Source organism: Pongo abelii, chromosome 12 (genome assembly GCF_028885655.2).
Source record: "Pongo abelii isolate AG06213 chromosome 12, NHGRI_mPonAbe1-v2.0_pri, whole genome shotgun sequence".
Lineage (NCBI taxonomy): Eukaryota > Metazoa > Chordata > Mammalia > Primates > Hominidae > Pongo > Pongo abelii.
The window spans coordinates 21,430,858-21,502,946 of NC_071997.2; positions in this window are offsets into that span (position 1 = coordinate 21,430,858).

Sequence of the window (72,089 nt, forward strand, 5' to 3'; positions counted from 1 at the left end):
TCACAGAGTTGAACCTACCAATTGATAGAGAAGTTTGGAAACACTCTTTTTGTAGAATCTGCAAGTGGATATTTGGAGCCGTTTGAGGCCTATGCTGGAAAAGGAAATATCTTCCCATAAAAACTGAACAGAAGCATTCTCAGAAACTTCTTTGTGTTGAGTGCATTCAACTCACAGACTTGAACTTACCTATAGAAAGAGCAGTTTTGAAACACTCCTTTTGTAGAATCTGCAAGGGTTTATTTGGAGCACTTTGGGGCCTATGTTGGAAAAGGAAATATCTTCATATAGAAACTAGACGGAAGCATTCTCAGAAACTTCTTTGTGATGAGTGCATTCAACTCACAGACTTGAAGCTTCCTTTTGAAAGAGCAGTTTGTAAACACTCGTCTTGTAGAATCTGCAAGTGGATATTTGGAGCGCTTTGAGGCCTATGCTGGGAAATGAAATCTCTTCACCTAAAAACTAGACAGAAGCATTCTGAGAAACATCTGTGTGATGAGTACATTCAACTCACAGACTTGAACGTTCCCTTTGATAGAACAGTTTTGAAACATTAAGTTTGTAGAATCTGCAAGTGTTTATTCGGAGCGCTTTGAGGCCTACGCTGGAAAAGGAAATATCTTCACATAAAAACTAGAGAGAAGGATTCTCAGAAACTTCTTTGTGATGACTTCATTCAACTCACAGAGTTGAACCTACCAATTGATAGAGAAGTTTGGAAACACTCTTTTTGTAGAATCTGCAAGTGGATATTTGGAGCCGTTTGAGGCCTATGCTGGAAAAGGAAATATCTTCACATAAAAACTGAACAGAAGCATTCTCAGAAACTTCTTTGTGTTGAGTGCATTCAACTCACAGACTTGAACTTCCCTATAGAAAGAGCAGTTTTGAAACACTCTTTTGGTAAAATCTGCAAGTGGTTATTTGGAGCACTTCGAGGCCTGTGCTGGGTTTTGGAATATCTTCACCTAAAAACTACAGAGAAGCATTCTCAGAAAGTTCTTCATGATGCATTCATTCAACTCACAGAGTTGAACCTTCCTTTTGATAGAACAGTTTTGAAACACTCTTTTTGTAGAATCTGCAAGAGGATATTTGGGGCGTTTGGAGGCCTATGCTGGAAAAGGAAACATCTTCACATAAAAACTAGACAGAAGCATTCTCAGAAACTTCTGTGTGATGAGTGCATTCAACTCACAGACTTGAACGTTCCTCTTGAAAGAGCAGTTTCGAAACACTCCTTTTGTAGAATCTGCAAGTGTTTATTTGGAGCGCTTTGAGGCCTATGTTGGAAAAGGAAATATCTTCACATAAAAACTAGACAGAAGCATTCTCAGAAACTTCTTTGTGATGAGTGCATTCTACTCACAGTGTTGAAGCTTGCTTTTGATAGAGCAGTTTTGAAACACTCTTTTTGTAGAATCTGCAAGTGGATATTTGGAGTGCTTTGAGGCCTCTGCTGGAAAAGGAAATGTCTTCACATAAAAACTAGACACAAGCATTCCAGGAAACTTCGGTATGATAAGTGCATTCAACTCACAGACTTGAACGTTCCTTTTGATAGAACTCTTTTGAAACACTCCTTTTGTAGAATTTGCAAGTGTTTATTTGGAGCGCTTTGAGGCCTAAGCTGGAAAAATAAATATCTTCACGTAAGAACTAGACAGAAGCATTCTCAGAAACTTCTTTCGGATGAGTGCATTCAACACACAGACTTGAACTTTGCTTTTGAAAGAGCAGCTTTGAAACACTCTTTTCGTAGATTCTGCAAGTGGATATTTGGAGCGCTTTGAGGCCTATGCTGGGAAATGAAATCTCTTCACCTAAAAACTAGACAGAAGCATTCTGAGAAACATCTGTGTGATGAGTACATTCAACTCACAGACTTGAACGTTCCCTTTGATAGAACAGTTTTGAAACACTCCTTTTGTAGAATCTGCATGTGTTTACTTGGAGTGCTTTGAGGCCTACGCTGGAAAAGGAAATATCTTCACATAAAAACTAGAGAGAAGGATTCTCAGAAACTTCTTTGTGATGACTTCATTCAACTCACAGAGTTGAACCTACCAATTGATAGAGAAGTTTGGAAACACTCTTTTTGTAGAATCTGCAAGTGGATATTTGGAGCCGTTTGAGGCCTATGCTGGAAAAGGAAATATCTTCACATAAAAACTGAACAGAAGCCTTCTTAGAAACTTCTTTGTGTTGAGTGCATTCAACTCACAGACTTGAACTTACCTATAGAAAGAGCAGTTTTGAAACACTCTTTTGGTAAAATCTGCAAGTGGTTATTTGGAGCACTTCGAGGCCTGTGCTGGGTTTTGGAATATCTTCACCTAAAAACTACAGAGAAGCATTCTCAGAAAGTTCTTCATGATGCATTCATTCAACTCACAGAGTTGAACCTTCCTTTTGATAGAACAGTTTTGAAACACTCTTTTTGTAGAATCTGCAAGAGGATATTTGGAGCGTTTGGAGGCCTATGCTGGAAAAGGAAACATCTTCACATAAAAAGTAGACAGAAGCATTCTCAGAAACTTCTGTGTGATGAGTGCATTCAACTCACAGACTTGAACGTTCCTCTTGAAAGAGCAGTTTCGAAACACTCCTTTTGTAGAATCTGCAAGTGTTTATTTGGAGCGCTTTGAGGCCTATGTTGGAAAAGGAAATATCTTCACATAAAAACTAGACAGAAGCATTCTCAGAAACTTCTTTGTGATGAGTGCATTCAACTCACAGACTTGAAGCTTCCTTTTGAAAGAGCAGTTTGGAAACTCTCTTCTTAGAGAATCTACAAGTGGATATTTGGAGCGCTTTGAGGCCTATGCTGGGAAATGAAATCTCTTCACCTAAAAACTAGACAGAAGCATTCTGAGAAACATCTCTGTGATGAGTACATTCAACTCACAGACTTGAACGTTCCCTTTGATAGAACAGTTTTGAAACATTAAGTTTGTAGAATCTGCAAGTGTTTATTCGGAGCGCTTTGAGGCCTACGCTGGAAAAGGAAATATCTTCACATAAAAACTAGAGAGAAGGATTCTCAGAAACTTCTTTGTGATGACTTCATTCAACTCACAGAGTTGAACCTACCAATTGATAGAGAAGTTTGGAAACACTCTTTTTGTAGAATCTGCAAGTGGATATTTGGAGCCGTTTGAGGCCTATGCTGGAAAAGGAAACATCTTCACATAAAAAGTAGACAGAAGCATTCTCAGAAACTTCTGTGTGATGAGTGCATTCAACTCACAGACTTGAACGTTCCTCTTGAAAGAGCAGTTTCGAAACACTCCTTTTGTAGAATCTGCAAGTGTTTATTTGGAGCGCTTTGAGGTCTATGTTGGAAAAGGAAATATCTTCACATAAAAACAAGACAGAAGCATTCTCAGAAAGTTCTTTGTGATGAGTGCATTCTACTCACAGTGTTGAAGCTTGCTTTTGATAGAGCAGTTTTGAAACACTCTTTTTGTAGAATCTGCAAGTGGATATTTGGAGTGTTTTGAGGCCTCTGCTGGAAAAGGAAATGTCTTCACAAAAAAACTAGACACAAGCATTCCAGGAAACTTCCGTATGATAAGTGCATTCAACTCACAGACTTGAACGTGCCTTTTGATAGAACTCTTTTGAAACACTCCTTTTGTAGAATTTGCAAGTGTTTATTTGGAGCGCTTTGAGGCCTAAGCTGGAAAAGGAAATATCTTCACGTAAGAACTAGACAGAAGCATTCTCAGAAACTTCTTTCGGATGAGTGCATTCAACACACAGACTTGAACCTTGCTTTTGAAAGAGCAGCTTTGAAACACTCTTTTCGTAGATTCTGCAAGTGGATATTTGGAGCGCTTTGAGGCCTTTGCTGGGAAATGAAATCTCTTCAACTAAAAACTAGACAGAAGCATTCTGAGAAACATCTGTGTGATGAGTACATTCAACTCACAGACTTGAACGTTCCCTTTGATAGAACAGTTTTGAAACACTCCTTTTGTAGAATCTGCATGTGTTTATTTGGAGTGCTTTGAGGCCTACGTTGGAAAAGGAAATATCTTCACATAAAAACTAGAGAGAAGGATTCTCAGAAACTTCTTTGTGATGACTTCATTCAACTCACAGAGTTGAACCTACCAATTGATAGAGAAGTTTGGAAACACTCTTTTTGTAGAATCTGCAAGTGGATATTTGGAGCCGTTTGAGGCCTATGCTGGAAAAGGAAATATCTTCACATAAAAACTGAACAGAAGCATTCTCAGAAACTTCTTTGTGTTGAGTGCATTCAACTCACAGACTTGAACTTACCTATAGAAAGAGCAGTTTTGAAACACTCCTTTTGTAGAATCTGCAAGGGTTTATTTGGAGCACTTTGGGGCCTATGTTGGAAAAGGAAATATCTTCATATAGAAACTAGACGGAAGCATTCTCAGAAACTTCTTTGTGATGAGTGCATTCAACTCACAGACTTGAAGCTTCCTTTTGAAAGAGCAGTTTGGAAACACTCTTCTTGTAGAATCTGCATGTGGATATTTGGAGCGCTTTGAGGCCTATGCTGGGAAATGAAATCTCTTCACCTAAAAACTAGACAGAAGCATTCTGAGAAACATCTGTGTGATGAGTACATTCAACTCACAGACTTGAACGTTCCCTTTGATAGAACAGTTTTGAAACATTAAGTTTGTAGAATCTGCAAGTGTTTATTCGGAGCGCTTTGAGGCCTACGCTGGAAAAGGAAATATCTTCACATAAAAACTAGAGAGAAGGATTCTCAGAAACTTCTTTGTGATGACTTCATTCAACTCACAGAGTTGAACCTACCAATTGATAGAGAAGTTTGGAAACACTCTTTTTGTAGAATCTGCAAGTGGATATTTGGAGCCGTTTGAGGCCTATGCTGGAAAAGGAAATATCTTCACATAAAAACTGAACAGAAGCATTCTCAGAAACTTCTTTGTGTTGAGTGCATTCAACTCACAGACTTGAACTTCCCTATAGAAAGAGCAGTTTTGAAACACTCTTTTGGTAAAATCTGCAAGTGGTTATTTGGAGCACTTCGAGGCCTGTGCTGGGTTTTGGAATATCTTCACCTAAAAACTACAGAGAAGCATTCTCAGAAAGTTCTTCATGATGCATTCATTCAACTCACAGAGTTGAACCTTCCTTTTGATAGAACAGTTTTGAAACACTCTTTTTGTAGAATCTGCAAGAGGATATTTGGAGCGTTTGGAGGCCTATGCTGGAAAAGGAAACATCTTCACATAAAAACTAGACAGAAGCATTCTCAGAAACTTCTGTGTGATGAGTGCATTCAACTCACAGACTTGAACGTTCCTCTTGAAAGAGCAGTTTCGAAACACTCCTTTTGTAGAATCTGCAAGTGTTTATTTGGAGCGCTTTGAGGCCTATGTTGGAAAAGGAAATATCTTCACCTAAAAACTAGACAGAAGCATTCTCAGAAACTTCTTTGTGATGAGTGCATTCTACTCACAGTGTTGAAGCTTGCTGTTGATAGAGCAGTTTTGAAACACTCTTTTTGTAGAATCTGCAAGTGGATATTTGGAGTGTTTTGAGGCCTCTGCTGGAAAAGGAAATGTCTTCACATAAAAACTAGACACAAGCATTCCAGGAAACTTCGGTATGATAAGTGCATTCAACTCACAGACTTGCACGTGCCTTTTGATAGAACTCTTTTGAAACACTCCTTTTGTAGAATTTGCAAGTGTTTATTCGGAGCGCTTTGAGGCCTAAGCTGGAAAAGGAAATATCTTCACGTAAGAACTAGACAGAAGCATTCTCAGAAACTTCTTTCGGATGAGTGCATTCAACACACAGACTTGAACCTTGCTTTTGAAAGAGCAGCTTTGAAACACTCTTTTCGTAGATTCTGCAAGTGGATATTTGGAGCGCTTTGAGGCCTATGCTGGGAAATGAAATCTCTTCAACTAAAAACTAGACAGAAGCATTCTGAGAAACATCTGTGTGATGAGTACATTCAACTCACAGACTTGAACGTTCCCTTTGATAGAACAGTTTTGAAACACTCCTTTTGTAGAATCTGCATGTGTTTATTTGGAGCGCTTTGAGGCCTATGTTGGAAAAGGAAATATCTTCACATAAAAACTAGAGAGAAGGATTCTCAGAAACTTCTTTGTGATGAGTTCATTCAACTCACAGAGTTGAACCTACCAATTGATAGAGAAGTTTGGAAACACTCTTTTTGTAGAATCTGCAAGTGGATATTTGGAGCCGTTTGAGGCCTATGCTGGAAAAGGAAATATCTTCACATAAAAACTGAACAGAAGCATTCTCAGAAACTTCTTTGTGTTGAGTGCATTCAACTCACAGACTTGAACTTACCTATAGAAAGAGCAGTTTTGAAACACTCCTTTTGTAGAATCTGCAAGGGTTTATTTGGAGCACTTTGGGGCCTATGTTGGAAAAGGAAATATCTTCCTATAGAAACTAGACAGAAGCATTCTCAGAAACTTCTTTGTGATGAGTGCATTCAACTCACAGACTTGAAGCTTCCTTTTGAAAGAGCAGTTTGGAAACTCTCTTCTTATAGAATCTGCAAGTGGATATTTGGAGCGCTTTGAGGCCTATGCTGGGAAATGAAATCTCTTCACCTAAAAACTAGACAGAAGCATTCTGAGAAACATCTGTGTGATGAGTACATTCAACTCACAGACTTGAACGTTCCCTTTGATAGAACTGTTTTGAAACACTCCTTTTGTAGAATCTGCATGTGTTTATTTGGAGCGCTTTGAGGCCTACGCTGGAAAAGGAAATATCTTCACGTAAAAACTAGAGAGAAGGATTCTCAGAAACTTCTTTGTGATGACTTCATTCAACTCACAGAGTTGAACCTACCAATTGATAGAGAAGTTTGGAAACACTCTTTTTGTAGAATCTGCAAGTGGATATTTGGAGCCGTTTGAGGCCTATGCTGGAAAAGGAAATATCTTCACATAAAAACTGAACAGAAGCATTCTCAGAAACTTCTTTGTGTTGAGTGCATTCAACTCACAGACTTGAACTTACCTATAGAAAGAGCAGTTTTGAAACACTCCTTTTGTAGAATCTGCAAGGGTTTATTTGGAGCACCTTGGGGCCTATGTTGGAAAAGGAAATATCTTCATATAGAAACTAGACGGAAGCATTCTCAGAAACTTCTTTGTGATGAGTGCATTCAACTCACAGACTTGAAGCTTCCTTTTGAAAGAGCAGTTTGGAAACACTCTTCTTGTAGAATCTGCAAGTGGATATTTGGAGCGCTTTGAGGCCTGTGCTGGGAAATGAAATCTCTTCACCTAAAAACTAGACGGAAGCATTCTGAGAAACTTCTTTGTGATGAGTGCATTCAACTCACAGACTTCAACGTTCCTTTTGATAGAACAGTTTTGAAACATTAAGTTTGTAGAATCTGCAAGTGTTTATTCGGAGCACCTTGAGGCCTATGTTGGAAAAGGAAATATCTTCACATAAAAACTAGAGAGAAGGATTCTCAGAAACTTCTTTGTGATGACTTCATTCAACTCACAGAGTTGAACCTACCAATTGATAGAGAAGTTTGGAAACACTCTTTTTGTAAAATCTGCAAGTGGATATTTGGAGCCGTTTGAGGCCTATGCTGGAAAAGGAAATATCTTCACATAAAAACTGAACAGAAGCATTCTCAGAAACTTCTTTGTGTTGAGTGCATTCAACTCACAGACTTGAACTTCCCTATAGAAAGAGCAGTTTTGAAACACTCTTTTGGTAAAATCTGCAAGTGGTTATTTGGAGCACTTCGAGGCCTGTGCTGGGTTTTGGAATATCTTCACCTAAAAACTACAGAGAAGCATTCTCAGAAAGTTCTTCATGATGCATTCATTCAACTCACAGAGTTGAACCTTCCTTTTGATAGAACAGTTTTGAAACACTCTTTTTGTAGAATCTGCAAGAGGATATTTGGAGCGTTTGGAGGCCTATTCTGGAAAAGGAAACATCTTCACATAAAAAGTAGACAGAAGCATTCTCAGAAACTTCTGTGTGATGAGTGCATTCAACTCACAGACTTGAACGTTCCTCTTGAAAGAGCAGTTTCGAAACACTCCTTTTGTAGAATCTGCAAGTGTTTATTTGGAGCGCTTTGAGGCCTATGTTGGAAAAGGAAATATCTTCACATAAAAACTAGACAGAAGCATTCTCAGAAACTTCTTTGTGATGAGTGCATTCTACTCACAGTGTTGAAGCTTGCTTTTGATAGAGCAGTTTTGAAACACTCTTTTTGTAGAATCTGCAAGTGGATATTTGGAGTGTTTTGAGGCCTCTGCTGGAAAAGGAAATGTCTTCACATAAAAACTAGACACAAGCATTCCAGGAAACTTCGGTATGATAAGTGCATTCAACTCACAGACTTGAACGTTCCTTTTGATAGAACTCTTTTGAAACACTCCTTTTGTAGAATTTGCAAGTGTTTATTTGGAGCGCTTTGAGGCCTAAGCTGGAAAAGGAAATATCTTCACGTAAGAACTAGACAGAAGCATTCTCAGAAACTTCTTTCGGATGAGTGCATTCAACACACAGACTTGAACCTTGCTTTTGAAAGAGCAGCTTTGAAACACTCTTTTCGTAGATTCTGCAAGTGGATATTTGGAGCGCTTTGAGGCCTATGCTGGGAAATGAAATCTCTTCAACTAAAAACTAGACAGAAGCATTCTGAGAAACATCTGTGTGATGAGTACATTCAACTCACAGACTTGAACGTTCCCTTTGATAGAACAGTTTTGAAACATTAAGTTTGTAGAATCTGCAAGTGTTTATTCGGAGCGCTTTGAGGCCTACGCTGGAAAAGGAAATATCTTCACATAAAAACTAGAGAGAAGGATTCTCAGAAACTTCTTTGTGATGACTTCATTCAACTCACAGAGTTGAACCTACCAATTGATAGAGAAGTTTGGAAACACTCTTTTTGTAGAATCTGCAAGTGGATATTTGGAGCCGTTTGAGGCCTATGCTGGAAAAGGAAATATCTTCACATAAAAACTGAACAGAAGCATTCTTAGAAACTTCTTTGTGTTGAGTGCATTCAACTCACAGACTTGAACTTACCTATAGAAAGAGCAGTTTTGAAACACTCTTTTGGTAAAATCTGCAAGTGGTTATTTGGAGCACTTCGAGGCCTGTGCTGGGTTTTGGAATATCTTCACCTAAAAACTACAGAGAAGCATTCTCAGAAAGTTCTTCATGATGCATTCATTCAACTCACAGAGTTGAACCTTCCTTTTGATAGAACAGTTTTGAAACACTCTTTTTGTAGAATCTGCAAGAGGATATTTGGAGCGTTTGGAGGCCTATGCTGGAAAAGGAAACATCTTCACATAAAAAGTAGACAGAAGCATTCTCAGAAACTTCTGTGTGATGAGTGCATTCAACTCACAGACTTGAACGTTCCTCTTGAAAGAGCAGTTTCGAAACACTCCTTTTGTAGAATCTGCAAGTGTTTATTTGGAGCGCTTTGAGGCCTATGTTGGAAAAGGAAATATCTTCACATAAAAACTAGACAGAAGCATTCTCAGAAACTTCTTTGTGATGAGTGCATTCTACTCACAGTGTTGAAGCTTGCTTTTGATAGAGCAGTTTTGAAACACTCTTTTTGTAGAATCTGCAAGTGGATATTTGGAGTGTTTTGAGGCCTCTGCTGGAAAAGGAAATGTCTTCACATAAAAATTAGACACAAGCATTCCAGGAAACTTCGGTATGATAAGTGCATTCAACTCACAGACTTGAACGTGCCTTTTGATAGAACTCTTTTGAAACACTCCTTTTGTAGAATTTGCAAGTGTTTATTTGGAGCGCTTTGAGGCCTAAGCTGGAAAAGGAAATATCTTCACGTAAGAACTAGACAGAAGCATTCTCAGAAACTTCTTTCGGATGAGTGCATTCAACACACAGACTTGAACCTTGCTTTTGAAAGAGCAGCTTTGAAACACTCTTTTCGTAGATTCTGCAAGTGGATATTTGGAGCGCTTTGAGGCCTATGCTGGGAAATGAAATCTCTTCAACTAAAAACTAGACAGAAGCATTCTGAGAAACATCTGTGTGATGAGTACATTCAACTCACAGACTTGAACGTTCCCTTTGATAGAACAGTTTTGAAACACTCCTTTTGTAGAATCTGCATGTGTTTATTTGGAGCGCTTTGAGGCCTATGTTGGAAAAGGAAATATCTTCACATAAAAACTAGAGAGAAGGATTCTCAGAAACTTCTTTGTGATGAGTTCATTCAACTCACAGAGTTGAACCTACCAATTGATAGAGAAGTTTGGAAACACTCTTTTTGTAGAATCTGCAAGTGGATATTTGGAGCCGTTTGAGGCCTATGCTGGAAAAGGAAATATCTTCACATAAAAACTGAACAGAAGCATTCTCAGAAACTTCTTTGTGTTGAGTGCATTCAACTCACAGACTTGAACTTACCTATAGAAAGAGCAGTTTTGAAACACTCCTTTTGTAGAATCTGCAAGGGTTTATTTGGAGCACTTTGGGGCCTATGTTGGAAAAGGAAATATCTTCATATAGAAACTAGACGGAAGCATTCTCAGAAACTTCTTTGTGATGAGTGCATTCAACTCACAGACTTGAAGCTTCCTTTTGAAAGAGCAGTTTGGAAACACTCTTCTTGTAGAATCTGCAAGTGGATATTTGGAGCGCTTTGAGGCCTATGCTGGGAAATGAAATCTCTTCACCTAAAAACTAGACAGAAGCATTCTGAGAAACATCTGTGTGATGAGTACATTCAACTCACAGACTTGAACGTTCCCTTTGATAGAACAGTTTTGAAACACTCCTTTTGTAGAATCTGGAAGTGTTTATTCGGAGCGCTTTGATGCCTACGCTGGAAAAGGAAATATCTTCACATAAAAACTAGAGAGAAGGATTCTCAGAAACTTCTTTGTGATGACTTCATTCAACTCACAGAGTTGAACCTACCAATTGATAGAGAAGTTTGGAAACACTCTTTTTGTAGAATCTGCAAGTGGATATTTGGAGCCGTTTGAGGCCTATGCTGGAAAAGGAAATATCTTCACATAAAAACTGAACAGAAGCATTCTCAGAAACTTCTTTGTGTTGAGTGCATTCAACTCACAGACTTGAACTTCCCTATAGAAAGAGCAGTTTTGAAACACTCTTTTGGTAAAATCTGCAAGTGGTTATTTGGAGCACTTCGAGGCCTGTGCTGGGTTTTGGAATATCTTCACCTAAAAACTACAGAGAAGCATTCTCAGAAAGTTCTTCATGATGCATTCATTCAACTCACAGAGTTGAACCTTCCTTTTGATAGAACAGTTTTGAAACACTCTTTTTGTAGAATCTGCAAGAGGATATTTGGAGCGTTTGGAGGCCTATGCTGGAAAAGGAAACATCTTCACATAAAAACTAGACAGAAGCATTCTCAGAAACTTCTGTGTGATGAGTGCATTCAACTCACAGACTTGAACGTTCCTCTTGAAAGAGCAGTTTCGAAACACTCCTTTTGTAGAATCTGCAAGTGTTTATTTGGAGCGCTTTGAGGCCTATGTTGGAAAAGGAAATATCTTCACATAAAAACTAGACAGAAGCATTCTCAGAAACTTCTTTGTGATGAGTGCATTCTACTCACAGTGTTGAAGCTTGCTTTTGATAGAGCAGTTTTGAAACACTCTTTTTGTAGAATCTGCAAGTGGATATTTGGAGTGTTTTGAGGCCTCTGCTGGAAAAGGAAATGTCTTCACATAAAAACTAGACACAAGCATTCCAGGAAACTTCGGTATGATAAGTGCATTCAACTCACAGACTTGAACGTGCCTTTTGATAGAACTCTTTTGAAACACTCCTTTTGTAGAATTTGCAAGTGTTTATTTGGAGCGCTTTGAGGCCTAAGCTGGAAAAGGAAATATCTTCACGTAAGAACTAGACAGAAGCATTCTCAGAAACTTCTTTCGGATGAGTGCATTCAACACACAGACTTGAACCCTGCTTTTGAAAGAGCAGCTTTGAAACACTCTTTTCGTAGATTCTGCAAGTGGATATTTGGAGCGCTTTGAGGCCTATGCTGGGAAATGAAATCTCTTCACCTAAAAACTAGACAGAAGCATTCTGAGAAACATCTGTGTGATGAGTACATTCAACTCACAGACTTGAACGTTCCCTTTGATAGAACAGTTTTGAAACACTCCTTTTGTAGAATCTGCATGTGTTTATTTGGAGCGCTTTGAGGCCTACGCTGGAAAAGGAAATATCTTCACATAAAAACTAGAGAGAAGGATTCTCAGAAACTTCTTTGTGATGAGTTCATTCAACTCACAGAGTTGAACCTACCAATTGATAGAGAAGTTTGGAAACACTCTTTTTGTAGAATCTGCAAGTGGATATTTGGAGCCGTTTGAGGCCTATGCTGGAAAAGGAAATATCTTCCCATAAAAACTGAACAGAAGCATTCTCAGAAACTTCTTTGTGTTGAGTGCATTCAACTCACAGACTTGAACTTACCTATAGAAAGAGCAGTTTTGAAACACTCCTTTTGTAGAATCTGCAAGGGTTTATTTGGAGCACTTTGGGGCCTATGTTGGAAAAGGAAATATCTTCATATAGAAACTAGACGGAAGCATTCTCAGAAACTTCTTTGTGATGAGTGCATTCAACTCACAGACTTGAAGCTTCCTTTTGAAAGAGCAGTTTGTAAACACTCGTCTTGTAGAATCTGCAAGTGGATATTTGGAGCGCTTTGAGGCCTATGCTGGGAAATGAAATCTCTTCACCTAAAAACTAGACAGAAGCATTCTGAGAAACATCTGTGTGATGAGTACATTCAACTCACAGACTTGAACGTTCCCTTTGATAGAACAGTTTTGAAACATTAAGTTTGTAGAATCTGCAAGTGTTTATTCGGAGCGCTTTGAGGCCTACGCTGGAAAAGGAAATATCTTCACATAAAAACTAGAGAGAAGGATTCTCAGAAACTTCTTTGTGATGACTTCATTCAACTCACAGAGTTGAACCTACCAATTGATAGAGAAGTTTGGAAACACTCTTTTTGTAGAATCTGCAAGTGGATATTTGGAGCCGTTTGAGGCCTATGCTGGAAAAGGAAATATCTTCACATAAAAACTGAACAGAAGCATTCTCAGAAACTTCTTTGTGTTGAGTGCATTCAACTCACAGACTTGAACTTCCCTATAGAAAGAGCAGTTTTGAAACACTCTTTTGGTAAAATCTGCAAGTGGTTATTTGGAGCACTTCGAGGCCTGTGCTGGGTTTTGGAATATCTTCACCTAAAAACTACAGAGAAGCATTCTCAGAAAGTTCTTCATGATGCATTCATTCAACTCACAGAGTTGAACCTTCCTTTTGATAGAACAGTTTTGAAACACTCTTTTTGTAGAATCTGCAAGAGGATATTTGGGGCGTTTGGAGGCCTATGCTGGAAAAGGAAACATCTTCACATAAAAACTAGACAGAAGCATTCTCAGAAACTTCTGTGTGATGAGTGCATTCAACTCACAGACTTGAACGTTCCTCTTGAAAGAGCAGTTTCGAAACACTCCTTTTGTAGAATCTGCAAGTGTTTATTTGGAGCGCTTTGAGGCCTATGTTGGAAAAGGAAATATCTTCACATAAAAACTAGACAGAAGCATTCTCAGAAACTTCTTTGTGATGAGTGCATTCTACTCACAGTGTTGAAGCTTGCTTTTGATAGAGCAGTTTTGAAACACTCTTTTTGTAGAATCTGCAAGTGGATATTTGGAGTGCTTTGAGGCCTCTGCTGGAAAAGGAAATGTCTTCACATAAAAACTAGACACAAGCATTCCAGGAAACTTCGGTATGATAAGTGCATTCAACTCACAGACTTGAACGTTCCTTTTGATAGAACTCTTTTGAAACACTCCTTTTGTAGAATTTGCAAGTGTTTATTTGGAGCGCTTTGAGGCCTAAGCTGGAAAAATAAATATCTTCACGTAAGAACTAGACAGAAGCATTCTCAGAAACTTCTTTCGGATGAGTGCATTCAACACACAGACTTGAACTTTGCTTTTGAAAGAGCAGCTTTGAAACACTCTTTTCGTAGATTCTGCAAGTGGATATTTGGAGCGCTTTGAGGCCTATGCTGGGAAATGAAATCTCTTCACCTAAAAACTAGACAGAAGCATTCTGAGAAACATCTGTGTGATGAGTACATTCAACTCACAGACTTGAACGTTCCCTTTGATAGAACAGTTTTGAAACACTCCTTTTGTAGAATCTGCATGTGTTTACTTGGAGTGCTTTGAGGCCTACGCTGGAAAAGGAAATATCTTCACATAAAAACTAGAGAGAAGGATTCTCAGAAACTTCTTTGTGATGACTTCATTCAACTCACAGAGTTGAACCTACCAATTGATAGAGAAGTTTGGAAACACTCTTTTTGTAGAATCTGCAAGTGGATATTTGGAGCCGTTTGAGGCCTATGCTGGAAAAGGAAATATCTTCACATAAAAACTGAACAGAAGCCTTCTTAGAAACTTCTTTGTGTTGAGTGCATTCAACTCACAGACTTGAACTTACCTATAGAAAGAGCAGTTTTGAAACACTCTTTTGGTAAAATCTGCAAGTGGTTATTTGGAGCACTTCGAGGCCTGTGCTGGGTTTTGGAATATCTTCACCTAAAAACTACAGAGAAGCATTCTCAGAAAGTTCTTCATGATGCATTCATTCAACTCACAGAGTTGAACCTTCCTTTTGATAGAACAGTTTTGAAACACTCTTTTTGTAGAATCTGCAAGAGGATATTTGGAGCGTTTGGAGGCCTATGCTGGAAAAGGAAACATCTTCACATAAAAAGTAGACAGAAGCATTCTCAGAAACTTCTGTGTGATGAGTGCATTCAACTCACAGACTTGAACGTTCCTCTTGAAAGAGCAGTTTCGAAACACTCCTTTTGTAGAATCTGCAAGTGTTTATTTGGAGCGCTTTGAGGCCTATGTTGGAAAAGGAAATATCTTCACATAAAAACTAGACAGAAGCATTCTCAGAAACTTCTTTGTGATGAGTGCATTCTACTCACAGTGTTGAAGCTTGCTTTTGATAGAGCAGTTTTGAAACACTCTTTTTGTAGAATCTGCAAGTGGATATTTGGAGTGTTTTGAGGCCTCTGCTGGAAAAGGAAATGTCTTCACATAAAAATTAGACACAAGCATTCCAGGAAACTTCGGTATGATAAGTGCATTCAACTCACAGACTTGAACGTGCCTTTTGATAGAACTCTTTTGAAACACTCCTTTTGTAGAATTTGCAAGTGTTTATTTGGAGCGCTTTGAGGCCTAAGCTGGAAAAGGAAATATCTTCACGTAAGAACTAGACAGAAGCATTCTCAGAAACTTCTTTCGGATGAGTGCATTCAACACACAGACTTGAACCTTGCTTTTGAAAGAGCAGCTTTGAAACACTCTTTTCGTAGATTCTGCAAGTGGATATTTGGAGCGCTTTGAGGCCTATGCTGGGAAATGAAATCTCTTCAACTAAAAACTAGACAGAAGCATTCTGAGAAACATCTGTGTGATGAGTACATTCAACTCACAGACTTGAACGTTCCCTTTGATAGAACAGTTTTGAAACACTCCTTTTGTAGAATCTGCATGTGTTTATTTGGAGCGCTTTGAGGCCTATGTTGGAAAAGGAAATATCTTCACATAAAAACTAGAGAGAAGGATTCTCAGAAACTTCTTTGTGATGAGTTCATTCAACTCACAGAGTTGAACCTACCAATTGATAGAGAAGTTTGGAAACACTCTTTTTGTAGAATCTGCAAGTGGATATTTGGAGCCGTTTGAGGCCTATGCTGGAAAAGGAAATATCTTCACATAAAAACTGAACAGAAGCATTCTCAGAAACTTCTTTGTGTTGAGTGCATTCAACTCACAGACTTGAACTTACCTATAGAAAGAGCAGTTTTGAAACACTCCTTTTGTAGAATCTGCAAGGGTTTATTTGGAGCACTTTGGGGCCTATGTTGGAAAAGGAAATATCTTCATATAGAAACTAGACGGAAGCATTCTCAGAAACTTCTTTGTGATGAGTGCATTCAACTCACAGACTTGAAGCTTCCTTTTGAAAGAGCAGTTTGGAAACACTCTTTTGGTAAAATCTGCAAGTGGTTATTTGGAGCACTTCGAGGCCTGTGCTGGGTTTTGGAATATCTTCACCTAAAAACTACAGAGAAGCATTCTCAGAAAGTTCTTCATGATGCATTCATTCAACTCACAGAGTTGAACCTTCCTTTTGATAGAACAGTTTTGAAACACTCTTTTTGTAGAATCTGCAAGAGGATATTTGGAGCGTTTGGAGGCCTATGCTGGAAAAGGAAACATCTTCACATAAAAACTAGACAGAAGCATTCTCAGAAACTTCTGTGTGATGAGTGCATTCAACTCACAGACTTGAACGTTCCTCTTGAAAGAGCAGTTTCGAAACACTCCTTTTGTAGAATCTGCAAGTGTTTATTTGGAGCGCTTTGAGGCCTATGTTGGAAAAGGAAATATCTTCACATAAAAACTAGACAGAAGCATTCTCAGAAACTTCTTTGTGATGAGTGCATTCTACTCACAGTGTTGAAGCTTGCTTTTGATAGAGCAGTTTTGAAACACTCTTTTTGTAGAATCTGCAAGTGGATATTTGGAGTGTTTTGAGGCCTCTGCTGGAAAAGGAAATGTCTTCACATAAAAACTAGACACAAGCATTCCAGGAAACTTCGGTATGATAAGTGCATTCAACTCACAGACTTGAACGTGCCTTTTGATAGAACTCTTTTGAAACACTCCTTTTGTAGAATTTGCAAGTGTTTATTTGGAGCGCTTTGAGGCCTAAGCTGGAAAAGGAAATATCTTCACGTAAGAACTAGACAGAAGCATTCTCAGAAACTTCTTTCGGATGAGTGCATTCAACACACAGACTTGAACCCTGCTTTTGAAAGAGCAGCTTTGAAACACTCTTTTCGTAGATTCTGCAAGTGGATATTTGGAGCGCTTTGAGGCCTATGCTGGGAAATGAAATCTCTTCACCTAAAAACTAGACAGAAGCATTCTGAGAAACATCTGTGTGATGAGTACATTCAACTCACAGACTTGAACGTTCCCTTTGATAGAACAGTTTTGAAACACTCCTTTTGTAGAATCTGCATGTGTTTATTTGGAGCGCTTTGAGGCCTACGCTGGAAAAGGAAATATCTTCACATAAAAACTAGAGAGAAGGATTCTCAGAAACTTCTTTGTGATGAGTTCATTCAACTCACAGAGTTGAACCTACCAATTGATAGAGAAGTTTGGAAACACTCTTTTTGTAGAATCTGCAAGTGGATATTTGGAGCCGTTTGAGGCCTATGCTGGAAAAGGAAATATCTTCCCATAAAAACTGAACAGAAGCATTCTCAGAAACTTCTTTGTGTTGAGTGCATTCAACTCACAGACTTGAACTTACCTATAGAAAGAGCAGTTTTGAAACACTCCTTTTGTAGAATCTGCAAGGGTTTATTTGGAGCACTTTGGGGCCTATGTTGGAAAAGGAAATATCTTCATATAGAAACTAGACGGAAGCATTCTCAGAAACTTCTTTGTGATGAGTGCATTCAACTCACAGACTTGAAGCTTCCTTTTGAAAGAGCAGTTTGTAAACACTCGTCTTGTAGAATCTGCAAGTGGATATTTGGAGCGCTTTGAGGCCTATGCTGGGAAATGAAATCTCTTCACCTAAAAACTAGACAGAAGCATTCTGAGAAACATCTGTGTGATGAGTACATTCAACTCACAGACTTGAACGTTCCCTTTGATAGAACAGTTTTGAAACATTAAGTTTGTAGAATCTGCAAGTGTTTATTCGGAGCGCTTTGAGGCCTACGCTGGAAAAGGAAATATCTTCACATAAAAACTAGAGAGAAGGATTCTCAGAAACTTCTTTGTGATGACTTCATTCAACTCACAGAGTTGAACCTACCAATTGATAGAGAAGTTTGGAAACACTCTTTTTGTAGAATCTGCAAGTGGATATTTGGAGCCGTTTGAGGCCTATGCTGGAAAAGGAAATATCTTCACATAAAAACTGAACAGAAGCATTCTCAGAAACTTCTTTGTGTTGAGTGCATTCAACTCACAGACTTGAACTTCCCTATAGAAAGAGCAGTTTTGAAACACTCTTTTGGTAAAATCTGCAAGTGGTTATTTGGAGCACTTCGAGGCCTGTGCTGGGTTTTGGAATATCTTCACCTAAAAACTACAGAGAAGCATTCTCAGAAAGTTCTTCATGATGCATTCATTCAACTCACAGAGTTGAACCTTCCTTTTGATAGAACAGTTTTGAAACACTCTTTTTGTAGAATCTGCAAGAGGATATTTGGGGCGTTTGGAGGCCTATGCTGGAAAAGGAAACATCTTCACATAAAAACTAGACAGAAGCATTCTCAGAAACTTCTGTGTGATGAGTGCATTCAACTCACAGACTTGAACGTTCCTCTTGAAAGAGCAGTTTCGAAACACTCCTTTTGTAGAATCTGCAAGTGTTTATTTGGAGCGCTTTGAGGCCTATGTTGGAAAAGGAAATATCTTCACATAAAAACTAGACAGAAGCATTCTCAGAAACTTCTTTGTGATGAGTGCATTCTACTCACAGTGTTGAAGCTTGCTTTTGATAGAGCAGTTTTGAAACACTCTTTTTGTAGAATCTGCAAGTGGATATTTGGAGTGCTTTGAGGCCTCTGCTGGAAAAGGAAATGTCTTCACATAAAAACTAGACACAAGCATTCCAGGAAACTTCGGTATGATAAGTGCATTCAACTCACAGACTTGAACGTTCCTTTTGATAGAACTCTTTTGAAACACTCCTTTTGTAGAATTTGCAAGTGTTTATTTGGAGCGCTTTGAGGCCTAAGCTGGAAAAATAAATATCTTCACGTAAGAACTAGACAGAAGCATTCTCAGAAACTTCTTTCGGATGAGTGCATTCAACACACAGACTTGAACTTTGCTTTTGAAAGAGCAGCTTTGAAACACTCTTTTCGTAGATTCTGCAAGTGGATATTTGGAGCGCTTTGAGGCCTATGCTGGGAAATGAAATCTCTTCACCTAAAAACTAGACAGAAGCATTCTGAGAAACATCTGTGTGATGAGTACATTCAACTCACAGACTTGAACGTTCCCTTTGATAGAACAGTTTTGAAACACTCCTTTTGTAGAATCTGCATGTGTTTACTTGGAGTGCTTTGAGGCCTACGCTGGAAAAGGAAATATCTTCACATAAAAACTAGAGAGAAGGATTCTCAGAAACTTCTTTGTGATGACTTCATTCAACTCACAGAGTTGAACCTACCAATTGATAGAGAAGTTTGGAAACACTCTTTTTGTAGAATCTGCAAGTGGATATTTGGAGCCGTTTGAGGCCTATGCTGGAAAAGGAAATATCTTCACATAAAAACTGAACAGAAGCCTTCTTAGAAACTTCTTTGTGTTGAGTGCATTCAACTCACAGACTTGAACTTACCTATAGAAAGAGCAGTTTTGAAACACTCTTTTGGTAAAATCTGCAAGTGGTTATTTGGAGCACTTCGAGGCCTGTGCTGGGTTTTGGAATATCTTCACCTAAAAACTACAGAGAAGCATTCTCAGAAAGTTCTTCATGATGCATTCATTCAACTCACAGAGTTGAACCTTCCTTTTGATAGAACAGTTTTGAAACACTCTTTTTGTAGAATCTGCAAGAGGATATTTGGAGCGTTTGGAGGCCTATGCTGGAAAAGGAAACATCTTCACATAAAAAGTAGACAGAAGCATTCTCAGAAACTTCTGTGTGATGAGTGCATTCAACTCACAGACTTGAACGTTCCTCTTGAAAGAGCAGTTTCGAAACACTCCTTTTGTAGAATCTGCAAGTGTTTATTTGGAGCGCTTTGAGGCCTATGTTGGAAAAGGAAATATCTTCACATAAAAACTAGACAGAAGCATTCTCAGAAACTTCTTTGTGATGAGTGCATTCTACTCACAGTGTTGAAGCTTGCTTTTGATAGAGCAGTTTTGAAACACTCTTTTTGTAGAATCTGCAAGTGGATATTTGGAGTGTTTTGAGGCCTCTGCTGGAAAAGGAAATGTCTTCACATAAAAATTAGACACAAGCATTCCAGGAAACTTCGGTATGATAAGTGCATTCAACTCACAGACTTGAACGTGCCTTTTGATAGAACTCTTTTGAAACACTCCTTTTGTAGAATTTGCAAGTGTTTATTTGGAGCGCTTTGTGGCCTAAGCTGGAAAAGGAAATATCTTCACGTAAGAACTAGACAGAAGCATTCTCAGAAACTTCTTTCGGATGAGTGCATTCAACACACAGACTTGAACCTTGCTTTTGAAAGAGCAGCTTTGAAACACTCTTTTCGTAGATTCTGCAAGTGGATATTTGGAGCGCTTTGAGGCCTATGCTGGGAAATGAAATCTCTTCACCTAAAAACTAGACAGAAGCATTCTGAGAAACATCTGTGTGATGAGTACATTCAACTCACAGACTTGAACGTTCCCTTTGATAGAACAGTTTTGAAACACTCCTTTTGTAGAATCTGCATGTGTTTATTTGGAGCGCTTTGAGGCCTATGTTGGAAAAGGAAATATCTTCACATAAAAACTAGAGAGAAGGATTCTCAGAAACTTCTTTGTGATGAGTTCATTCAACTCACAGAGTTGAACCTACCAATTGATAGAGAAGTTTGGAAACACTCTTTTTGTAGAATCTGCAAGTGGATATTTGGAGCCGTTTGAGGCCTATGCTGGAAAAGGAAATATCTTCACATAAAAACTGAACAGAAGCATTCTCAGAAACTTCTTTGTGTTGAGTGCATTCAACTCACAGACTTGAACTTACCTATAGAAAGAGCAGTTTTGAAACACTCCTTTTGTAGAATCTGCAAGGGTTTATTTGGAGCACTTTGGGGCCTATGTTGGAAAAGGAAATATCTTCATATAGAAACTAGACGGAAGCATTCTCAGAAACTTCTTTGTGATGAGTGCATTCAACTCACAGACTTGAAGCTTCCTTTTGAAAGAGCAGTTTGGAAACACTCTTCTTGTAGAATCTGCAAGTGGATATTTGGAGCGCTTTGAGGCCTATGCTGGGAAATGAAATCTCTTCACCTAAAAACTAGACAGAAGCATTCTGAGAAACATTTGTGTGATGAGTACATTCAACTCACAGACTTGAACGTTCCCTTTGATAGAACAGTTTTGAAACATTAAGTTTGTAGAATCTGCAAGTGTTTATTCGGAGCGCTTTGAGGCCTACGCTGGAAAAGGAAATATCTTCACATAAAAACTAGAGAGAAGGATTCTCAGAAACTTCTTTGTGATGACTTCATTCAACTCACAGAGTTGAACCTACCAATTGATAGAGAAGTTTGGAAACACTCTTTTTGTAGAATCTGCAAGTGGATATTTGGAGCCGTTTGAGGCCTATGCTGGAAAAGGAAATATCTTCACATAAAAACTGAACAGAAGCATTCTCAGAAACTTCTTTGTGTTGAGTGCATTCAACTCACAGACTTGAACTTCCCTATAGAAAGAGCAGTTTTGAAACACTCTTTTGGTAAAATCTGCAAGTGGTTATTTGGAGCACTTCGAGGCCTGTGCTGGGTTTTGGAATATCTTCACCTAAAAACTACAGAGAAGCATTCTCAGAAAGTTCTTCATGATGCATTCATTCAACTCACAGAGTTGAACCTTCCTTTTGATAGAACAGTTTTGAAACACTCTTTTTGTAGAATCTGCAAGAGGATATTTGGGGCGTTTGGAGGCCTATGCTGGAAAAGGAAACATCTTCACATAAAAACTAGACAGAAGCATTCTCAGAAACTTCTGTGTGATGAGTGCATTCAACTCACAGACTTGAACGTTCCTCTTGAAAGAGCAGTTTCGAAACACTCCTTTTGTAGAATCTGCAAGTGTTTATTTGGAGCGCTTTGAGGCCTATGTTGGAAAAGGAAATATCTTCACATAAAAACTAGACAGAAGCATTCTCAGAAACTTCTTTGTGATGAGTGCATTCTACTCACAGTGTTGAAGCTTGCTTTTGATAGAGCAGTTTTGAAACACTCTTTTTGTAGAATCTGCAAGTGGATATTTGGAGTGCTTTGAGGCCTCTGCTGGAAAAGGAAATGTCTTCACATAAAAACTAGACACAAGCATTCCAGGAAACTTCGGTATGATAAGTGCATTCAACTCACAGACTTGAACGTTCCTTTTGATAGAACTCTTTTGAAACACTCCTTTTGTAGAATTTGCAAGTGTTTATTTGGAGCGCTTTGAGGCCTAAGCTGGAAAAATAAATATCTTCACGTAAGAACTAGACAGAAGCATTCTCAGAAACTTCTTTCGGATGAGTGCATTCAACACACAGACTTGAACTTTGCTTTTGAAAGAGCAGCTTTGAAACACTCTTTTCGTAGATTCTGCAAGTGGATATTTGGAGCGCTTTGAGGCCTATGCTGGGAAATGAAATCTCTTCACCTAAAAACTAGACAGAAGCATTCTGAGAAACATCTGTGTGATGAGTACATTCAACTCACAGACTTGAACGTTCCCTTTGATAGAACAGTTTTGAAACACTCCTTTTGTAGAATCTGCATGTGTTTACTTGGAGTGCTTTGAGGCCTACGCTGGAAAAGGAAATATCTTCACATAAAAACTAGAGAGAAGGATTCTCAGAAACTTCTTTGTGATGACTTCATTCAACTCACAGAGTTGAACCTACCAATTGATAGAGAAGTTTGGAAACACTCTTTTTGTAGAATCTGCAAGTGGATATTTGGAGCCGTTTGAGGCCTATGCTGGAAAAGGAAATATCTTCACATAAAAACTGAACAGAAGCCTTCTTAGAAACTTCTTTGTGTTGAGTGCATTCAACTCACAGACTTGAACTTACCTATAGAAAGAGCAGTTTTGAAACACTCTTTTGGTAAAATCTGCAAGGGTTTATTTGGAGCACTTTGGGGCCTATGTTGGAAAAGGAAATATCTTCATATAGAAACTAGACGGAAGCATTCTCAGAAACTTCTTTGTGATGAGTGCATTCAACTCACAGACTTGAAGCTTCCTTTTGAAAGAGCAGTTTGGAAACACTCTTCTTGTAGAATCTGCAAGTGGATATTTGGAGCGCTTTGAGGCCTATGCTGGGAAATGAAATCTCTTCACCTAAAAACTAGACAGAAGCATTCTGAGAAACATTTGTGTGATGAGTACATTCAACTCACAGACTTGAACGTTCCCTTTGATAGAACAGTTTTGAAACATTAAGTTTGTAGAATCTGCAAGTGTTTATTCGGAGCGCTTTGAGGCCTACGCTGGAAAAGGAAATATCTTCACATAAAAACTAGAGAGAAGGATTCTCAGAAACTTCTTTGTGATGACTTCATTCAACTCACAGAGTTGAACCTACCAATTGATAGAGAAGTTTGGAAACACTCTTTTTGTAGAATCTGCAAGTGGATATTTGGAGCCGTTTGAGGCCTATGCTGGAAAAGGAAATATCTTCACATAAAAACTGAACAGAAGCATTCTCAGAAACTTCTTTGTGTTGAGTGCATTCAACTCACAGACTTGAACTTCCCTATAGAAAGAGCAGTTTTGAAACACTCTTTTGGTAAAATCTGCAAGTGGTTATTTGGAGCACTTCGAGGCCTGTGCTGGGTTTTGGAATATCTTCACCTAAAAACTACAGAGAAGCATTCTCAGAAAGTTCTTCATGATGCATTCATTCAACTCACAGAGTTGAACCTTCCTTTTGATAGAACAGTTTTGAAACACTCTTTTTGTAGAATCTGCAAGAGGATATTTGGGGCGTTTGGAGGCCTATGCTGGAAAAGGAAACATCTTCACATAAAAACTAGACAGAAGCATTCTCAGAAACTTCTGTGTGATGAGTGCATTCAACTCACAGACTTGAACGTTCCTCTTGAAAGAGCAGTTTCGAAACACTCCTTTTGTAGAATCTGCAAGTGTTTATTTGGAGCGCTTTGAGGCCTATGTTGGAAAAGGAAATATCTTCACATAAAAACTAGACAGAAGCATTCTCAGAAACTTCTTTGTGATGAGTGCATTCTACTCACAGTGTTGAAGCTTGCTTTTGATAGAGCAGTTTTGAAACACTCTTTTTGTAGAATCTGCAAGTGGATATTTGGAGTGCTTTGAGGCCTCTGCTGGAAAAGGAAATGTCTTCACATAAAAACTAGACACAAGCATTCCAGGAAACTTCGGTATGATAAGTGCATTCAACTCACAGACTTGAACGTTCCTTTTGATAGAACTCTTTTGAAACACTCCTTTTGTAGAATTTGCAAGTGTTTATTTGGAGCGCTTTGAGGCCTAAGCTGGAAAAATAAATATCTTCACGTAAGAACTAGACAGAAGCATTCTCAGAAACTTCTTTCGGATGAGTGCATTCAACACACAGACTTGAACTTTGCTTTTGAAAGAGCAGCTTTGAAACACTCTTTTCGTAGATTCTGCAAGTGGATATTTGGAGCGCTTTGAGGCCTATGCTGGGAAATGAAATCTCTTCACCTAAAAACTAGACAGAAGCATTCTGAGAAACATCTGTGTGATGAGTACATTCAACTCACAGACTTGAACGTTCCCTTTGATAGAACAGTTTTGAAACACTCCTTTTGTAGAATCTGCATGTGTTTACTTGGAGTGCTTTGAGGCCTACGCTGGAAAAGGAAATATCTTCACATAAAAACTAGAGAGAAGGATTCTCAGAAACTTCTTTGTGATGACTTCATTCAACTCACAGAGTTGAACCTACCAATTGATAGAGAAGTTTGGAAACACTCTTTTTGTAGAATCTGCAAGTGGATATTTGGAGCCGTTTGAGGCCTATGCTGGAAAAGGAAATATCTTCACATAAAAACTGAACAGAAGCCTTCTTAGAAACTTCTTTGTGTTGAGTGCATTCAACTCACAGACTTGAACTTACCTATAGAAAGAGCAGTTTTGAAACACTCTTTTGGTAAAATCTGCAAGTGGTTATTTGGAGCACTTCGAGGCCTGTGCTGGGTTTTGGAATATCTTCACCTAAAAACTACAGAGAAGCATTCTCAGAAAGTTCTTCATGATGCATTCATTCAACTCACAGAGTTGAACCTTCCTTTTGATAGAACAGTTTTGAAACACTCTTTTTGTAGAATCTGCAAGAGGATATTTGGAGCGTTTGGAGGCCTATGCTGGAAAAGGAAACATCTTCACATAAAAAGTAGACAGAAGCATTCTCAGAAACTTCTGTGTGATGAGTGCATTCAACTCACAGACTTGAACGTTCCTCTTGAAAGAGCAGTTTCGAAACACTCCTTTTGTAGAATCTGCAAGTGTTTATTTGGAGCGCTTTGAGGCCTATGTTGGAAAAGGAAATATCTTCACATAAAAACTAGACAGAAGCATTCTCAGAAACTTCTTTGTGATGAGTGCATTCTACTCACAGTGTTGAAGCTTGCTTTTGATAGAGCAGTTTTGAAACACTCTTTTTGTAGAATCTGCAAGTGGATATTTGGAGTGTTTTGAGGCCTCTGCTGGAAAAGGAAATGTCTTCACATAAAAATTAGACACAAGCATTCCAGGAAACTTCGGTATGATAAGTGCATTCAACTCACAGACTTGAACGTGCCTTTTGATAGAACTCTTTTGAAACACTCCTTTTGTAGAATTTGCAAGTGTTTATTTGGAGCGCTTTGTGGCCTAAGCTGGAAAAGGAAATATCTTCACGTAAGAAGTAGACAGAAGCATTCTCAGAAACTTCTTTCGGATGAGTGCATTCAACACACAGACTTGAACCTTGCTTTTGAAAGAGCAGCTTTGAAACACTCTTTTCGTAGATTCTGCAAGTGGATATTTGGAGCGCTTTGAGGCCTATGCTGGGAAATGAAATCTCTTCACCTAAAAACTAGACAGAAGCATTCTGAGAAACATCTGTGTGATGAGTACATTCAACTCACAGACTTGAACGTTCCCTTTGATAGAACAGTTTTGAAACACTCCTTTTGTAGAATCTGCATGTGTTTATTTGGAGCGCTTTGAGGCCTATGTTGGAAAAGGAAATATCTTCACATAAAAACTAGAGAGAAGGATTCTCAGAAACTTCTTTGTGATGAGTTCATTCAACTCACAGAGTTGAACCTACCAATTGATAGAGAAGTTTGGAAACACTCTTTTTGTAGAATCTGCAAGTGGATATTTGGAGCCGTTTGAGGCCTATGCTGGAAAAGGAAATATCTTCACATAAAAACTGAACAGAAGCATTCTCAGAAACTTCTTTGTGTTGAGTGCATTCAACTCACAGACTTGAACTTACCTATAGAAAGAGCAGTTTTGAAACACTCCTTTTGTAGAATCTGCAAGGGTTTATTTGGAGCACTTTGGGGCCTATGTTGGAAAAGGAAATATCTTCATATAGAAACTAGACGGAAGCATTCTCAGAAACTTCTTTGTGATGAGTGCATTCAACTCACAGACTTGAAGCTTCCTTTTGAAAGAGCAGTTTGGAAACACTCTTCTTGTAGAATCTGCAAGTGGATATTTGGAGCGCTTTGAGGCCTATGCTGGGAAATGAAATCTCTTCACCTAAAAACTAGACAGAAGCATTCTGAGAAACATTTGTGTGATGAGTACATTCAACTCACAGACTTGAACGTTCCCTTTGATAGAACAGTTTTGAAACATTAAGTTTGTAGAATCTGCAAGTGTTTATTCGGAGCGCTTTGAGGCCTACGCTGGAAAAGGAAATATCTTCACATAAAAACTAGAGAGAAGGATTCTCAGAAACTTCTTTGTGATGACTTCATTCAACTCACAGAGTTGAACCTACCAATTGATAGAGAAGTTTGGAAACACTCTTTTTGTAGAATCTGCAAGTGGATATTTGGAGCCGTTTGAGGCCTATGCTGGAAAAGGAAATATCTTCACATAAAAACTGAACAGAAGCATTCTCAGAAACTTCTTTGTGTTGAGTGCATTCAACTCACAGACTTGAACTTCCCTATAGAAAGAGCAGTTTTGAAACACTCTTTTGGTAAAATCTGCAAGTGGTTATTTGGAGCACTTCGAGGCCTGTGCTGGGTTTTGGAATATCTTCACCTAAAAACTACAGAGAAGCATTCTCAGAAAGTTCTTCATGATGCATTCATTCAACTCACAGAGTTGAACCTTCCTTTTGATAGAACAGTTTTGAAACACTCTTTTTGTAGAATCTGCAAGAGGATATTTGGAGCGTTTGGAGGCCTATGCTGGAAAAGGAAACATCTTCACATAAAAAGTAGACAGAAGCATTCTCAGAAACTTCTGTGTGATGAGTGCATTCAACTCACAGACTTGAACGTTCCTCTTGAAAGAGCAGTTTCGAAACACTCCTTTTGTAGAATCTGCAAGTGTTTATTTGGAGCGCTTTGAGGCCTATGTTGGAAAAGGAAATATCTTCACATAAAAACTAGACAGAAGCATTCTCAGAAACTTCTTTGTGATGAGTGCATTCTACTCACAGTGTTGAAGCTTGCTTTTGATAGAGCAGTTTTGAAACACTCTTTTTGTAGAATCTGCAAGTGGATATTTGGAGTGTTTTGAGGCCTCTGCTGGAAAAGGAAATGTCTTCACATAAAAATTAGACACAAGCATTCCAGGAAACTTCGGTATGATAAGTGCATTCAACTCACAGACTTGAACGTGCCTTTTGATAGAACTCTTTTGAAACACTCCTTTTGTAGAATTTGCAAGTGTTTATTTGGAGCGCTTTGTGGCCTAAGCTGGAAAAGGAAATATCTTCACGTAAGAACTAGACAGAAGCATTCTCAGAAACTTCTTTCGGATGAGTGCATTCAACACACAGACTTGAACCTTGCTTTTGAAAGAGCAGCTTTGAAACACTCTTTTCGTAGATTCTGCAAGTGGATATTTGGAGCGCTTTGAGGCCTATGCTGGGAAATGAAATCTCTTCACCTAAAAACTAGACAGAAGCATTCTGAGAAACATCTGTGTGATGAGTACATTCAACTCACAGACTTGAACGTTCCCTTTGATAGAACAGTTTTGAAACACTCCTTTTGTAGAATCTGCATGTGTTTATTTGGAGCGCTTTGAGGCCTATGTTGGAAAAGGAAATATCTTCACATAAAAACTAGAGAGAAGGATTCTCAGAAACTTCTTTGTGATGAGTTCATTCAACTCACAGAGTTGAACCTACCAATTGATAGAGAAGTTTGGAAACACTCTTTTTGTAGAATCTGCAAGTGGATATTTGGAGCCGTTTGAGGCCTATGCTGGAAAAGGAAATATCTTCACATAAAAACTGAACAGAAGCATTCTCAGAAACTTCTTTGTGTTGAGTGCATTCAACTCACAGACTTGAACTTACCTATAGAAAGAGCAGTTTTGAAACACTCCTTTTGTAGAATCTGCAAGGGTTTATTTGGAGCACTTTGGGGCCTATGTTGGAAAAGGAAATATCTTCATATAGAAACTAGACGGAAGCATTCTCAGAAACTTCTTTGTGATGAGTGCATTCAACTCACAGACTTGAAGCTTCCTTTTGAAAGAGCAGTTTGGAAACACTCTTCTTGTAGAATCTGCAAGTGGATATTTGGAGCCGTTTGAGGCCTATGCTGGAAAAGGAAATATCTTCACATAAAAACTGAACAGAAGCCTTCTTAGAAACTTCTTTGTGTTGAGTGCATTCAACTCACAGACTTGAACTTACCTATAGAAAGAGCAGTTTTGAAACACTCTTTTGGTAAAATCTGCAAGTGGTTATTTGGAGCACTTCGAGGCCTGTGCTGGGTTTTGGAATATCTTCACCTAAAAACTACAGAGAAGCATTCTCAGAAAGTTCTTCATGATGCATTCATTCAACTCACAGAGTTGAACCTTCCTTTTGATAGAACAGTTTTGAAACACTCTTTTTGTAGAATCTGCAAGAGGATATTTGGAGCGTTTGGAGGCCTATGCTGGAAAAGGAAACATCTTCACATAAAAAGTAGACAGAAGCATTCTCAGAAACTTCTGTGTGATGAGTGCATTCAACTCACAGACTTGAACGTTCCTCTTGAAAGAGCAGTTTCGAAACACTCCTTTTGTAGAATCTGCAAGTGTTTATTTGGAGCGCTTTGAGGCCTATGTTGGAAAAGGAAATATCTTCACATAAAAACTAGACAGAAGCATTCTCAGAAACTTCTTTGTGATGAGTGCATTCTACTCACAGTGTTGAAGCTTGCTTTTGATAGAGCAGTTTTGAAACACTCTTTTTGTAGAATCTGCAAGTGGATATTTGGAGTGTTTTGAGGCCTCTGCTGGAAAAGGAAATGTCTTCACATAAAAATTAGACACAAGCATTCCAGGAAACTTCGGTATGATAAGTGCATTCAACTCACAGACTTGAACGTGCCTTTTGATAGAACTCTTTTGAAACACTCCTTTTGTAGAATTTGCAAGTGTTTATTTGGAGCGCTTTGTGGCCTAAGCTGGAAAAGGAAATATCTTCACGTAAGAACTAGACAGAAGCATTCTCAGAAACTTCTTTCGGATGAGTGCATTCAACACACAGACTTGAACCTTGCTTTTGAAAGAGCAGCTTTGAAACACTCTTTTCGTAGATTCTGCAAGTGGATATTTGGAGCGCTTTGAGGCCTATGCTGGGAAATGAAATCTCTTCAACTAAAAACTAGACAGAAGCATTCTGAGAAACATCTGTGTGATGAGTACATTCAACTCACAGACTTGAACGTTCCCTTTGATAGAACAGTTTTGAAACACTCCTTTTGTAGAATCTGCATGTGTTTATTTGGAGCGCTTTGAGGCCTATGTTGGAAAAGGAAATATCTTCACATAAAAACTAGAGAGAAGGATTCTCAGAAACTTCTTTGTGATGAGTTCATTCAACTCACAGAGTTGAACCTACCAATTGATAGAGAAGTTTGGAAACACTCTTTTTGTAGAATCTGCAAGTGGATATTTGGAGCCGTTTGAGGCCTATGCTGGAAAAGGAAATATCTTCACATAAAAACTGAACAGAAGCATTCTCAGAAACTTCTTTGTGTTGAGTGCATTCAACTCACAGACTTGAACTTACCTATAGAAAGAGCAGTTTTGAAACACTCCTTTTGTAGAATCTGCAAGGGTTTATTTGGAGCACTTTGGGGCCTATGTTGGAAAAGGAAATATCTTCATATAGAAACTAGACGGAAGCATTCTCAGAAACTTCTTTGTGATGAGTGCATTCAACTCACAGACTTGAAGCTTCCTTTTGAAAGAGCAGTTTGGAAACACTCTTCTTGTAGAATCTGCAAGTGGATATTTGGAGCGCTTTGAGGCCTATGCTGGGAAATGAAATCTCTTCACCTAAAAACTAGACAGAAGCATTCTGAGAAACATTTGTGTGATGAGTACATTCAACTCACAGACTTGAACGTTCCCTTTGATAGAACAGTTTTGAAACATTAAGTTTGTAGAATCTGCAAGTGTTTATTCGGAGCGCTTTGAGGCCTACGCTGGAAAAGGAAATATCTTCACATAAAAACTAGAGAGAAGGATTCTCAGAAACTTCTTTGTGATGACTTCATTCAACTCACAGAGTTGAACCTACCAATTGATAGAGAAGTTTGGAAACACTCTTTTTGTAGAATCTGCAAGTGGATATTTGGAGCCGTTTGAGGCCTATGCTGGAAAAGGAAATATCTTCACATAAAAACTGAACAGAAGCATTCTCAGAAACTTCTTTGTGTTGAGTGCATTCAACTCACAGACTTGAACTTCCCTATAGAAAGAGCAGTTTTGAAACACTCTTTTGGTAAAATCTGCAAGTGGTTATTTGGAGCACTTCGAGGCCTGTGCTGGGTTTTGGAATATCTTCACCTAAAAACTACAGAGAAGCATTCTCAGAAAGTTCTTCATGATGCATTCATTCAACTCACAGAGTTGAACCTTCCTTTTGATAGAACAGTTTTGAAACACTCTTTTTGTAGAATCTGCAAGAGGATATTTGGAGCGTTTGGAGGCCTATGCTGGAAAAGGAAACATCTTCACATAAAAACTAGACAGAAGCATTCTCAGAAACTTCTGTGTGATGAGTGCATTCAACTCACAGACTTGAACGTTCCTCTTGAAAGAGCAGTTTCGAAACACTCCTTTTGTAGAATCTGCAAGTGTTTATTTGGAGCGCTTTGAGGCCTATGTTGGAAAAGGAAATATCTTCACATAAAAACTAGACAGAAGCATTCTCAGAAACTTCTTTGTGATGAGTGCATTCTACTCACAGTGTTGAAGCTTGCTTTTGATAGAGCAGTTTTGAAACACTCTTTTTGTAGAATCTGCAAGTGGATATTTGGAGTGTTTTGAGGCCTCTGCTGGAAAAGGAAATGTCTTCACATAAAAACTAGACACAAGCATTCCAGGAAACTTCGGTATGATAAGTGCATTCAACTCACAGACTTGAACGTGCCTTTTGATAGAACTCTTTTGAAACACTCCTTTTGTAGAATTTGCAAGTGTTTATTTGGAGCGCTTTGTGGCCTAAGCTGGAAAAGGAAATATCTTCACGTAAGAAGTAGACAGAAGCATTCTCAGAAACTTCTTTCGGATGAGTGCATTCAACACACAGACTTGAACCTTGCTTTTGAAAGAGCAGCTTTGAAACACTCTTTTCGTAGATTCTGCAAGTGGATATTTGGAGCGCTTTGAGGCCTATGCTGGGAAATGAAATCTCTTCACCTAAAAACTAGACAGAAGCATTCTGAGAAACATCTGTGTGATGAGTACATTCAACTCACAGACTTGAACGTTCCCTTTGATAGAACAGTTTTGAAACACTCCTTTTGTAGAATCTGCATGTGTTTATTTGGAGCGCTTTGAGGCCTATGTTGGAAAAGGAAATATCTTCACATAAAAACTAGAGAGAAGGATTCTCAGAAACTTCTTTGTGATGAGTTCATTCAACTCACAGAGTTGAACCTACCAATTGATAGAGAAGTTTGGAAACACTCTTTTTGTAGAATCTGCAAGTGGATATTTGGAGCCGTTTGAGGCCTATGCTGGAAAAGGAAATATCTTCACATAAAAACTGAACAGAAGCATTCTCAGAAACTTCTTTGTGTTGAGTGCATTCAACTCACAGACTTGAACTTACCTATAGAAAGAGCAGTTTTGAAACACTCCTTTTGTAGAATCTGCAAGGGTTTATTTGGAGCACTTTGGGGCCTATGTTGGAAAAGGAAATATCTTCATATAGAAACTAGACGGAAGCATTCTCAGAAACTTCTTTGTGATGAGTGCATTCAACTCACAGACTTGAAGCTTCCTTTTGAAAGAGCAGTTTGGAAACACTCTTCTTGTAGAATCTGCAAGTGGATATTTGGAGCGCTTTGAGGCCTATGCTGGGAAATGAAATCTCTTCACCTAAAAACTAGACAGAAGCATTCTGAGAAACATTTGTGTGATGAGTACATTCAACTCACAGACTTGAACGTTCCCTTTGATAGAACAGTTTTGAAACATTAAGTTTGTAGAATCTGCAAGTGTTTATTCGGAGCGCTTTGAGGCCTACGCTGGAAAAGGAAATATCTTCACATAAAAACTAGAGAGAAGGATTCTCAGAAACTTCTTTGTGATGACTTCATTCAACTCACAGAGTTGAACCTACCAATTGATAGAGAAGTTTGGAAACACTCTTTTTGTAGAATCTGCAAGTGGATATTTGGAGCCGTTTGAGGCCTATGCTGGAAAAGGAAATATCTTCACATAAAAACTGAACAGAAGCATTCTCAGAAACTTCTTTGTGTTGAGTGCATTCAACTCACAGACTTGAACTTCCCTATAGAAAGAGCAGTTTTGAAACACTCTTTTGGTAAAATCTGCAAGTGGTTATTTGGAGCACTTCGAGGCCTGTGCTGGGTTTTGGAATATCTTCACCTAAAAACTACAGAGAAGCATTCTCAGAAAGTTCTTCATGATGCATTCATTCAACTCACAGAGTTGAACCTTCCTTTTGATAGAACAGTTTTGAAACACTCTTTTTGTAGAATCTGCAAGAGGATATTTGGAGCGTTTGGAGGCCTATGCTGGAAAAGGAAACATCTTCACATAAAAAGTAGACAGAAGCATTCTCAGAAACTTCTGTGTGATGAGTGCATTCAACTCACAGACTTGAACGTTCCTCTTGAAAGAGCAGTTTCGAAACACTCCTTTTGTAGAATCTGCAAGTGTTTATTTGGAGCGCTTTGAGGCCTATGTTGGAAAAGGAAATATCTTCACATAAAAACTAGACAGAAGCATTCTCAGAAACTTCTTTGTGATGAGTGCATTCTACTCACAGTGTTGAAGCTTGCTTTTGATAGAGCAGTTTTGAAACACTCTTTTTGTAGAATCTGCAAGTGGATATTTGGAGTGTTTTGAGGCCTCTGCTGGAAAAGGAAATGTCTTCACATAAAAATTAGACACAAGCATTCCAGGAAACTTCGGTATGATAAGTGCATTCAACTCACAGACTTGAACGTGCCTTTTGATAGAACTCTTTTGAAACACTCCTTTTGTAGAATTTGCAAGTGTTTATTTGGAGCGCTTTGTGGCCTAAGCTGGAAAAGGAAATATCTTCACGTAAGAACTAGACAGAAGCATTCTCAGAAACTTCTTTCGGATGAGTGCATTCAACACACAGACTTGAACCTTGCTTTTGAAAGAGCAGCTTTGAAACACTCTTTTCGTAGATTCTGCAAGTGGATATTTGGAGCGCTTTGAGGCCTATGCTGGGAAATGAAATCTCTTCACCTAAAAACTAGACAGAAGCATTCTGAGAAACATCTGTGTGATGAGTACATTCAACTCACAGACTTGAACGTTCCCTTTGATAGAACAGTTTTGAAACACTCCTTTTGTAGAATCTGCATGTGTTTATTTGGAGCGCTTTGAGGCCTATGTTGGAAAAGGAAATATCTTCACATAAAAACTAGAGAGAAGGATTCTCAGAAACTTCTTTGTGATGAGTTCATTCAACTCACAGAGTTGAACCTACCAATTGATAGAGAAGTTTGGAAACACTCTTTTTGTAGAATCTGCAAGTGGATATTTGGAGCCGTTTGAGGCCTATGCTGGAAAAGGAAATATCTTCACATAAAAACTGAACAGAAGCATTCTCAGAAACTTCTTTGTGTTGAGTGCATTCAACTCACAGACTTGAACTTACCTATAGAAAGAGCAGTTTTGAAACACTCCTTTTGTAGAATCTGCAAGGGTTTATTTGGAGCACTTTGGGGCCTATGTTGGAAAAGGAAATATCTTCATATAGAAACTAGACGGAAGCATTCTCAGAAACTTCTTTGTGATGAGTGCATTCAACTCACAGACTTGAAGCTTCCTTTTGAAAGAGCAGTTTGGAAACACTCTTCTTGTAGAATCTGCAAGTGGATATTTGGAGCCGTTTGAGGCCTATGCTGGAAAAGGAAATATCTTCACATAAAAACTGAACAGAAGCCTTCTTAGAAACTTCTTTGTGTTGAGTGCATTCAACTCACAGACTTGAACTTACCTATAGAAAGAGCAGTTTTGAAACACTCTTTTGGTAAAATCTGCAAGTGGTTATTTGGAGCACTTCGAGGCCTGTGCTGGGTTTTGGAATATCTTCACCTAAAAACTACAGAGAAGCATTCTCAGAAAGTTCTTCATGATGCATTCATTCAACTCACAGAGTTGAACCTTCCTTTTGATAGAACAGTTTTGAAACACTCTTTTTGTAGAATCTGCAAGAGGATATTTGGAGCGTTTGGAGGCCTATGCTGGAAAAGGAAACATCTTCACATAAAAAGTAGACAGAAGCATTCTCAGAAACTTCTGTGTGATGAGTGCATTCAACTCACAGACTTGAACGTTCCTCTTGAAAGAGCAGTTTCGAAACACTCCTTTTGTAGAATCTGCAAGTGTTTATTTGGAGCGCTTTGAGGCCTATGTTGGAAAAGGAAATATCTTCACATAAAAACTAGACAGAAGCATTCTCAGAAACTTCTTTGTGATGAGTGCATTCTACTCACAGTGTTGAAGCTTGCTTTTGATAGAGCAGTTTTGAAACACTCTTTTTGTAGAATCTGCAAGTGGATATTTGGAGTGTTTTGAGGCCTCTGCTGGAAAAGGAAATGTCTTCACATAAAAATTAGACACAAGCATTCCAGGAAACTTCGGTATGATAAGTGCATTCAACTCACAGACTTGAACGTGCCTTTTGATAGAACTCTTTTGAAACACTCCTTTTGTAGAATTTGCAAGTGTTTATTTGGAGCGCTTTGTGGCCTAAGCTGGAAAAGGAAATATCTTCACGTAAGAACTAGACAGAAGCATTCTCAGAAACTTCTTTCGGATGAGTGCATTCAACACACAGACTTGAACCTTGCTTTTGAAAGAGCAGCTTTGAAACACTCTTTTCGTAGATTCTGCAAGTGGATATTTGGAGCGCTTTGAGGCCTATGCTGGGAAATGAAATCTCTTCAACTAAAAACTAGACAGAAGCATTCTGAGAAACATCTGTGTGATGAGTACATTCAACTCACAGACTTGAACGTTCCCTTTGATAGAACAGTTTTGAAACACTCCTTTTGTAGAATCTGCATGTGTTTATTTGGAGCGCTTTGAGGCCTATGTTGGAAAAGGAAATATCTTCACATAAAAACTAGAGAGAAGGATTCTCAGAAACTTCTTTGTGATGAGTTCATTCAACTCACAGAGTTGAACCTACCAATTGATAGAGAAGTTTGGAAACACTCTTTTTGTAGAATCTGCAAGTGGATATTTGGAGCCGTTTGAGGCCTATGCTGGAAAAGGAAATATCTTCACATAAAAACTGAACAGAAGCATTCTCAGAAACTTCTTTGTGTTGAGTGCATTCAACTCACAGACTTGAACTTACCTATAGAAAGAGCAGTTTTGAAACACTCCTTTTGTAGAATCTGCAAGGGTTTATTTGGAGCACTTTGGGGCCTATGTTGGAAAAGGAAATATCTTCATATAGAAACTAGACGGAAGCATTCTCAGAAACTTCTTTGTGATGAGTGCATTCAACTCACAGACTTGAAGCTTCCTTTTGAAAGAGCAGTTTGGAAACACTCTTCTTGTAGAATCTGCAAGTGGATATTTGGAGCGCTTTGAGGCCTATGCTGGGAAATGAAATCTCTTCACCTAAAAACTAGACAGAAGCATTCTGAGAAACATTTGTGTGATGAGTACATTCAACTCACAGACTTGAACGTTCCCTTTGATAGAACAGTTTTGAAACATTAAGTTTGTAGAATCTGCAAGTGTTTATTCGGAGCGCTTTGAGGCCTACGCTGGAAAAGGAAATATCTTCACATAAAAACTAGAGAGAAGGATTCTCAGAAACTTCTTTGTGATGACTTCATTCAACTCACAGAGTTGAACCTACCAATTGATAGAGAAGTTTGGAAACACTCTTTTTGTAGAATCTGCAAGTGGATATTTGGAGCCGTTTGAGGCCTATGCTGGAAAAGGAAATATCTTCACATAAAAACTGAACAGAAGCATTCTCAGAAACTTCTTTGTGTTGAGTGCATTCAACTCACAGACTTGAACTTCCCTATAGAAAGAGCAGTTTTGAAACACTCTTTTGGTAAAATCTGCAAGTGGTTATTTGGAGCACTTCGAGGCCTGTGCTGGGTTTTGGAATATCTTCACCTAAAAACTACAGAGAAGCATTCTCAGAAAGTTCTTCATGATGCATTCATTCAACTCACAGAGTTGAACCTTCCTTTTGATAGAACAGTTTTGAAACACTCTTTTTGTAGAATCTGCAAGAGGATATTTGGAGCGTTTGGAGGCCTATGCTGGAAAAGGAAACATCTTCACATAAAAACTAGACAGAAGCATTCTCAGAAACTTCTGTGTGATGAGTGCATTCAACTCACAGACTTGAACGTTCCTCTTGAAAGAGCAGTTTCGAAACACTCCTTTTGTAGAATCTGCAAGTGTTTATTTGGAGCGCTTTGAGGCCTATGTTGGAAAAGGAAATATCTTCACATAAAAACTAGACAGAAGCATTCTCAGAAACTTCTTTGTGATGAGTGCATTCTACTCACAGTGTTGAAGCTTGCTTTTGATAGAGCAGTTTTGAAACACTCTTTTTGTAGAATCTGCAAGTGGATATTTGGAGTGTTTTGAGGCCTCTGCTGGAAAAGGAAATGTCTTCACATAAAAACTAGACACAAGCATTCCAGGAAACTTCGGTATGATAAGTGCATTCAACTCACAGACTTGAACGTGCCTTTTGATAGAACTCTTTTGAAACACTCCTTTTGTAGAATTTGCAAGTGTTTATTTGGAGCGCTTTGAGGCCTAAGCTGGAAAAGGAAATATCTTCACGTAAGAACTAGACAGAAGCATTCTCAGAAACTTCTTTCGGATGAGTGCATTCAACACACAGACTTGAACCTTGCTTTTGAAAGAGCAGCTTTGAAACACTCTTTTCGTAGATTCTGCAAGTGGATATTTGGAGCGCTTTGAGGCCTATGCTGGGAAATGAAATCTCTTCAACTAAAAACTAGACAGAAGCATTCTGAGAAACATCTGTGTGATGAGTACATTCAACTCACAGACTTGAACGTTCCCTTTGATAGAACAGTTTTGAAACACTCCTTTTGTAGAATCTGCAAGTGTTTATTTGGAGCGCTTTGAGGCCTACGTTGGAAAAGGAAATATCTTCACATAAAAACTAGAGAGAAGGATTCTCAGAAACTTCTTTGTGATGAGTTCATTCAACTCACAGAGTTGAACCTACCAATTGATAGAGAAGTTTGGAAACACTCTTTTTGTAGAATCTGCAAGTGGATATTTGGAGCCGTTTGAGGCCTATGCTGGAAAAGGAAATATCTTCACATAAAAACTGAACAGAAGCATTCTCAGAAACTTCTTTGTGTTGAGTGCATTCAACTCACAGACTTGAACTTACCTATAGAAAGAGCAGTTTTGAAACACTCCTTTTGTAGAATCTGCAAGGGTTTATTTGGAGCACTTTGGGGCCTATGTTGGAAAAGGAAATATCTTCATATAGAAACTAGACGGAAGCATTCTCAGAAACTTCTTTGTGATGAGTGCATTCAACTCACAGACCTGAAGCTTCCTTTTGAAAGAGCAGTTTGGAAACACTCTTCTTGTAGAATCTGCAAGTGGATATTTGGAGCGCTTTGAGGCCTATGCTGGGAAATGAAATCTCTTCACCTAAAAACTAGACAGAAGCATTCTGAGAAACATCTGTGTGATGAGTACATTCAACTCACAGACTTGAACGTTCCCTTTGATAGAACAGTTTTGAAACATTAAGTTTGTAGAATCTGCAAGTGTTTATTCGGAGCGCTTTGAGGCCTACGCTGGAAAAGGAAATATCTTCACATAAAAACTAGAGAGAAGGATTCTCAGAAACTTCTTTGTGATGACTTCATTCAACTCACAGAGTTGAACCTACCAATTGATAGAGAAGTTTGGAAACACTCTTTTTGTAGAATCTGCAAGTGGATATTTGGAGCCGTTTGAGGCCTATGCTGGAAAAGGAAATATCTTCACATAAAAACTGAACAGAAGCATTCTCAGAAACTTCTTTGTGTTGAGTGCATTCAACTCACAGACTTGAACTTCCCTATAGAAAGAGCAGTTTTGAAACACTCTTTTGGTAAAATCTGCAGTGGTTATTTGGAGCACTTCGAGGCCTGTGCTGGGTTTTGGAATATCTTCACCTAAAAACTACAGAGAAGCATTCTCAGAAAGTTCTTCATGATGCATTCATTCAACTCACAGAGTTGAACCTTCCTTTTGATAGAACAGTTTTGAAACACTCTTTTTGTAGAATCTGCAAGAGGATATTTGGAGCGTTTGGAGGCCTATGCTGGAAAAGGAAACATCTTCACATAAAAACTAGACAGAAGCATTCTCAGAAACTTCTGTGTGATGAGTGCATTCAACTCACAGACTTGAACGTTCCTCTTGAAAGAGCAGTTTCGAAACACTCCTTTTGTAGAATCTGCAAGTGTTTATTTGGAGCGCTTTGAGGCCTATGTTGGAAAAGGAAATATCTTCACATAAAAACTAGACAGAAGCATTCTCAGAAACTTCTTTGTGATGAGTGCATTCTACTCACAGTGTTGAAGCTTGCTTTTGATAGAGCAGTTTTGAAACACTCTTTTTGTAGAATCTGCAAGTGGATATTTGGAGTGCTTTGAGGCCTCTGCTGGAAAAGGAAATGTCTTCACATAAAATCTAGACACAAGCATTCCAGGAAACTTCGGTATGATAAGTGCATTCAACTCACAGACTTGAACGTTCCTTTTGATAGAACTCTTTTGAAACACTCCTTTTGTAGAATTTGCAAGTGTTTATTTGGAGCGCTTTGAGGCCTAAGCTGGAAAAATAAATATCTTCACGTAAGAACTAGACAGAAGCATTCTCAGAAACTTCTTTCGGATGAGTGCATTCAACACACAGACTTGAACTTTGCTTTTGAAAGAGCAGCTTTGAAACACTCTTTTCGTAGATTCTGCAAGTGGATATTTGGAGCGCTTTGAGGCCTATGCTGGGAAATGAAATCTCTTCACCTAAAAACTAGACAGAAGCATTCTGAGAAACATCTGTGTGATGAGTACATTCAACTCACAGACTTGAACGTTCCCTTTGATAGAACAGTTTTGAAACACTCCTTTTGTAGAATCTGCATGTGTTTACTTGGAGTGCTTTGAGGCCTACGCTGGAAAAGGAAATATCTTCACATAAAAACTAGAGAGAAGGATTCTCAGAAACTTCTTTGTGATGACTTCATTCAACTCACAGAGTTGAACCTACCAATTGATAGAGAAGTTTGGAAACACTCTTTTTGTAGAATCTGCAAGTGGATATTTGGAGCCGTTTGAGGCCTATGCTGGAAAAGGAAATATCTTCACATAAAAACTGAACAGAAGCCTTCTTAGAAACTTCTTTGTGTTGAGTGCATTCAACTCACAGACTTGAACTTACCTATAGAAAGAGCAGTTTTGAAACACTCTTTTGGTAAAATCTGCAAGTGGTTATTTGGAGCACTTCGAGGCCTGTGCTGGGTTTTGGAATATCTTCACCTAAAAACTACAGAGAAGCATTCTCAGAAAGTTCTTCATGATGCATTCATTCAACTCACAGAGTTGAACCTTCCTTTTGATAGAACAGTTTTGAAACACTCTTTTTGTAGAATCTGCAAGAGGATATTTGGAGCGTTTGGAGGCCTATGCTGGAAAAGGAAACATCTTCACATAAAAAGTAGACAGAAGCATTCTCAGAAACTTCTGTGTGATGAGTGCATTCAACTCACAGACTTGAACGTTCCTCTTGAAAGAGCAGTTTCGAAACACTCCTTTTGTAGAATCTGCAAGTGTTTATTTGGAGCGCTTTGAGGCCTATGTTGGAAAAGGAAATATCTTCACATAAAAACTAGACAGAAGCATTCTCAGAAACTTCTTTGTGATGAGTGCATTCTACTCACAGTGTTGAAGCTTGCTTTTGATAGAGCAGTTTTGAAACACTCTTTTTGTAGAATCTGCAAGTGGATATTTGGAGTGTTTTGAGGCCTCTGCTGGAAAAGGAAATGTCTTCACATAAAAATTAGACACAAGCATTCCAGGAAACTTCGGTATGATAAGTGCATTCAACTCACAGACTTGAACGTGCCTTTTGATAGAACTCTTTTGAAACACTCCTTTTGTAGAATTTGCAAGTGTTTATTTGGAGCGCTTTGTGGCCTAAGCTGGAAAAGGAAATATCTTCACGTAAGAACTAGACAGAAGCATTCTCAGAAACTTCTTTCGGATGAGTGCATTCAACACACAGACTTGAACCTTGCTTTTGAAAGAGCAGCTTTGAAACACTCTTTTCGTAGATTCTGCAAGTGGATATTTGGAGCGCTTTGAGGCCTATGCTGGGAAATGAAATCTCTTCAACTAAAAACTAGACAGAAGCATTCTGAGAAACATCTGTGTGATGAGTACATTCAACTCACAGACTTGAACGTTCCCTTTGATAGAACAGTTTTGAAACACTCCTTTTGTAGAATCTGCAAGTGTTTATTTGGAGCGCTTTGAGGCCTACGTTGGAAAAGGAAATATCTTCACATAAAAACTAGAGAGAAGGATTCTCAGAAACTTCTTTGTGATGAGTTCATTCAACTCACAGAGTTGAACCTACCAATTGATAGAGAAGTTTGGAAACACTCTTTTTGTAGAATCTGCAAGTGGATATTTGGAGCCGTTTGAGGCCTATGCTGGAAAAGGAAATATCTTCACATAAAAACTGAACAGAAGCATTCTCAGAAACTTCTTTGTGTTGAGTGCATTCAACTCACAGACTTGAACTTACCTATAGAAAGAGCAGTTTTGAAACACTCCTTTTGTAGAATCTGCAAGGGTTTATTTGGAGCACTTTGGGGCCTATGTTGGAAAAGGAAATATCTTCATATAGAAACTAGACGGAAGCATTCTCAGAAACTTCTTTGTGATGAGTGCATTCAACTCACAGACCTGAAGCTTCCTTTTGAAAGAGCAGTTTGGAAACACTCTTCTTGTAGAATCTGCAAGTGGATATTTGGAGCGCTTTGAGGCCTATGCTGGGAAATGAAATCTCTTCACCTAAAAACTAGACAGAAGCATTCTGAGAAACATCTGTGTGATGAGTACATTCAACTCACAGACTTGAACGTTCCCTTTGATAGAACAGTTTTGAAACATTAAGTTTGTAGAATCTGCAAGTGTTTATTCGGAGCGCTTTGAGGCCTACGCTGGAAAAGGAAATATCTTCACATAAAAACTAGAGAGAAGGATTCTCAGAAACTTCTTTGTGATGACTTCATTCAACTCACAGAGTTGAACCTACCAATTGATAGAGAAGTTTGGAAACACTCTTTTTGTAGAATCTGCAAGTGGATATTTGGAGCCGTTTGAGGCCTATGCTGGAAAAGGAAATATCTTCACATAAAAACTGAACAGAAGCATTCTCAGAAACTTCTTTGTGTTGAGTGCATTCAACTCACAGACTTGAACTTCCCTATAGAAAGAGCAGTTTTGAAACACTCTTTTGGTAAAATCTGCAGTGGTTATTTGGAGCACTTCGAGGCCTGTGCTGGGTTTTGGAATATCTTCACCTAAAAACTACAGAGAAGCATTCTCAGAAAGTTCTTCATGATGCATTCATTCAACTCACAGAGTTGAACCTTCCTTTTGATAGAACAGTTTTGAAACACTCTTTTTGTAGAATCTGCAAGAGGATATTTGGAGCGTTTGGAGGCCTATGCTGGAAAAGGAAACATCTTCACATAAAAACTAGACAGAAGCATTCTCAGAAACTTCTGTGTGATGAGTGCATTCAACTCACAGACTTGAACGTTCCTCTTGAAAGAGCAGTTTCGAAACACTCCTTTTGTAGAATCTGCAAGTGTTTATTTGGAGCGCTTTGAGGCCTATGTTGGAAAAGGAAATATCTTCACATAAAAACTAGACAGAAGCATTCTCAGAAACTTCTTTGTGATGAGTGCATTCTACTCACAGTGTTGAAGCTTGCTTTTGATAGAGCAGTTTTGAAACACTCTTTTTGTAGAATCTGCAAGTGGATATTTGGAGTGCTTTGAGGCCTCTGCTGGAAAAGGAAATGTCTTCACATAAAATCTAGACACAAGCATTCCAGGAAACTTCGGTATGATAAGTGCATTCAACTCACAGACTTGAACGTTCCTTTTGATAGAACTCTTTTGAAACACTCCTTTTGTAGAATTTGCAAGTGTTTATTTGGAGCGCTTTGAGGCCTAAGCTGGAAAAATAAATATCTTCACGTAAGAACTAGACAGAAGCATTCTCAGAAACTTCTTTCGGATGAGTGCATTCAACACACAGACTTGAACTTTGCTTTTGAAAGAGCAGCTTTGAAACACTCTTTTCGTAGATTCTGCAAGTGGATATTTGGAGCGCTTTGAGGCCTATGCTGGGAAATGAAATCTCTTCACCTAAAAACTAGACAGAAGCATTCTGAGAAACATCTGTGTGATGAGTACATTCAACTCACAGACTTGAACGTTCCCTTTGATAGAACAGTTTTGAAACACTCCTTTTGTAGAATCTGCATGTGTTTACTTGGAGTGCTTTGAGGCCTACGCTGGAAAAGGAAATATCTTCACATAAAAACTAGAGAGAAGGATTCTCAGAAACTTCTTTGTGATGACTTCATTCAACTCACAGAGTTGAACCTACCAATTGATAGAGAAGTTTGGAAACACTCTTTTTGTAGAATCTGCAAGTGGATATTTGGAGCCGTTTGAGGCCTATGCTGGAAAAGGAAATATCTTCACATAAAAACTGAACAGAAGCCTTCTTAGAAACTTCTTTGTGTTGAGTGCATTCAACTCACAGACTTGAACTTACCTATAGAAAGAGCAGTTTTGAAACACTCTTTTGGTAAAATCTGCAAGTGGTTATTTGGAGCACTTCGAGGCCTGTGCTGGGTTTTGGAATATCTTCACCTAAAAACTACAGAGAAGCATTCTCAGAAAGTTCTTCATGATGCATTCATTCAACTCACAGAGTTGAACCTTCCTTTTGATAGAACAGTTTTGAAACACTCTTTTTGTAGAATCTGCAAGAGGATATTTGGAGCGTTTGGAGGCCTATGCTGGAAAAGGAAACATCTTCACATAAAAAGTAGACAGAAGCATTCTCAGAAACTTCTGTGTGATGAGTGCATTCAACTCACAGACTTGAACGTTCCTCTTGAAAGAGCAGTTTCGAAACACTCCTTTTGTAGAATCTGCAAGTGTTTATTTGGAGCGCTTTGAGGCCTATGTTGGAAAAGGAAATATCTTCACATAAAAACTAGACAGAAGCATTCTCAGAAACTTCTTTGTGATGAGTGCATTCTACTCACAGTGTTGAAGCTTGCTTTTGATAGAGCAGTTTTGAAACACTCTTTTTGTAGAATCTGCAAGTGGATATTTGGAGTGTTTTGAGGCCTCTGCTGGAAAAGGAAATGTCTTCACATAAAAATTAGACACAAGCATTCCAGGAAACTTCGGTATGATAAGTGCATTCAACTCACAGACTTGAACGTGCCTTTTGATAGAACTCTTTTGAAACACTCCTTTTGTAGAATTTGCAAGTGTTTATTTGGAGCGCTTTGTGGCCTAAGCTGGAAAAGGAAATATCTTCACGTAAGAACTAGACAGAAGCATTCTCAGAAACTTCTTTCGGATGAGTGCATTCAACACACAGACTTGAACCTTGCTTTTGAAAGAGCAGCTTTGAAACACTCTTTTCGTAGATTCTGCAAGTGGATATTTGGAGCGCTTTGAGGCCTATGCTGGGAAATGAAATCTCTTCAACTAAAAACTAGACAGAAGCATTCTGAGAAACATCTGTGTGATGAGTACATTCAACTCACAGACTTGAACGTTCCCTTTGATAGAACAGTTTTGAAACACTCCTTTTGTAGAATCTGCATGTGTTTATTTGGAGCGCTTTGAGGCCTATGTTGGAAAAGGAAATATCTTCACATAAAAACTAGAGAGAAGGATTCTCAGAAACTTCTTTGTGATGAGTTCATTCAACTCACAGAGTTGAACCTACCAATTGATAGAGAAGTTTGGAAACACTCTTTTTGTAGAATCTGCAAGTGGATATTTGGAGCCGTTTGAGGCCTATGCTGGAAAAGGAAATATCTTCACATAAAAACTGAACAGAAGCATTCTCAGAAACTTCTTTGTGTTGAGTGCATTCAACTCACAGACTTGAACTTACCTATAGAAAGAGCAGTTTTGAAACACTCCTTTTGTAGAATCTGCAAGGGTTTATTTGGAGCACTTTGGGGCCTATGTTGGAAAAGGAAATATCTTCATATAGAAACTAGACGGAAGCATTCTCAGAAACTTCTTTGTGATGAGTGCATTCAACTCACAGACCTGAAGCTTCCTTTTGAAAGAGCAGTTTGGAAACACTCTTCTTGTAGAATCTGCAAGTGGATATTTGGAGCGCTTTGAGGCCTATGCTGGGAAATGAAATCTCTTCACCTAAAAACTAGACAGAAGCATTCTGAGAAACATCTGTGTGATGAGTACATTCAACTCACAGACTTGAACGTTCCCTTTGATAGAACAGTTTTGAAACATTAAGTTTGTAGAATCTGCAAGTGTTTATTCGGAGCGCTTTGAGGCCTACGCTGGAAAAGGAAATATCTTCACATAAAAACTAGAGAGAAGGATTCTCAGAAACTTCTTTGTGATGACTTCATTCAACTCACAGAGTTGAACCTACCAATTGATAGAGAAGTTTGGAAACACTCTTTTTGTAGAATCTGCAAGTGGATATTTGGAGCCGTTTGAGGCCTATGCTGGAAAAGGAAATATCTTCACATAAAAACTGAACAGAAGCATTCTCAGAAACTTCTTTGTGTTGAGTGCATTCAACTCACAGACTTGAACTTCCCTATAGAAAGAGCAGTTTTGAAACACTCTTTTGGTAAAATCTGCAAGTGGTTATTTGGAGCACTTCGAGGCCTGTGCTGGGTTTTGGAATATCTTCACCTAAAAACTACAGAGAAGCATTCTCAGAAAGTTCTTCATGATGCATTCATTCAACTCACAGAGTTGAACCTTCCTTTTGATAGAACAGTTTTGAAACACTCTTTTTGTAGAATCTGCAAGAGGATATTTGGGGCGTTTGGAGGCCTATGCTGGAAAAGGAAACATCTTCACATAAAAACTAGACAGAAGCATTCTCAGAAACTTCTGTGTGATGAGTGCATTCAACTCACAGACTTGAACGTTCCTCTTGAAAGAGCAGTTTCGAAACACTCCTTTTGTAGAATCTGCAAGTGTTTATTTGGAGCGCTTTGAGGCCTATGTTGGAAAAGGAAATATCTTCACATAAAAACTAGACAGAAGCATTCTCAGAAACTTCTTTGTGATGAGTGCATTCTACTCACAGTGTTGAAGCTTGCTTTTGATAGAGCAGTTTTGAAACACTCTTTTTGTAGAATCTGCAAGTGGATATTTGGAGTGCTTTGAGGCCTCTGCTGGAAAAGGAAATGTCTTCACATAAAAACTAGACACAAGCATTCCAGGAAACTTCGGTATGATAAGTGCATTCAACTCACAGACTTGAACGTTCCTTTTGATAGAACTCTTTTGAAACACTCCTTTTGTAGAATTTGCAAGTGTTTATTTGGAGCGCTTTGAGGCCTAAGCTGGAAAAATAAATATCTTCACGTAAGAACTAGACAGAAGCATTCTCAGAAACTTCTTTCGGATGAGTGCATTCAACACACAGACTTGAACTTTGCTTTTGAAAGAGCAGCTTTGAAACACTCTTTTCGTAGATTCTGCAAGTGGATATTTGGAGCGCTTTGAGGCCTATGCTGGGAAATGAAATCTCTTCACCTAAAAACTAGACAGAAGCATTCTGAGAAACATCTGTGTGATGAGTACATTCAACTCACAGACTTGAACGTTCCCTTTGATAGAACAGTTTTGAAACACTCCTTTTGTAGAATCTGCATGTGTTTACTTGGAGTGCTTTGAGGCCTACGCTGGAAAAGGAAATATCTTCACATAAAAACTAGAGAGAAGGATTCTCAGAAACTTCTTTGTGATGACTTCATTCAACTCACAGAGTTGAACCTACCAATTGATAGAGAAGTTTGGAAACACTCTTTTTGTAGAATCTGCAAGTGGATATTTGGAGCCGTTTGAGGCCTATGCTGGAAAAGGAAATATCTTCACATAAAAACTGAACAGAAGCCTTCTTAGAAACTTCTTTGTGTTGAGTGCATTCAACTCACAGACTTGAACTTACCTATAGAAAGAGCAGTTTTGAAACACTCTTTTGGTAAAATCTGCAAGTGGTTATTTGGAGCACTTCGAGGCCTGTGCTGGGTTTTGGAATATCTTCACCTAAAAACTACAGAGAAGCATTCTCAGAAAGTTCTTCATGATGCATTCATTCAACTCACAGAGTTGAACCTTCCTTTTGATAGAACAGTTTTGAAACACTCTTTTTGTAGAATCTGCAAGAGGATATTTGGAGCGTTTGGAGGCCTATGCTGGAAAAGGAAACATCTTCACATAAAAAGTAGACAGAAGCATTCTCAGAAACTTCTGTGTGATGAGTGCATTCAACTCACAGACTTGAACGTTCCTCTTGAAAGAGCAGTTTCGAAACACTCCTTTTGTAGAATCTGCAAGTGTTTATTTGGAGCGCTTTGAGGCCTATGTTGGAAAAGGAAATATCTTCACATAAAAACTAGACAGAAGCATTCTCAGAAACTTCTTTGTGATGAGTGCATTCTACTCACAGTGTTGAAGCTTGCTTTTGATAGAGCAGTTTTGAAACACTCTTTTTGTAGAATCTGCAAGTGGATATTTGGAGTGTTTTGAGGCCTCTGCTGGAAAAGGAAATGTCTTCACATAAAAATTAGACACAAGCATTCCAGGAAACTTCGGTATGATAAGTGCATTCAACTCACAGACTTGAACGTGCCTTTTGATAGAACTCTTTTGAAACACTCCTTTTGTAGAATTTGCAAGTGTTTATTTGGAGCGCTTTGTGGCCTAAGCTGGAAAAGGAAATATCTTCACGTAAGAACTAGACAGAAGCATTCTCAGAAACTTCTTTCGGATGAGTGCATTCAACACACAGACTTGAACCTTGCTTTTGAAAGAGCAGCTTTGAAACACTCTTTTCGTAGATTCTGCAAGTGGATATTTGGAGCGCTTTGAGGCCTATGCTGGGAAATGAAATCTCTTCACCTAAAAACTAGACAGAAGCATTCTGAGAAACATCTGTGTGATGAGTACATTCAACTCACAGACTTGAACGTTCCCTTTGATAGAACAGTTTTGAAACACTCCTTTTGTAGAATCTGCATGTGTTTATTTGGAGCGCTTTGAGGCCTACGTTGGAAAAGGAAATATCTTCACATAAAAACTAGAGAGAAGGATTCTCAGAAACTTCTTTGTGATGACTTCATTCAACTCACAGAGTTGAACCTACCAATTGATAGAGAAGTTTGGAAACACTCTTTTTGTAGAATCTGCAAGTGGATATTTGGAGCCGTTTGAGGCCTATGCTGGAAAAGGAAATATCTTCACATAAAAACTGAACAGAAGCATTCTCAGAAACTTCTTTGTGTTGAGTGCATTCAACTCACAGACTTGAACTTACCTATAGAAAGAGCAGTTTTGAAACACTCCTTTTGTAGAATCTGCAAGGGTTTATTTGGAGCACTTTGGGGCCTATGTTGGAAAAGGAAATATCTTCCTATAGAAACTAGACGGAAGCATTCTCAGAAACTTCTTTGTGATGAGTGCATTCAACTCACAGACTTGAAGCTTCCTTTTGAAAGAGCAGTTTGGAAACACTCTTCTTGTAGAATCTGCAAGTGGATATTTGGAGCGCTTTGAGGCCTATGCTGGGAAATGAAATCTCTTCACCTAAAAACTAGACAGAAGCATTCTGAGAAACATCTGTGTGATGAGTACATTCAACTCACAGACTTGAACGTTCCCTTTGATAGAACAGTTTTGAAACATTAAGTTTGTAGAATCTGCAAGTGTTTATTCGGAGCGCTTTGAGGCCTACGCTGGAAAAGGAAATATCTTCACATAAAAACTAGAGAGAAGGATTCTCAGAAACTTCTTTGTGATGACTTCATTCAACTCACAGAGTTGAACCTACCAATTGATAGAGAAGTTTGGAAACACTCTTTTTGTAGAATCTGCAAGTGGATATTTGGAGCCGTTTGAGGCCTATGCTGGAAAAGGAAATATCTTCACATAAAAACTGAACAGAAGCATTCTCAGAAACTTCTTTGTGTTGAGTGCATTCAACTCACAGACTTGAACTTCCCTATAGAAAGAGCAGTTTTGAAACACTCTTTTGGTAAAATCTGCAAGTGGTTATTTGGAGCACTTCGAGGCCTGTGCTGGGTTTTGGAATATCTTCACCTAAAAACTACAGAGAAGCATTCTCAGAAAGTTCTTCATGATGCATTCATTCAACTCACAGAGTTGAACCTTCCTTTTGATAGAACAGTTTTGAAACACTCTTTTTGTAGAATCTGCAAGAGGATATTTGGAGCGTTTGGAGGCCTATGCTGGAAAAGGAAACATCTTCACATAAAAACTAGACAGAAGCATTCTCAGAAACTTCTGTGTGATGAGTGCATTCAACTCACAGACTTGAACGTTCCTCTTGAAAGAGCAGTTTCGAAACACTCCTTTTGTAGAATCTGCAAGTGTTTATTTGGAGCGCTTTGAGGCCTATGTTGGAAAAGGAAATATCTTCACATAAAAACTAGACAGAAGCATTCTCAGAAACTTCTTTGTGATGAGTGCATTCTACTCACAGTGTTGAAGCTTGCTTTTGATAGAGCAGTTTTGAAACACTCTTTTTGTAGAATCTGCAAGTGGATATTTGGAGTGTTTTGAGGCCTCTGCTGGAAAAGGAAATGTCTTCACATAAAAACTAGACACAAGCATTCCAGGAAACCGGTATGATAAGTGCATTCAACTCACAGACTTGAACGTGCCTTTTGATAGAACTCTTTTGAAACACTCCTTTTGTAGAATTTGCAAGTGTTTATTTGGAGCGCTTTGAGGCCTAAGCTGGAAAAGGAAATATCTTCACGTAAGAACTAGACAGAAGCATTCTCAGAAACTTCTTTTGGATGAGTGCATTCAACACACAGACTTGAACCTTGCTTTTGAAAGAGCAGCTTTGAAACACTCTTTTCGTAGATTCTGCAAGTGGATATTTGGAGCGCTTTGAGGCCTATGCTGGGAAATGAAATCTCTTCACCTAAAAACTAGACAGAAGCATTCTGAGAAACATCTGTGTGATGAGTACATTCAACTCACAGACTTGAACGTTCCCTTTGATAGAACAGTTTTGAAACACTCCTTTTGTAGAATCTGCATGTGTTTATTTGGAGCGCTTTGAGGCCTACGCTGGAAAAGGAAATATCTTCACATAAAAACTAGAGAGAAGGATTCTCAGAAACTTCTTTGTGATGAGTTCATTCAACTCACAGAGTTGAACCTACCAATTGATAGAGAAGTTTGGAAACACTCTTTTTGTAGAATCTGCAAGTGGATATTTGGAGCCGTTTGAGGCCTATGCTGGAAAAGGAAATATCTTCCCATAAAAACTGAACAGAAGCATTCTCAGAAACTTCTTTGTGTTGAGTGCATTCAACTCACAGACTTGAACTTACCTATAGAAAGAGCAGTTTTGAAACACTCCTTTTGTAGAATCTGCAAGGGTTTATTTGGAGCACTTTGGGGCCTATGTTGGAAAAGGAAATATCTTCATATAGAAACTAGACGGAAGCATTCTCAGAAACTTCTTTGTGATGAGTGCATTCAACTCACAGACTTGAAGCTTCCTTTTGAAAGAGCAGTTTGGAAACACTCTTCTTGTAGAATCTGCAAGTGGATATTTGGAGCGCTTTGAGGCCTATGCTGGGAAATGAAATCTCTTCACCTAAAAACTAGACAGAAGCATTCTGAGAAACATCTGTGTGATGAGTACATTCAACTCACAGACTTGAACGTTCCCTTTGATAGAACAGTTTTGAAACATTAAGTTTGTAGAATCTGCAAGTGTTTATTCGGAGCGCTTTGAGGCCTACGCTGGAAAAGGAAATATCTTCACATAAAAACTAGAGAGAAGGATTCTCAGAAACTTCTTTGTGATGACTTCATTCAACTCACAGAGTTGAACCTACCAATTGATAGAGAAGTTTGGAAACACTCTTTTTGTAGAATCTGCAAGTGGATATTTGGAGCCGTTTGAGGCCTATGCTGGAAAAGGAAATATCTTCACATAAAAACTGAACAGAAGCATTCTCAGAAACTTCTTTGTGTTGAGTGCATTCAACTCACAGACTTGAACTTCCCTATAGAAAGAGCAGTTTTGAAACACTCTTTTGGTAAAATCTGCAAGTGGTTATTTGGAGCACTTCGAGGCCTGTGCTGGGTTTTGGAATATCTTCACCTAAAAACTACAGAGAAGCATTCTCAGAAAGTTCTTCATGATGCATTCATTCAACTCACAGAGTTGAACCTTCCTTTTGATAGAACAGTTTTGAAACACTCTTTTTGTAGAATCTGCAAGAGGATATTTGGGGCGTTTGGAGGCCTATGCTGGAAAAGGAAACATCTTCACATAAAAACTAGACAGAAGCATTCTCAGAAACTTCTGTGTGATGAGTGCATTCAACTCACAGACTTGAACGTTCCTCTTGAAAGAGCAGTTTCGAAACACTCCTTTTGTAGAATCTGCAAGTGTTTATTTGGAGCGCTTTGAGGCCTATGTTGGAAAAGGAAATATCTTCACATAAAAACTAGACAGAAGCATTCTCAGAAACTTCTTTGTGATGAGTGCATTCTACTCACAGTGTTGAAGCTTGCTTTTGATAGAGCAGTTTTGAAACACTCTTTTTGTAGAATCTGCAAGTGGATATTTGGAGTGCTTTGAGGCCTCTGCTGGAAAAGGAAATGTCTTCACATAAAAACTAGACACAAGCATTCCAGGAAACTTCGGTATGATAAGTGCATTCAACTCACAGACTTGAACGTGCCTTTTGATAGAACTCTTTTGAAACACTCCTTTTGTAGAATTTGCAAGTGTTTATTTGGAGCGCTTTGAGGCCTAAGCTGGAAAAATAAATATCTTCACGTAAGAACTAGACAGAAGCATTCTCAGAAACTTCTTTCGGATGAGTGCATTCAACACACAGACTTGAACTTTGCTTTTGAAAGAGCAGCTTTGAAACACTCTTTTCGTAGATTCTGCAAGTGGATATTTGGAGCGCTTTGAGGCCTATGCTGGGAAATGAAATCTCTTCACCTAAAAACTAGACAGAAGCATTCTGAGAAACATCTGTGTGATGAGTACATTCAACTCACAGACTTGAACGTTCCCTTTGATAGAACAGTTTTGAAACACTCCTTTTGTAGAATCTGCATGTGTTTACTTGGAGTGCTTTGAGGCCTACGCTGGAAAAGGAAATATCTTCACATAAAAACTAGAGAGAAGGATTCTCAGAAACTTCTTTGTGATGACTTCATTCAACTCACAGAGTTGAACCTACCAATTGATAGAGAAGTTTGGAAACACTCTTTTTGTAGAATCTGCAAGTGGATATTTGGAGCCGTTTGAGGCCTATGCTGGAAAAGGAAATATCTTCACATAAAAACTGAACAGAAGCCTTCTTAGAAACTTCTTTGTGTTGAGTGCATTCAACTCACAGACTTGAACTTACCTATAGAAAGAGCAGTTTTGAAACACTCTTTTGGTAAAATCTGCAAGTGGTTATTTGGAGCACTTCGAGGCCTGTGCTGGGTTTTGGAATATCTTCACCTAAAAACTACAGAGAAGCATTCTCAGAAAGTTCTTCATGATGCATTCATTCAACTCACAGAGTTGAACCTTCCTTTTGATAGAACAGTTTTGAAACACTCTTTTTGTAGAATCTGCAAGAGGATATTTGGAGCGTTTGGAGGCCTATGCTGGAAAAGGAAACATCTTCACATAAAAAGTAGACAGAAGCATTCTCAGAAACTTCTGTGTGATGAGTGCATTCAACTCACAGACTGGAACGTTCCTCTTGAAAGAGCAGTTTCGAAACACTCCTTTTGTAGAATCTGCAAGTGTTTATTTGGAGCGCTTTGAGGCCTATGTTGGAAAAGGAAATATCTTCACATAAAAACTAGACAGAAGCATTCTCAGAAACTTCTTTGTGATGAGTGCATTCTACTCACAGTGTTGAAGCTTGCTTTTGATAGAGCAGTTTTGAAACACTCTTTTTGTAGAATCTGCAAGTGGATATTTGGAGTGTTTTGAGGCCTCTGCTGGAAAAGGAAATGTCTTCACATAAAAATTAGACACAAGCATTCCAGGAAACTTCGGTATGATGAGTGCATTCAACTCACAGACTTGAACGTGCCTTTTGATAGAACTCTTTTGAAACACTCCTTTTGTAGAATTTGCAAGTGTTTATTTGGAGCGCTTTGTGGCCTAAGCTGGAAAAGGAAATATCTTCACGTAAGAACTAGACAGAAGCATTCTCAGAAACTTCTTTCGGATGAGTGCATTCAACACACAGACTTGAACCTTGCTTTTGAAAGAGCAGCTTTGAAACACTCTTTTCGTAGATTCTGCAAGTGGATATTTGGAGCGCTTTGAGGCCTATGCTGGGAAATGAAATCTCTTCAACTAAAAACTAGACAGAAGCATTCTGAGAACCATCTGTGTGATGAGTACATTCAACTCACAGACTTGAACGTTCCCTTTGATAGAACAGTTTTGAAACACTCCTTTTGTAGAATCTGCATGTGTTTATTTGGAGCGCTTTGAGGCCTATGTTGGAAAAGGAAATATCTTCACATAAAAACTAGAGAGAAGGATTCTCAGAAACTTCTTTGTGATGACTTCATTCAAGTCACAGAGTTGAACCTACCAATTGATAGAGAAGTTTGGAAACACTCTTTTTGTAGAATCTGCAAGTGGATATTTGGAGCCGTTTGAGGCCTATGCTGGAAAAGGAAATATCTTCACATAAAAACTGAACAGAAGCATTCTCAGAAACTTCTTTGTGTTGAGTGCATTCAACTCACAGACTTGAACTTACCTATAGAAAGAGCAGTTTTGAAACACTCCTTTTGTAGAATCTGCAAGGGTTTATTTGGAGCACTTTGGGGCCTATGTTGGAAAAGGAAATATCTTCATATAGAAACTAGACGGAAGCATTCTCAGAAACTTCTTTGTGATGAGTGCATTCAACTCACAGACTTGAAGCTTCCTTTTGAAAGAGCAGTTTGGAAACACTCTTCTTGTAGAATCTGCAAGTGGATATTTGGAGCGCTTTGAGGCCTATGCTGGGAAATGAAATCTCTTCACCTAAAAACTAGACAGAAGCATTCTGAGAAACATTTGTGTGATGAGTACATTCAACTCACAGACTTGAACGTTCCCTTTGATAGAACAGTTTTGAAACATTAAGTTTGTAGAATCTGCAAGTGTTTATTCGGAGCGCTTTGAGGCCTACGCTGGAAAAGGAAATATCTTCACATAAAAACTAGAGAGAAGGATTCTCAGAAACTTCTTTGTGATGACTTCATTCAACTCACAGAGTTGAACCTACCAATTGATAGAGAAGTTTGGAAACACTCTTTTTGTAGAATCTGCAAGTGGATATTTGGAGCCGTTTGAGGCCTATGCTGGAAAAGGAAATATCTTCACATAAAAACTGAACAGAAGCATTCTCAGAAACTTCTTTGTGTTGAGTGCATTCAACTCACAGACTTGAACTTCCCTATAGAAAGAGCAGTTTTGAAACACTCTTTTGGTAAAATCTGCAAGTGGTTATTTGGAGCACTTCGAGGCCTGTGCTGGGTTTTGGAATATCTTCACCTAAAAACTACAGAGAAGCATTCTCAGAAAGTTCTTCATGATGCATTCATTCAACTCACAGAGTTGAACCTTCCTTTTGATAGAACAGTTTTGAAACACTCTTTTTGTAGAATCTGCAAGAGGATATTTGGAGCGTTTGGAGGCCTATGCTGGAAAAGGAAACATCTTCACATAAAAACTAGACAGAAGCATTCTCAGAAACTTCTGTGTGATGAGTGCATTCAACTCACAGACTTGAACGTTCCTCTTGAAAGAGCAGTTTCGAAACACTCCTTTTGTAGAATCTGCAAGTGTTTATTTGGAGCGCTTTGAGGCCTATGTTGGAAAAGGAAATATCTTCACATAAAAACTAGACAGAAGCATTCTCAGAAACTTCTTTGTGATGAGTGCATTCTACTCACAGTGTTGAAGCTTGCTTTTGATAGAGCAGTTTTGAAACACTCTTTTTGTAGAATCTGCAAGTGGATATTTGGAGTGTTTTGAGGCCTCTGCTGGAAAAGGAAATGTCTTCACATAAAAACTAGACACAAGCATTCCAGGAAACTTCGGTATGATAAGTGCATTCAACTCACAGACTTGAACGTGCCTTTTGATAGAACTCTTTTGAAACACTCCTTTTGTAGAATTTGCAAGTGTTTATTTGGAGCGCTTTGAGGCCTAAGCTGGAAAAGGAAATATCTTCACGTAAGAACTAGACAGAAGCATTCTCAGAAACTTCTTTCGGATGAGTGCATTCAACACACAGACTTGAACCTTGCTTTTGAAAGAGCAGCTTTGAAACACTCTTTTCGTAGATTCTGCAAGTGGATATTTGGAGCGCTTTGAGGCCTATGCTGGGAAATGAAATCTCTTCAACTAAAAACTAGACAGAAGCATTCTGAGAAACATCTGTGTGATGAGTACATTCAACTCACAGACTTGAACGTTCCCTTTGATAGAACAGTTTTGAAACACTCCTTTTGTAGAATCTGCATGTGTTTATTTGGAGCGCTTTGAGGCCTATGTTGGAAAAGGAAATATCTTCACATAAAAACTAGAGAGAAGGATTCTCAGAAACTTCTTTGTGATGACTTCATTCAACTCACAGAGTTGAACCTAGCAATTGATAGAGAAGTTTGGAAACACTCTTTTTGTAGAATCTGCAAGTGGATATTTGGAGCCGTTTGAGGCCTATGCTGGAAAAGGAAATATCTTCACATAAAAACTGAACAGAAGCATTCTCAGAAACTTCTTTGTGTTGAGTGCATTCAACTCACAGACTTGAACTTACCTATAGAAAGAGCAGTTTTGAAACACTCCTTTTGTAGAATCTGCAAGGGTTTATTTGGAGCACTTTGGGGCCTATGTTGGAAAAGGAAATATCTTCATATAGAAACTAGACGGAAGCATTCTCAGAAACTTCTTTGTGATGAGTGCATTCAACTCACAGACTTGAAGCTTCCTTTTGAAAGAGCAGTTTGGAAACACTCTTCTTGTAGAATCTGCAAGTGGATATTTGGAGCGCTTTGAGGCCTATGCTGGGAAATGAAATCTCTTCACCTAAAAACTAGACAGAAGCATTCTGAGAAACATTTGTGTGATGAGTACATTCAACTCACAGACTTGAACGTTCCCTTTGATAGAACAGTTTTGAAACATTAAGTTTGTAGAATCTGCAAGTGTTTATTCGGAGCGCTTTGAGGCCTACGCTGGAAAAGGAAATATCTTCACATAAAAACTAGAGAGAAGGATTCTCAGAAACTTCTTTGTGATGACTTCATTCAACTCACAGAGTTGAACCTACCAATTGATAGAGAAGTTTGGAAACACTCTTTTTGTAGAATCTGCAAGTGGATATTTGGAGCCGTTTGAGGCCTATGCTGGAAAAGGAAATATCTTCACATAAAAACTGAACAGAAGCATTCTCAGAAACTTCTTTGTGTTGAGTGCATTCAACTCACAGACTTGAACTTCCCTATAGAAAGAGCAGTTTTGAAACACTCTTTTGGTAAAATCTGCAAGTGGTTATTTGGAGCACTTCGAGGCCTGTGCTGGGTTTTGGAATATCTTCACCTAAAAACTACAGAGAAGCATTCTCAGAAAGTTCTTCATGATGCATTCATTCAACTCACAGAGTTGAACCTTCCTTTTGATAGAACAGTTTTGAAACACTCTTTTTGTAGAATCTGCAAGAGGATATTTGGAGCGTTTGGAGGCCTATGCTGGAAAAGGAAACATCTTCACATAAAAACTAGACAGAAGCATTCTCAGAAACTTCTGTGTGATGAGTGCATTCAACTCACAGACTTGAACGTTCCTCTTGAAAGAGCAGTTTCGAAACACTCCTTTTGTAGAATCTGCAAGTGTTTATTTGGAGCGCTTTGAGGCCTATGTTGGAAAAGGAAATATCTTCACATAAAAACTAGACAGAAGCATTCTCAGAAACTTCTTTGTGATGAGTGCATTCTACTCACAGTGTTGAAGCTTGCTTTTGATAGAGCAGTTTTGAAACACTCTTTTTGTAGAATCTGCAAGTGGATATTTGGAGTGTTTTGAGGCCTCTGCTGGAAAAGGAAATGTCTTCACATAAAAACTAGACACAAGCATTCCAGGAAACCGGTATGATAAGTGCATTCAACTCACAGACTTGAACGTGCCTTTTGATAGAACTCTTTTGAAACACTCCTTTTGTAGAATTTGCAAGTGTTTATTTGGAGCGCTTTGAGGCCTAAGCTGGAAAAGGAAATATCTTCACGTAAGAACTAGACAGAAGCATTCTCAGAAACTTCTTTTGGATGAGTGCATTCAACACACAGACTTGAACCTTGCTTTTGAAAGAGCAGCTTTGAAACACTCTTTTCGTAGATTCTGCAAGTGGATATTTGGAGCGCTTTGAGGCCTATGCTGGGAAATGAAATCTCTTCACCTAAAAACTAGACAGAAGCATTCTGAGAAACATCTGTGTGATGAGTACATTCAACTCACAGACTTGAACGTTCCCTTTGATAGAACAGTTTTGAAACACTCCTTTTGTAGAATCTGCATGTGTTTATTTGGAGCGCTTTGAGGCCTACGCTGGAAAAGGAAATATCTTCACATAAAAACTAGAGAGAAGGATTCTCAGAAACTTCTTTGTGATGAGTTCATTCAACTCACAGAGTTGAACCTACCAATTGATAGAGAAGTTTGGAAACACTCTTTTTGTAGAATCTGCAAGTGGATATTTGGAGCCGTTTGAGGCCTATGCTGGAAAAGGAAATATCTTCCCATAAAAACTGAACAGAAGCATTCTCAGAAACTTCTTTGTGTTGAGTGCATTCAACTCACAGACTTGAACTTACCTATAGAAAGAGCAGTTTTGAAACACTCCTTTTGTAGAATCTGCAAGGGTTTATTTGGAGCACTTTGGGGCCTATGTTGGAAAAGGAAATATCTTCATATAGAAACTAGACGGAAGCATTCTCAGAAACTTCTTTGTGATGAGTGCATTCAACTCACAGACTTGAAGCTTCCTTTTGAAAGAGCAGTTTGGAAACACTCTTCTTGTAGAATCTGCAAGTGGATATTTGGAGCGCTTTGAGGCCTATGCTGGGAAATGAAATCTCTTCACCTAAAAACTAGACAGAAGCATTCTGAGAAACATCTGTGTGATGAGTACATTCAACTCACAGACTTGAACGTTCCCTTTGATAGAACAGTTTTGAAACATTAAGTTTGTAGAATCTGCAAGTGTTTATTCGGAGCGCTTTGAGGCCTACGCTGGAAAAGGAAATATCTTCACATAAAAACTAGAGAGAAGGATTCTCAGAAACTTCTTTGTGATGACTTCATTCAACTCACAGAGTTGAACCTACCAATTGATAGAGAAGTTTGGAAACACTCTTTTTGTAGAATCTGCAAGTGGATATTTGGAGCCGTTTGAGGCCTATGCTGGAAAAGGAAATATCTTCACATAAAAACTGAACAGAAGCATTCTCAGAAACTTCTTTGTGTTGAGTGCATTCAACTCACAGACTTGAACTTCCCTATAGAAAGAGCAGTTTTGAAACACTCTTTTGGTAAAATCTGCAAGTGGTTATTTGGAGCACTTCGAGGCCTGTGCTGGGTTTTGGAATATCTTCACCTAAAAACTACAGAGAAGCATTCTCAGAAAGTTCTTCATGATGCATTCATTCAACTCACAGAGTTGAACCTTCCTTTTGATAGAACAGTTTTGAAACACTCTTTTTGTAGAATCTGCAAGAGGATATTTGGGGCGTTTGGAGGCCTATGCTGGAAAAGGAAACATCTTCACATAAAAACTAGACAGAAGCATTCTCAGAAACTTCTGTGTGATGAGTGCATTCAACTCACAGACTTGAACGTTCCTCTTGAAAGAGCAGTTTCGAAACACTCCTTTTGTAGAATCTGCAAGTGTTTATTTGGAGCGCTTTGAGGCCTATGTTGGAAAAGGAAATATCTTCACATAAAAACTAGACAGAAGCATTCTCAGAAACTTCTTTGTGATGAGTGCATTCTACTCACAGTGTTGAAGCTTGCTTTTGATAGAGCAGTTTTGAAACACTCTTTTTGTAGAATCTGCAAGTGGATATTTGGAGTGCTTTGAGGCCTCTGCTGGAAAAGGAAATGTCTTCACATAAAAACTAGACACAAGCATTCCAGGAAACTTCGGTATGATAAGTGCATTCAACTCACAGACTTGAACGTGCCTTTTGATAGAACTCTTTTGAAACACTCCTTTTGTAGAATTTGCAAGTGTTTATTTGGAGCGCTTTGAGGCCTAAGCTGGAAAAATAAATATCTTCACGTAAGAACTAGACAGAAGCATTCTCAGAAACTTCTTTCGGATGAGTGCATTCAACACACAGACTTGAACTTTGCTTTTGAAAGAGCAGCTTTGAAACACTCTTTTCGTAGATTCTGCAAGTGGATATTTGGAGCGCTTTGAGGCCTATGCTGGGAAATGAAATCTCTTCACCTAAAAACTAGACAGAAGCATTCTGAGAAACATCTGTGTGATGAGTACATTCAACTCACAGACTTGAACGTTCCCTTTGATAGAACAGTTTTGAAACACTCCTTTTGTAGAATCTGCATGTGTTTACTTGGAGTGCTTTGAGGCCTACGCTGGAAAAGGAAATATCTTCACATAAAAACTAGAGAGAAGGATTCTCAGAAACTTCTTTGTGATGACTTCATTCAACTCACAGAGTTGAACCTACCAATTGATAGAGAAGTTTGGAAACACTCTTTTTGTAGAATCTGCAAGTGGATATTTGGAGCCGTTTGAGGCCTATGCTGGAAAAGGAAATATCTTCACATAAAAACTGAACAGAAGCCTTCTTAGAAACTTCTTTGTGTTGAGTGCATTCAACTCACAGACTTGAACTTACCTATAGAAAGAGCAGTTTTGAAACACTCTTTTGGTAAAATCTGCAAGTGGTTATTTGGAGCACTTCGAGGCCTGTGCTGGGTTTTGGAATATCTTCACCTAAAAACTACAGAGAAGCATTCTCAGAAAGTTCTTCATGATGCATTCATTCAACTCACAGAGTTGAACCTTCCTTTTGATAGAACAGTTTTGAAACACTCTTTTTGTAGAATCTGCAAGAGGATATTTGGAGCGTTTGGAGGCCTATGCTGGAAAAGGAAACATCTTCACATAAAAAGTAGACAGAAGCATTCTCAGAAACTTCTGTGTGATGAGTGCATTCAACTCACAGACTGGAACGTTCCTCTTGAAAGAGCAGTTTCGAAACACTCCTTTTGTAGAATCTGCAAGTGTTTATTTGGAGCGCTTTGAGGCCTATGTTGGAAAAGGAAATATCTTCACATAAAAACTAGACAGAAGCATTCTCAGAAACTTCTTTGTGATGAGTGCATTCTACTCACAGTGTTGAAGCTTGCTTTTGATAGAGCAGTTTTGAAACACTCTTTTTGTAGAATCTGCAAGTGGATATTTGGAGTGTTTTGAGGCCTCTGCTGGAAAAGGAAATGTCTTCACATAAAAATTAGACACAAGCATTCCAGGAAACTTCGGTATGATGAGTGCATTCAACTCACAGACTTGAACGTGCCTTTTGATAGAACTCTTTTGAAACACTCCTTTTGTAGAATTTGCAAGTGTTTATTTGGAGCGCTTTGTGGCCTAAGCTGGAAAAGGAAATATCTTCACGTAAGAACTAGACAGAAGCATTCTCAGAAACTTCTTTCGGATGAGTGCATTCAACACACAGACTTGAACCTTGCTTTTGAAAGAGCAGCTTTGAAACACTCTTTTCGTAGATTCTGCAAGTGGATATTTGGAGCGCTTTGAGGCCTATGCTGGGAAATGAAATCTCTTCAACTAAAAACTAGACAGAAGCATTCTGAGAACCATCTGTGTGATGAGTACATTCAACTCACAGACTTGAACGTTCCCTTTGATAGAACAGTTTTGAAACACTCCTTTTGTAGAATCTGCATGTGTTTATTTGGAGCGCTTTGAGGCCTATGTTGGAAAAGGAAATATCTTCACATAAAAACTAGAGAGAAGGATTCTCAGAAACTTCTTTGTGATGACTTCATTCAAGTCACAGAGTTGAACCTACCAATTGATAGAGAAGTTTGGAAACACTCTTTTTGTAGAATCTGCAAGTGGATATTTGGAGCCGTTTGAGGCCTATGCTGGAAAAGGAAATATCTTCACATAAAAACTGAACAGAAGCATTCTCAGAAACTTCTTTGTGTTGAGTGCATTCAACTCACAGACTTGAACTTACCTATAGAAAGAGCAGTTTTGAAACACTCCTTTTGTAGAATCTGCAAGGGTTTATTTGGAGCACTTTGGGGCCTATGTTGGAAAAGGAAATATCTTCATATAGAAACTAGACGGAAGCATTCTCAGAAACTTCTTTGTGATGAGTGCATTCAACTCACAGACTTGAAGCTTCCTTTTGAAAGAGCAGTTTGGAAACACTCTTCTTGTAGAATCTGCAAGTGGATATTTGGAGCGCTTTGAGGCCTATGCTGGGAAATGAAATCTCTTCACCTAAAAACTAGACAGAAGCATTCTGAGAAACATTTGTGTGATGAGTACATTCAACTCACAGACTTGAACGTTCCCTTTGATAGAACAGTTTTGAAACATTAAGTTTGTAGAATCTGCAAGTGTTTATTCGGAGCGCTTTGAGGCCTACGCTGGAAAAGGAAATATCTTCACATAAAAACTAGAGAGAAGGATTCTCAGAAACTTCTTTGTGATGACTTCATTCAACTCACAGAGTTGAACCTACCAATTGATAGAGAAGTTTGGAAACACTCTTTTTGTAGAATCTGCAAGTGGATATTTGGAGCCGTTTGAGGCCTATGCTGGAAAAGGAAATATCTTCACATAAAAACTGAACAGAAGCATTCTCAGAAACTTCTTTGTGTTGAGTGCATTCAACTCACAGACTTGAACTTCCCTATAGAAAGAGCAGTTTTGAAACACTCTTTTGGTAAAATCTGCAAGTGGTTATTTGGAGCACTTCGAGGCCTGTGCTGGGTTTTGGAATATCTTCACCTAAAAACTACAGAGAAGCATTCTCAGAAAGTTCTTCATGATGCATTCATTCAACTCACAGAGTTGAACCTTCCTTTTGATAGAACAGTTTTGAAACACTCTTTTTGTAGAATCTGCAAGAGGATATTTGGAGCGTTTGGAGGCCTATGCTGGAAAAGGAAACATCTTCACATAAAAACTAGACAGAAGCATTCTCAGAAACTTCTGTGTGATGAGTGCATTCAACTCACAGACTTGAACGTTCCTCTTGAAAGAGCAGTTTCGAAACACTCCTTTTGTAGAATCTGCAAGTGTTTATTTGGAGCGCTTTGAGGCCTATGTTGGAAAAGGAAATATCTTCACATAAAAACTAGACAGAAGCATTCTCAGAAACTTCTTTGTGATGAGTGCATTCTACTCACAGTGTTGAAGCTTGCTTTTGATAGAGCAGTTTTGAAACACTCTTTTTGTAGAATCTGCAAGTGGATATTTGGAGTGTTTTGAGGCCTCTGCTGGAAAAGGAAATGTCTTCACATAAAAACTAGACACAAGCATTCCAGGAAACTTCGGTATGATAAGTGCATTCAACTCACAGACTTGAACGTGCCTTTTGATAGAACTCTTTTGAAACACTCCTTTTGTAGAATTTGCAAGTGTTTATTTGGAGCGCTTTGAGGCCTAAGCTGGAAAAGGAAATATCTTCACGTAAGAACTAGACAGAAGCATTCTCAGAAACTTCTTTCGGATGAGTGCATTCAACACACAGACTTGAACCTTGCTTTTGAAAGAGCAGCTTTGAAACACTCTTTTCGTAGATTCTGCAAGTGGATATTTGGAGCGCTTTGAGGCCTATGCTGGGAAATGAAATCTCTTCAACTAAAAACTAGACAGAAGCATTCTGAGAAACATCTGTGTGATGAGTACATTCAACTCACAGACTTGAACGTTCCCTTTGATAGAACAGTTTTGAAACACTCCTTTTGTAGAATCTGCATGTGTTTATTTGGAGCGCTTTGAGGCCTATGTTGGAAAAGGAAATATCTTCACATAAAAACTAGAGAGAAGGATTCTCAGAAACTTCTTTGTGATGACTTCATTCAACTCACAGAGTTGAACCTAGCAATTGATAGAGAAGTTTGGAAACACTCTTTTTGTAGAATCTGCAAGTGGATATTTGGAGCCGTTTGAGGCCTATGCTGGAAAAGGAAATATCTTCACATAAAAACTGAACAGAAGCATTCTCAGAAACTTCTTTGTGTTGAGTGCATTCAACTCACAGACTTGAACTTACCTATAGAAAGAGCAGTTTTGAAACACTCCTTTTGTAGAATCTGCAAGGGTTTATTTGGAGCACTTTGGGGCCTATGTTGGAAAAGGAAATATCTTCATATAGAAACTAGACGGAAGCATTCTCAGAAACTTCTTTGTGATGAGTGCATTCAACTCACAGACTTGAAGCTTCCTTTTGAAAGAGCAGTTTGGAAACACTCTTCTTGTAGAATCTGCAAGTGGATATTTGGAGCGCTTTGAGGCCTATGCTGGGAAATGAAATCTCTTCACCTAAAAACTAGACAGAAGCATTCTGAGAAACATTTGTGTGATGAGTACATTCAACTCACAGACTTGAACGTTCCCTTTGATAGAACAGTTTTGAAACATTAAGTTTGTAGAATCTGCAAGTGTTTATTCGGAGCGCTTTGAGGCCTACGCTGGAAAAGGAAATATCTTCACATAAAAACTAGAGAGAAGGATTCTCAGAAACTTCTTTGTGATGACTTCATTCAACTCACAGAGTTGAACCTACCAATTGATAGAGAAGTTTGGAAACACTCTTTTTGTAGAATCTGCAAGTGGATATTTGGAGCCGTTTGAGGCCTATGCTGGAAAAGGAAATATCTTCACATAAAAACTGAACAGAAGCATTCTCAGAAACTTCTTTGTGTTGAGTGCATTCAACTCACAGACTTGAACTTCCCTATAGAAAGAGCAGTTTTGAAACACTCTTTTGGTAAAATCTGCAAGTGGTTATTTGGAGCACTTCGAGGCCTGTGCTGGGTTTTGGAATATCTTCACCTAAAAACTACAGAGAAGCATTCTCAGAAAGTTCTTCATGATGCATTCATTCAACTCACAGAGTTGAACCTTCCTTTTGATAGAACAGTTTTGAAACACTCTTTTTGTAGAATCTGCAAGAGGATATTTGGAGCGTTTGGAGGCCTATGCTGGAAAAGGAAACATCTTCACATAAAAACTAGACAGAAGCATTCTCAGAAACTTCTGTGTGATGAGTGCATTCAACTCACAGACTTGAACGTTCCTCTTGAAAGAGCAGTTTCGAAACACTCCTTTTGTAGAATCTGCAAGTGTTTATTTGGAGCGCTTTGAGGCCTATGTTGGAAAAGGAAATATCTTCACATAAAAACTAGACAGAAGCATTCTCAGAAACTTCTTTGTGATGAGTGCATTCTACTCACAGTGTTGAAGCTTGCTTTTGATAGAGCAGTTTTGAAACACTCTTTTTGTAGAATCTGCAAGTGGATATTTGGAGTGTTTTGAGGCCTCTGCTGGAATAGGAAATGTCTTCACATAAAAACTAGACACAAGCATTCCAGGAAACTTCGGTATGATAAGTGCATTCAACTCACAGACTTGAACGTGCCTTTTGATAGAACTCTTTTGAAACACTCCTTTTGTAGAATTTGCAAGTGTTTATTTGGAGCGCTTTGAGGCCTAAGCTGGAAAAGGAAATATCTTCACGTAAGAACTAGACAGAAGCATTCTCAGAAACTTCTTTCGGATGAGTGCATTCAACACACAGACTTGAACCTTGCTTTTGAAAGAGCAGCTTTGAAACACTCTTTTCGTAGATTCTGCAAGTGGATATTTGGAGCGCTTTGAGGCCTATGCTGGGAAATGAAATCTCTTCAACTAAAAACTAGACAGAAGCATTCTGAGAAACATCTGTGTGATGAGTACATTCAACTCACAGACTTGAACGTTCCCTTTGATAGAACAGTTTTGAAACACTCCTTTTGTAGAATCTGCAAGTGTTTATTTGGAGCGCTTTGAGGCCTACGTTGGAAAAGGAAATATCTTCACATAAAAACTAGACAGAAGCATTCTCAGAAACTTCTTTGTGATGAGTGCATTCTACTCACAGTGTTGAAGCTTGCTTTTGATAGAGCAGTTTTGAAACACTCTTTTTGTAGAATCTGCAAGTGGATATTTGGAGTGCTTTGAGGCCTCTGCTGGAAAAGGAAATGTCTTCACATAAAAACTAGACACAAGCATTCCAGGAAACTTCGGTATGATAAGTGCATTCAACTCACAGACTTGAACGTTCCTTTTGATAGAACTCTTTTGAAACACTCCTTTTGTAGAATTTGCAAGTGTTTATTTGGAGCGCTTTGAGGCCTAAGCTGGAAAAATAAATATCTTCACGTAAGAACTAGACAGAAGCATTCTCAGAAACTTCTTTCGGATGAGTGCATTCAACACACAGACTTGAACTTTGCTTTTGAAAGAGCAGCTTTGAAACACTCTTTTCGTAGATTCTGCAAGTGGATATTTGGAGCGCTTTGAGGCCTATGCTGGGAAATGAAATCTCTTCACCTAAAAACTAGACAGAAGCATTCTGAGAAACATCTGTGTGATGAGTACATTCAACTCACAGACTTGAACGTTCCCTTTGATAGAACAGTTTTGAAACACTCCTTTTGTAGAATCTGCATGTGTTTATTTGGAGTGCTTTGAGGCCTACGCTGGAAAAGGAAATATCTTCACATAAAAACTAGAGAGAAGGATTCTCAGAAACTTCTTTGTGATGAGTTCATTCAACTCACAGAGTTGAACCTACCAATTGATAGAGAAGTTTGGAAACACTCTTTTTGTAGAATCTGCAAGTGGATATTTGGAGCTGTTTGAGGCCTATGCTGGAAAAGGAAATATCTTCACATAAAAACTGAACAGAAGCATTCTCAGAAACTTCTTTGTGTTGAGTGCATTCAACTCACAGACTTGAACTTCCCTATAGAAAGAGCAGTTTTGAAACACTCTTTTGGTAAAATCTGCAAGTGGTTATTTGGAGCACTTCGAGGCCTGTGCTGGGTTTTGGAATATCTTCACCTAAAAACTACAGAGAAGCATTCTCAGAAAGTTCTTCATGATGCATTCATTCAACTCACAGAGTTGAACCTTCCTTTTGATAGAACAGTTTTGAAACACTCTTTTTGTAGAATCTGCAAGAGGATATTTGGAGCGTTTGGAGGCCTATTCTGGAAAAGGAAACATCTTCACATAAAAAGTAGACAGAAGCATTCTCAGAAACTTCTGTGTGATGAGTGCATTCAACTCACAGACTTGAACGTTCCTCTTGAAAGAGCAGTTTCGAAACACTCCTTTTGTAGAATCTGCAAGTGTTTATTTGGAGCGCTTTGAGGTCTATGTTGGAAAAGGAAATATCTTCACATAAAAACAAGACAGAAGCATTCTCAGAAAGTTCTTTGTGATGAGTGCATTCTACTCACAGTGTTGAAGCTTGCTTTTGATAGAGCAGTTTTGAAACACTCTTTTTGTAGAATCTGCAAGTGGATATTTGGAGTGCTTTGAGGCCTCTGCTGGAAAAGGAAATGTCTTCACAAAAAAACTAGACACAAGCATTCCAGGAAACTTCCGTATGATAAGTGCATTCAACTCACAGACTTGAACGTGCCTTTTGATAGAACTCTTTTGAAACACTCCTTTTGTAGAATTTGCAAGTGTTTATTTGGAGCGCTTTGAGGCCTAAGCTGGAAAAGGAAATATCTTCACGTAAGAACTAGACAGAAGCATTCTCAGAAACTTCTTTCGGATGAGTGCATTCAACACACAGACTTGAACCTTGCTTTTGAAAGAGCAGCTTTGAAACACTCTTTTCGTAGATTCTGCAAGTGGATATTTGGAGCGCTTTGAGGCCTTTGCTGGGAAATGAAATCTCTTCAACTAAAAACTAGACAGAAGCATTCTGAGAAACATCTGTGTGATGAGTACATTCAACTCACAGACTTGAACGTTCCCTTTGATAGAACAGTTTTGAAACACTCCTTTTGTAGAATCTGCATGTGTTTATTTGGAGTGCTTTGAGGCCTACGCTGGAAAAGGAAATATCTTCACATAAAAACTAGAGAGAAGGATTCTCAGAAACTTCTTTGTGATGAGTTCATTCAACTCACAGAGTTGAACCTACCAATTGATAGAGAAGTTTGGAAACACTCTTTTTGTAGAATCTGCAAGTGGATATTTGGAGCCGTTTGAGGCCTATGCTGGAAAAGGAAATATCTTCACATAAAAACTGAACAGAAGCATTCTCAGAAACTTCTTTGTGTTGAGTGCATTCAACTCACAGACTTGAACTTACCTATAGAAAGAGCAGTTTTGAAACACTCCTTTTGTAGAATCTGCAAGGGTTTATTTGGAGCACTTTGGGGCCTATGTTGGAAAAGGAAATATCTTCCTATAGAAACTAGACGGAAGCATTCTCAGAAACTTCTTTGTGATGAGTGCATTCAACTCACAGACTTGAAGCTTCCTTTTGAAAGAGCAGTTTGGAAACTCTCTTCTTATAGAATCTACAAGTGGATATTTGGAGCGCTTTGAGGCCTATGCTGGGAAATGAAATCTCTTCACCTAAAAACTAGACAGAAGCATTCTGAGAAACATCTGTGTGATGAGTACATTCAACTCACAGACTTGAACGTTCCCTTTGATAGAACAGTTTTGAAACATTAAGTTTGTAGAATCTGCAAGTGTTTATTCGGAGCGCTTTGAGGCCTACGCTGGAAAAGGAAATATCTTCACATAAAAACTAGAGAGAAGGATTCTCAGAAACTTCTTTGTGATGACTTCATTCAACTCACAGAGTTGAACCTACCAATTGATAGAGAAGTTTGGAAACACTCTTTTTGTAGAATCTGCAAGTGGATATTTGGAGCCGTTTGAGGCCTATGCTGGAAAAGGAAATATCTTCACATAAAAACTGAACAGAAGCATTCTCAGAAACTTCTTTGTGTTGAGTGCATTCAACTCACAGACTTGAACTTCCCTATAGAAAGAGCAGTTTTGAAACACTCTTTTGGTAAAATCTGCAAGTGGTTATTTGGAGCACTTCGAGGCCTGTGCTGGGTTTTGGAATATCTTCACCTAAAAACTACAGAGAAGCATTCTCAGAAAGTTCTTCATGATGCATTCATTCAACTCACAGAGTTGAACCTTCCTTTTGATAGAACAGTTTTGAAACACTCTTTTTGTAGAATCTGCAAGAGGATATTTGGAGCGTTTGGAGGCCTATGCTGGAAAAGGAAACATCTTCAAATAAAAACTAGACAGAAGCATTCTCAGAAACTTCTGTGTGATGAGTGCATTCAACTCACAGACTTGAACGTTCCTCTTGAAAGAGCAGTTTCGAAACACTCCTTTTGTAGAATCTGCAAGTGTTTATTTGGAGCGCTTTGAGGCCTATGTTGGAAAAGGAAATATCTTCACATAAAAACTAGACAGAAGCATTCTCAGAAACTTCTTTGTGATGAGTGCATTCTACTCACAGTGTTGAAGCTTGCTTTTGATAGAGCAGTTTTGAAACACTCTTTTTGTAGAATCTGCAAGTGGATATTTGGAGTGCTTTGAGGCCTCTGCTGGAAAAGGAAATGTCTTCACATAAAAACTAGACACAAGCATTCCAGGAAACTTCGGTATGATAAGTGCATTCAACTCACAGACTTGAACGTTCCTTTTGATAGAACTCTTTTGAAACACTCCTTTTGTAGAATTTGCAAGTGTTTATTTGGAGCGCTTTGAGGCCTAAGCTGGAAAAATAAACATCTTCACGTAAGAACTAGACAGAAGCATTCTCAGAAACTTCTTTCGGATGAGTGCATTCAACACACAGACTTGAACTTTGCTTTTGAAAGAGCAGCTTTGAAACACTCTTTTCGTAGATTCTGCAAGTGGATATTTGGAGCGCTTTGAGGCCTATGATGGGAAATGAAATCTCTTCACCTAAAAACTAGACAGAAGCATTCTGAGAAACATCTGTGTGATGAGTACATTCAACTCACAGACTTGAACGTTCCCTTTGATAGAACAGTTTTGAAACATTAAGTTTGTAGAATCTGCAAGTGTTTATTCGGAGCGCTTTGAGGCCTACGCTGGAAAAGGAAATATCTTCACATAAAAACTAGAGAGAAGGATTCTCAGAAACTTCTTTGTGATGACTTCATTCAACTCACAGAGTTGAACCTACCAATTGATAGAGAAGTTTGGAAACACTCTTTTTGTAGAATCTGCAAGTGGATATTTGGAGCCGTTTGAGGCCTATGCTGGAAAAGGAAATATCTTCCTATAGAAACTAGACGGAAGCATTCTCAGAAACTTCTTTGTGTTGAGTGCATTCAACTCACAGACTTGAACTTCCCTATAGAAAGAGCAGTTTTGAAACACTCTTTTGGTAAAATCTGCAAGTGGTTATTTGGAGCACTTCGAGGCCTGTGCTGGGTTTTGGAATATCTTCACCTAAAAACTACAGAGAAGCATTCTCAGAAAGTTCTTCATGATGCATTCATTCAACTCACAGAGTTGAACCTTCCTTTTGATAGAACAGTTTTGAAACACTCTTTTTGTAGAATCTGCAAGAGGATATTTGGAGCGTTTTGAGGCCTATTCTGGAAAAGGAAACATCTTCACATAAAAAGTAGACAGAAGCATTCTCAGAAACTTCTGTGTGATGAGTGCATTCAACTCACAGACTTGAACGTTCCTCTTGAAAGAGCAGTTTCGAAACACTCCTTTTGTAGAATCTGCAAGTGTTTATTTGGAGCGCTTTGAGGCCTATGTTGGAAAAGGAAATATCTTCACATAAAAACTAGACAGAAGCATTCTCAGAAACTTCTTTGTGATGAGTGCATTCTACTCACAGTGTTGAAGCTTGCTTTTGATAGAGCAGTTTTGAAACACTCTTTTTGTAGAATCTGCAAGTGGATATTTGGAGTGTTTTGAGGCCTCTGCTGGAAAAGGAAATGTCTTCACATAAAAACTAGACACAAGCATTCCAGGAAACTTCGGTATGATAAGTGCATTCAACTCACAGACTTGAACGTGCCTTTTGATAGAACTCTTTTGAAACACTCCTTTTGTAGAATTTGCAAGTGTTTATTTGGAGCGCTTTGAGGCCTAAGCTGGAAAAGGAAATATCTTCACGTAAGAACTAGACAGAAGCATTCTCAGAAACTTCTTTCGGATGAGTGCATTCAACACACAGACTTGAACTTTGCTTTTGAAAGAGCAGCTTTGAAACACTCTTTTCGTAGATTCTGCAAGTGGATATTTGGAGCGCTTTGAGGCCTATGCTGGGAAATGAAATCTCTTCACCTAAAAACTAGACAGAAGCATTCTGAGAAACATCTGTGTGATGAGTACATTCAACTCACAGACTTGAACGTTCCCTTTGATAGAACAGTTTTGAAACATTAAGTTTGTAGAATCTGCAAGTGTTTATTCGGAGCGCTTTGAGGCCTACGCTGGAAAAGGAAATATCTTCACATAAAAACTAGAGAGAAGGATTCTCAGAAACTTCTTTGTGATGACTTCATTCAACTCACAGAGTTGAACCTACCAATTGATAGAGAAGTTTGGAAACACTCTTTTTGTAGAATCTGCAAGTGGATATTTGGAGCCGTTTGAGGCCTATGCTGGAAAAGGAAATATCTTCACATAAAAACTGAACAGAAGCATTCTCAGAAACTTCTTTGTGTTGAGTGCATTCAACTCACAGACTTGAACTTCCCTATAGAAAGAGCAGTTTTGAAACACTCTTTTGGTAAAATCTGCAAGTGGTTATTTGGAGCACTTCGAGGCCTGTGCTGGGTTTTGGAATATCTTCACCTAAAAACTACAGAGAAGCATTCTCAGAAAGTTCTTCATGATGCATTCATTCAACTCACAGAGTTGAACCTTCCTTTTGATAGAACAGTTTTGAAACACTCTTTTTGTAGAATCTGCAAGAGGATATTTGGAGCGTTTGGAGGCCTATGCTGGAAAAGGAAACATCTTCAAATAAAAACTAGACAGAAGCATTCTCAGAAACTTCTGTGTGATGAGTGCATTCAACTCACAGACTTGAACGTTCCTCTTGAAAGAGCAGTTTCGAAACACTCCTTTTGTAGAATCTGCAAGTGTTTATTTGGAGCGCTTTGAGGCCTATGTTGGAAAAGGAAATATCTTCACATAAAAACTAGACAGAAGCATTCTCAGAAACTTCTTTGTGATGAGTGCATTCTACTCACAGTGTTGAAGCTTGCTTTTGATAGAGCAGTTTTGAAACACTCTTTTTATAGAATCTGCAAGTGGATATTTGGAGTGCTTTGAGGCCTCTGCTGGGAAAGGAAATGTCTTCACATAAAAACTAGACACAAGGATTCCAGGAAACTTCGGTATGATAAGTGCATTCAACTCACAGACTTGAACGTTCCTTTTGATAGAACTCTTTTGAAACACTCCTTTTGTAGAATTTGCAAGTGTTTATTTGGAGCGCTTTGAGGCCTAAGCTGGAAAAATAAATATCTTCACGTAAGAACTAGACAGAAGCATTCTCAGAAACTTCTTTCGGATGAGTGCATTCAACACACAGACTTGAACTTTGCTTTTGAAAGAGCAGCTTTGAAACACTCTTTTCGTAGATTCTGCAAGTGGATATTTGGAGCGCTTTGAGGCCTATGCTGGGAAATGAAATCTCTTCACCTAAAAACTAGACAGAAGCATTCTGAGAAACATCTGTGTGATGAGTACATTCAACTCACAGACTTGAACGTTCCCTTTGATAGAACAGTTTTGAAACACTCCTTTTGTAGAATCTGCATGTGTTTATTTGGAGTGCTTTGAGGCCTACGCTGGAAAAGGAAATATCTTCACATAAAAACTAGAGAGAAGGATTCTCAGAAACTTCTTTGTGATGAGTTCATTCAACTCACAGAGTTGAACCTACCAATTGATAGAGAAGTTTGGAAACACTCTTTTTGTAGAATCTGCAAGTGGATATTTGGAGCCGTTTGAGGCCTATGCTGGAAAAGG